The sequence below is a fragment of the Cajanus cajan genome, chromosome 11, assembly GCF_000230855.2.
Source record: "Cajanus cajan strain Asha chromosome 11, NIPB_CcT2T_4, whole genome shotgun sequence".
Lineage (NCBI taxonomy): Eukaryota > Viridiplantae > Streptophyta > Magnoliopsida > Fabales > Fabaceae > Cajanus > Cajanus cajan.
Window position 1 is genome coordinate 20772016 of NC_138527.1, and position 72089 is coordinate 20844104.

At 32.1% G+C, this 72089-nt stretch overlaps 3 protein-coding genes across 5 annotated transcripts; 1 reads left to right on the forward strand and 2 right to left on the reverse strand.

Annotated features, from left to right (window-relative positions):
* Nucleotides 1-19763: 19763 nt before the first annotated feature.
* LOC109790179 (uncharacterized) lies at nt 19764-22296 on the forward strand. 2 transcript variants are annotated; one of them, XR_003803164.2, is made up of 3 exons: nt 19764-20150; nt 20256-20397; nt 22194-22296. XR_003803164.2 is itself a non-coding variant. In XM_020349296.3 (2 exons), the coding sequence occupies exons 1-2, from the start codon at nt 19853-19855 to the stop codon at nt 20324-20326; spliced, it is 369 nt and encodes a 122-aa protein (XP_020204885.1). In that variant the 5' UTR covers nt 19765-19852; the 3' UTR covers nt 20327-20513. The 2 variants fall into 2 exon arrangements, 1 of the variants encoding a protein (XP_020204885.1); XM_020349296.3 differs by lacking the exon at nt 22194-22296 and having other exon boundaries at nt 19765-20150; nt 20256-20513.
* Nucleotides 20957-26545, reverse strand: LOC109790186 (transcription factor TGA2.2). Of its 2 annotated transcripts, none has more exons than XM_083066686.1 (11): nt 26301-26545; nt 26039-26142; nt 25604-25677; nt 25297-25500; nt 24396-24473; nt 24244-24303; nt 23839-23916; nt 23707-23758; nt 22668-22939; nt 22210-22455; nt 20957-21419 (listed from the first exon to the last, which is right to left on the reverse strand). In XM_083066686.1, exons 1-11 carry the CDS (start codon nt 26372-26374, stop codon nt 21273-21275), a joined length of 1389 nt encoding a protein of 462 aa, XP_082922812.1. In that variant the 5' UTR covers nt 26375-26545; the 3' UTR covers nt 20957-21272. The 2 variants fall into 2 exon arrangements, with proteins under 2 accessions (XP_082922812.1, XP_020204892.2); XM_020349303.3 differs by having other exon boundaries at nt 25607-25677; nt 26301-26544.
* A 23369-nt stretch (nt 26546-49914) lies between these two features.
* Nucleotides 49915-57012, reverse strand: LOC109790182 (uncharacterized). The gene is made up of 7 exons (XM_020349298.3): nt 56502-57012; nt 55528-55981; nt 54076-54259; nt 53735-53959; nt 53509-53625; nt 52398-52631; nt 49915-50501 (listed from the first exon to the last, which is right to left on the reverse strand). Exons 2-7 carry the CDS (start codon nt 55938-55940, stop codon nt 50286-50288), a joined length of 1389 nt encoding a protein of 462 aa, XP_020204887.1. The 5' UTR covers nt 55941-55981; nt 56502-57012; the 3' UTR covers nt 49915-50285.
* Between the last annotated feature and the right edge of the window lie 15077 nt (nt 57013-72089).

The window sequence follows — 72089 nt, forward strand, 5'->3', positions numbered from 1 at the left end:
ACTTGTATAAATATATTTTATATAGTTAAATTTTTATGTAAAAATATATTATTTAAATAATTACATTTTTACTCTTTACTAACTAACTATTTAATGTAGGGGTAGTCTTGTTTATACATTTTTTTTTTAAGAAAACTTCATATAAATTCACCTTTTAGAAAATGAAATTAAATCTACATGGATTGTAAATCACCTCTCCCAAACACATCATAACTTACTTTACATTTTAATTTTATAATTTAAAATAAACTTTTTTAATTTATATAATTTTTAAAAATTTTCTCCATAATTACAGTTTTTAATATTTTTAATGTTGTCATAATTTTTTTTTAATATTGTGTCTTTTATTCCATGATATTGATATATTAATTCAACTTTATATATATATATATATATATATATATATATATATATAATACTTCTTTCATATTTTTATTTACAATATCCATTATTAATATAACTTTTTTATATAAGCTGGAAATTTGATGTGTAGGTTACATACTTACATTATAATTCCAACTAAAACGTTTGTAGCGGAGAGAAGCTTCGAGTGAAATTTTAAAGCTTTCGAGCTACTGTGGATTTTTTTCTTTTATCTATAACAAAGGGAATATTTTTTTATTTTTTTATTTTTAAAAATAATTATATTTTTATGTTATTTTTATTAATTTATATTTAAGAACAAAATAAAAATAATATATAAAAAAAATTATCCTCTTTAAAATTAATAACTATTCACCTTTTCAGAAACACTAATTTATTTTATGGAGATACGGAATACCTTTTTCTACTATTATATATTATGATTATTTATTATATTTTAGTTCTTTCGAATATTTCCGATTAGCTGATTCGCTTTTCCATATTGTTAATTCAAATTCCATTTTCAATAATAATAGAGTAAAACCAAAAATCAAAATGAAATGGTTAAGCGGAATAATTTAATAATTAAAAATAGTTAAAAAAAAGTTTAAGATGTTGTATTTTTTCAAAGGGAATTATAATTAAAAATTATCTTATCTTTTTTCTATTCAGTATTTTTATTAGATTCAAATAAAAGAATTAAGTGAATTAAAAATTAAGAGATTCATCATCATTATTAAAATTCTACTTTGGTAAATATACATGTTTAAGGAAATTTCTTAACATCAAAGATGAAATTTCTCTAATAAGTTTTTGTTGACACTCGGTTTAGCAAATAAAGTTCTAAGTCAAACTTGACACAAGTTTTAACTAATCACTAAGTGAATGATAGTTGTAACACCTCAATTTTTATATTTTTTAAGATGGTAATTTAGTAATTTTCATAAAATTTATTAAGGGTGATTTAGTAGCCCAAAACGAATCGTTCCCAAACTGGAACGGGTCGTTCCAAACTACTAAAAATACCTATTTTTGGTAGCTAGAATGGACTATTTCAAACTACTAAAAAGGCCTATAACCCTAGTTGGGAACGGGTCGTTCTGGTTTAAGAATGGACCGTTTCAAACATGGTCATTATGTGGTAAAACACAACCCCAGAATGGGCCGTTCTGGTTTGAGAACGAGCTATTCCATATGTGAATTTTACCCATGACGAATGAGTCCAGAATAGGTCGTTCTGAATTTGAAACAGGTCATTTTGGTCACTCCTGACATCTATAAATAGCAGACTCTAGCACTACTTCTAGACACACTCTCTAAAGACCAAGGAGAATCAAGAGAAGGAGATTAACCAGATTTCACTCTAGCTTCATATTCTGCTTATCCAGGTAAGGGGGAGTGAGAAACCTCGCTCGGTGGTGTGGGAATCATTGTTGGGTAGTAGGATTGGCCCCAATCCCTTGCCTGATGCATGCTTCTAGAAACAGGAAAAATATGAATGTTTTCTGTTTTGCTTTCTGAGTATTCTAATGTGTTCCTTGCTAAATGTTGAGCATGAATGTATATTTAATTTTGAATTTAAACATGTTTTGTTATGAATTAGAGTGTTTTGTGAGTTCCTGTGCGAAACCCTATGAGGAACAATTATGAGTATGACTATGTGAAATATGAACAATGACATGAGACATGATGTGAATGAGAATGTGAAATGTGATGAAATGAGATAACACATGAAAATTCCATGACAAGTGAAATGGTGAGTGATGGAATCATGCTTTGGAGTGCAAGAGGTGACATACTCAAAGAACCAAGAGGAGTTGGCTAGACATGAAGGTTTGGGCCAGTCAGGGCCCAATGGGCCTGATAGGCCTGGGAAGGCCCAAGTTGAACTTTTCATGGGCCATATTTTGTTATAGCTATTTTCATATGTTTTGTATACATCATGTTAGTATAGGTATCATATAATTTGGTCTTGTATTTTGGACCACATAGAGTAGCATTTTAGGTTTTAGGCTAGTTGGGCCTAGTTTTGGGCTTCATGGGCCTTTGGGCTTTTGGTACCCAATATTGGGCTCATTTTCATTCTTGTAATTTTTCCTTTCCATTGTAATTGTTTGACCAATGTAATTAGGTCATTAGAATAGGAAAATACAAGGAATACTAAAGTATGCTAATTAGGTTAAATTAGGTTTAATTTGGAAGTCATTTAAGTTACATTTGAGTCACATGTTTAGCACCATGGGTGGCTGAACATGTGCCACTCAAATTAACCCTAAATGACTCTCAAATCACACCTAAATGCACCTTGGTACCTAAATTTTCGGACTTACACATGTGCACCAAAGTTTGAATTCAAAATTCAAATTTGAATTCAAACTTTAGGCGCCATTTTGTGAGGCTTTAGTTTAGGCACCTATGGGTCACAATTCCGTGCATACTTAAGCCATTCTTTCACCTTTTGTATTCACTTTGAACCTTAATGAAATTTGTGAGCCATAGTGCCGAGTTTCCTCTCAAAGTCTCCTTGAGTTCATCTTCAAAAGCCTTAGGAATTCACCTAGAATCCTCCTCTTTGAAGTGTGCTCTCCATTGATGCTTGAGCTTGGATGCTTCCCTCCTAGTTCTAGGTTGAGTTCATCCGTGAGTTCATAGCTTGCAAGTGTTCTTGAGTTGAAGAATTCATCCTCCATTGAAGAAGATCCGGCCTAAGCAAATCCATGGAGAAGAACATCTTTCACTTCTCCTAGTTTTGCTATCATTTTTGGTATCAAGAGCAAGGTCTTCAAGGAGATAAGTTCTTCATCTTGTTTTGGTCCGAATATTTTTGTGTTCTTATGTTTGTCTTAATTGAGTTTCAATTCGGATCTATATTTTGATGTTATTGAGTTCATAGATCCATTGTTGATTGTCTTGATTTTTCTTCCATAATCAACTTGTTAGGAACTATTTGCTTTGTGCTAATTTTGAGTTTATTTTGAGTCTCTCCATTCCTTATATGTGTCCGTGATTGGACCTCATGCATTGCATTTAGATTTTGTTTTTAAATCTTTGTTTTGTCTTAGAAGTTTGTGTTTAGTCCTTACTTGTTGCAAATTCCTTGAATAGCATGTTTAAACTAGTTTTATTTTGAGTTTTGTGTCCATATATTGCTTTCGGTTTACCTATTGTTCTTGCCTCCTATATGTGCTTTTTCTTTTGCCTTATTGTGTTCATAACTTGCTATTAGTTCTAGTAAGTTTCCTTAGAGTTAGGTTTCCTTTGTGTTCTTAAGTTTTCAAATCACTTTCCATTGAAAATCTTATAAAAAAATTTTGACTCAAAATTTCAAGTGCTTAATTCTACTTCTAGTGCACTCTTTCTTGTGGATTCAATTTTTTTAAAAAAAAATTAGAGGCTGAAAAACAGAGATAAAACAGAGCCTAAAACAAAAGAAAAGACCTAAAGTTCAAAAGAAAAATAGTTCAAAAAGAATCCAAACCAAAACCTAAAACTAGTGCACTAGTTTATCATTCTCACTTGAAATTTGACCTAATTTTTGGCTGATTTGTATTCTCGGTTTCTATAGCTTGGAACCTTAGAAAAATTTGAAATAAAAGGCAAAAACACTCTCTGGAATCTTAATTTGATACTAGAAAAAGAAAGAATTAAAAAAAATATATATAATACAATTTAAAATACAAAAGCCGAGAGGTGTACATTGGTGAAAATTCATTTGGTTCCTTGTTATTGTTTTGGCTACTAATTTTGCTATACTTGTCCAATTGCTTTCAAATTTTTTTTGTTTTCTTCATCTACTCTAGTACCTATCTAGGATTCATTCTAACTGAGTGCTAGCTTCATTTTGGAGTCTTCATTTTGCAGTTTTACTTGTTGAACTTCTTTGAGTCTTGTCATATACACATATTACTCTTAATTTTGGTATAAGCTTTCCAAATTGTGCTTTGTTGCTTGTCTAGTTTTCTTTCAATAATTTCCTGTGCTGGAAGTGGCCTTAAATCCTTGCTCAAGGATCAAGCATTGCTCAACAAAGAGTAGGAAAAATTTTGGACACTATAATCACCAAATTTGACCTAATTTAGTGACCAAAATCCTCCTAAATCTCCTTCACTTGAGTGACCAATTCCTTCACCTTGTGAGGCAGCCACCTTAACCTCTTTGTTGTGTTTCTTTTGCAGGTCCAGGAGCAGCATATTGAAGGATTAGTGGCGGATTAAACACTTGGTTAAGTGTTAGAAAAGTTGAACACAAAACCGCCACTAATTGGTCACCAAAGCCGCCACTTTATTGCTTTTTAGGCTAGTTTAATTTTTGTCAATTCTCTTGTATTTTTAAACCAATTTGTAAAGCTTGGAGGGAGTATTAAGAAGCTGGTCAGGTATATCTACATCCTTGATAGACTCTCACGTGTAGTACTAGTGGAAGTGGCTTGGAAATTTCATATGTTTCAAGCTTCCACTTAGGATATCCGACTAGTTGCTTAATTTGATTCCTTTAAGTTCTTTGTCTTTTAATTGCTTTATTTTGCTGCCTTGAAACGTCTAGACTTGTGTAGATTTACTTGCTCACGTTTAGTTTAGTCTCAAAAACAAACAAATTGTGAAAAAGCATTCAAAATTTTTGTGAAAAGTTTTGGGGAATTGGAAGTACCACAAAGGAGTTTAGTGATTTCCACTTGAAAAGGCTTGGTTATTAAGTGGCTCTTTGTAGCTCACCTCCCTTGATACTGCAACTTGTACACTTAGACTTCCAAGTGCTATTTTCATTCCTAGAAAATACCAAAAACATTTTATAACTTTTTGCATAGCATATAAAATCTTATTGCTTAATCATGAGTCAACATTCTCAAAGTAGTAGTGACTTTGAATCTCCTAAAAGTTTTAAAAGAATTGTCAAGGAGGTTGAGGCACTAAAACTTTGGAAGCATGATGAAATACTTCAAAAACAAAAAGAAAAACTTGAAAGGAAGTACAAATCATGGCTTTAGAACAAGAGATTCAAAAGATTAAGCAACGAGAAGAAAAACTTTTGAAAAGATTGAATAAAAATAAAAGTCCAAAAGGTTCTTCTAGGAGCTCAACCAAGAGCTCCAATGATTCTCAAAGCCAAGAATATGATGGTAGTTTGAACATGGATGAATACTACCAACCTCATCCTAGGAGAGTCATTAAAGAACACAAAGTGAGGGAATCAAGGGTTGATCTCCCTTACTTTCATGGAAAAGAAGATGTGGATGCCTACTTGGATTGGGAAATGAAAGTGGAGCAAATCTTCACTTGTCACCAAGTAGGTGAAGAAAGAAAAGTTCCCTTGGCCACCTTAGCTTTCCAAGGACAAGCTATGTATTGGTGGACATCCTTAGAGAGAGAGAGAAGACTTCACAATGACCCTCCAATCACTTATTGGAATGAGTTGAGGAGTGCTATGAGAAGAAGGCACATACCTTCTTATTATAGTAGGGAGCTTATGGATAAGCTCCAAAGACTCCAACAAAAGAATATGAGTGTTGAGGAGTATAGACAAAAGATGGAGTTGTATCTCATGAGGGCTGGCATAAGGGAAGAGGAAAGATTGACCATTGCTAGGTTTTTGAGTGGTCTAAATTTTGACATAAGAGATAGAGTTGAGTTACTCCCTTATAGGGACCTTGATGATTTGGTCCAACTTTGTATAAGGGTGGAACAACAAAATTTAAGGAAAAATTCTTTAAAAGGAAAAACTCAAGCTCACTCTTATATCAAGAATGACTACAAGAGGGAGGGTCAATATGACTCTTCTAAAAGCTCTAGTAAAAGTCAAGAAAAAGAAAAAGAAAATGATAAAAATGTTGTCACTTCTAGTAGTAAAACTAGTGACATCAAATGCTTTAAATGTATTGGGAGAGGCCATATAGCTTCTCAATGTCCAACTAAAAAGGTCATGATTTTGAGAGGACAAGACATTTATAGTAGTCTTGATGAATCTAGTTCTACCACTTCAAGTGGTAGTGAGACTAGTGAGGAAGATCCTAAAATTGAAAAGTTATATCCTGTGGATGGTGATCTTCTTATGATCAAAAGGCTTCTTGGAAGCCAACCTTGTCCCACTTCACTATCTCAAAGAGAGAACATCTTTCATACAAGATGTTTGGTTTCTAAAAGAACTTGTTCTCTCATTGTTGATAGTGGATCATGTTCTAATTGTTGTAGTACAAGGTTGGTTAACAAGTTAGCCCTTACCACCATTCCTCACCCTCACCCTTATAAACTTCATTGGCTCAATGAAGGTGAGGAATTGGAGGTGAATCAACAAGTGAAGGTCAAGTTTTCTATAAGGGATTATAAAGACAAAGTTTTATGTGATGTGATCCCTATGGAAGCTTGTCATATTTTGCTTGGTAGGCTATGGCAATTTGATAAACAAACTATACATGATGGCCTCACTAACAAAATATCCTTCACTCATAAAAATAAGGAAATTGTTTTTAATCCTTTAACACCATCCCAAGTGTTTGAGGATCAAAAGCAAATGAAAAAGAAAAGAAACAAAGAAAAGAAAGAAGGAAAGAGTGTGGATAAAGGGGACTCCACTAAGACCTTTATGACAAAAGAGAGTTATTTTATGACCAAACAAGACTTGAAAAGAACTCTCTTTATTCACAAAAGTCTTGACTCTTATCCTAATGCTGCCACTTATCTTAAAGTTGAGAATGAGGAACAAAATGAATTTCAAGTAAAGAATTTTTCTCAACTTCAAGATATAGTGAAGAAGGAGTGGACTATACCTAGTGTTACTCCTTATACTACTTCCTTGAAGGTGCACAAGGAAGGAAGTATTTCTTTAGATTTCATAAAGCACCCAATTTTCGGTTTACATTGTTTAGTAGATATAACTTGTAATAATCTATATTCTATGTTTGATCTTATGGGAAGTTCTTATTTTTTTGAACTTAATATGCTTCCTTCCCTACAAGACAAAAATAGATTATATGATTATGAGTATCTAATAAACAATCAAATCCAAAATTGTTTAGGACGTTTTTTAGTAGTATTTTCTTTATATTTTAGGAAAAGCCTAGGATACCATTTAGGGTACTTTAGGCAAGATATTGTAGTGTTTAAAAATCAGTCTTTTCATTGTCTTAGTCATAGTGTTCTTACATTTTTAGGTTTTACTTCTAGGTTATGCTTAGAAGAGGAGCCTATTTCTAGAGAGTCTAATATTTTATATTTCATTGTTAGGTTAGATACTAAGACTCCTCTTAGGATCCATGATCTTTTATCTTATCATGTTACTTCTTATTCCTTGCATGTTTTATATGTAGGTGTTAATTTTTCTTCTTCCATTCATCCTCGAGATTTGAGGACAAATCCTTTTCAAGAGGGAGGGGATGATGGAATCATGCTTTGGAGTGCAAGAGGTGACATACTCAAAGAACCAAGAGGAGTTGGCTAGACATGAAGGTTTGGGCCAGTCAGGGCCCAATGGGCCTGATGGGCCTGGGAAGGCCCAAGTTGAACTTTTCATGGGCCATATTTTGTTATAGCTATTTTCATATGTTTTGTATACATCATGTTAGTATAGGTATCATATAATTTGGTCTTGTATTTTGGACCACATAGAGTAGCATTTTAGGTTTTAGGCTAGTTGGGCCTAGTTTTGGGCTTCATGGGCCTTTGGGCTTTTGGTACCCAATATTGGGCTCATTTTCATTCTTGTAATTTTTCCTTTCCATTGTAATTGTTTGACCAATGTAATTAGGTCATTAGAATAGGAAAATACAAGGAATACTAAAGTATGCTAATTAGGTTAAATTAGGTTTAATTTGGAAGTCATTTAAGTTACATTTGAGTCACATGTTTAGCACCATGGGTGGTTGAACATGTGCCACTCAAATTAACCCTAAATGACTCTCAAATCACACCTAAATGCACCTTGGTACCTAAATTTTCGGACTTACACATGTGCACCAAAGTTTGAATTCAAAATTCAAATTTGAATTCAAACTTTAGGCGCCATTTTGTGAGGCTTTAGTTTAGGCACCTATGGGTCACAATTCCGTGCATACTTAAGCCATTCTTTCACCTTTTGTATTCACTTTGAACCTTAATGAAATTTGTGAGCCATAGTGCCGAGTTTCCTCTCAAAGTCTCCTTGAGTTCATCTTCAAAAGCCTTAGGAATTCACCTAGAATCCTCCTCTTTGAAGTGTGCTCTCCATTGATGCTTGAGCTTGGATGCTTCCCTCCTAGTTCTAGGTTGAGTTCATCCGTGAGTTCATAGCTTGCAAGTGTTCTTGAGTTGAAGAATTCATCCTCCATTGAAGAAGATCCGGCCTAAGCAAATCCATGGAGAAGAACATCTTTCACTTCTCCTAGTTTTACTATCAGTGAGTCAATGAAATAGTGAATGTGTGATATGCATCATGTGCATAAATGATTTATTCCAAGTGTGTTACTTAGGCCGCATACCAGTGATATAACAAGCTATGTGATGAAATGACTTATTCCAAGTGTGCTGCATAGGCCGCATACTAGTGATGTAACAAGCTATGTGATGAAATGATTTATTCCAGGTGTGCCACTTAGGCCGCATACCAGTGATGTAACAAGCTATGTGATGAAATGATTTATTTCATGTGTGCTGCTTAGGCTGCATACTAGTGATGTAACATTAGGGATGGCAAATGTACCCGTACTCGCGGGTAATACCCGAACTCGTCCCGACTTTGACAGGGAATACCCGGTTTGACCGGGTACGGGTACGGGTACGGGTAAAACTCGATATATTAAATCGGGTATGGGTAATGTATTTACCTGCCCCGTACCCGTCCCCGTTCTCATTTTTAATTTAATACTCACTTTCAATTTAATTATATTAAAAAAATTAATATTTTTTTATGTGTGATTATTTATTATAGTATAAGATAAAGAAATAACCTAATTATAATTATAATATAATAAAAAAATAATTTAAAAATATCATTTTTTTACAAAAAATAAAAAATAAAAAAATTGACAGGTACGGGTACGGGTACAGGCCGATACTCGATGGGGACGAGGATGAGGATGAAAATCTATATCCGACGGGTATGGGGACGGGGACTGGGATGGATTTAACTCGCGGGGACGGGGACGGGTATCATGAAACCCGTACCCGACCCGCCCCGTTGCCATCCCTATGTAACATGTTATGTGATGAAATGACTTATTTCAGGTGTGCTGCTTAGGCCGCATACCAGTGATGTAACAAGTTATGTGATGAAATGATTTATTACAAGTGTGCCGCTTAAGCCGCATACAAATGATGTAACAAGCTATTCTAGGCGTACCTTGGGTCACTAGTAATGAAATGATGAGAAATGTGAAAATTTTGTAAGGCACCACATGCATGCATCCATGAGTCGAGTCAATGACATCATTGCATGATGAATGACTATGTATGTGTTACTGTTATATGTGAAATTTGAATTTGTACCTGATTAATGAGTAGTTATGATTGTGCTTGTATGATTTGTATGTGTGTTGCTTGACTGTTATTTCTACACCTAGAACTGAGTGAGATATTTCTCACTCCCTTGTTGTTCTTTGTATATGTTTAAATTGTGTTGTAGGTGATCATCAGCACGAGGATGTTGGTGACGAGACTTAGGCTTCATTTGGGCATGCTCTGATAGGATATGTGACAGCGGGGCATAGCTAGGCTTAGTTTAGGATTTTCTTATTGTTATTCTATTTTGTAAAAGATTCATTTTTCTATAAATTCCGCATTTGACCATGTTTGAAGTTTACGAATGTGAATTCTCTACTCTTATGTTAATGGATTCATTGTTTCAATTCTAAAGATTTTATTTAAACCAAGAATATATTTTTATAATTGTTGTATAAGTATGTTGGGGTAGAAAGTGCCACAATAGTGTTCAGTTTGAGAATCGACAACTTATTATTGACTCTATGTGTGATAGTATTGATAGTATTATTTCTTACATACCATTTTATGAATAATAAAAAAAATGTATGACCAGGATTAAAAAGAATATTAGTTCTTTTTTTATTCTAGAAAATAGTTCTTTTACTTTGTGTTTTAATAAGTTGAGTTGGAATGAAGATTAATAAAAATAAAATAAATAAATTAATTAAAATTAAAAAAAAAAAGCTACCTACAAGTGAAATAAAAATTCACTTGTTTGAATAATGGAAAAATAGAAGGAATAAATGCAGAAAGAAAATGAAAAAATAAGAAATTTAGAATCCACCGTAACACCTTTCCTATCTAGTAAGTCATAAAATGGGGGTGATTTTTCACAAAGAATTTCCTACCTTTTCTATTTATAATGCAATTGTTTTGGATGCACTACAATAAAATGAACTTTTAGTAACAATAAAAATTGCTGCAAAATCTTTTATCAGTATTTCCACATTAGCTATTGTATGCAATGTCGCTAAAATATTTACTGACAATTATTTTGCATACTGGTAAAGACCCTTATAATGATCTAGAAAAATGTATAAGTATTTGTGACATTTTTTACTGACATTTAATATTTTTTATTATTACCACTAAAAATTTTAAAAACAATTCATAACTTATATATTTTTTCATTAATTACCTTATCCCTAGTCGATATGAGACTTGTAAGATGAGGGTTGTCCTCTATTTATATATTATTTAATTTCTTTAATTTTTTAATTGTCTTTTCTCCTAAGAGATGTGAGACTTGTAAGGTGAATTATTTTACATGCTGGTAAAGACTCTTATAATAGCCGAGAAAAATATATAAGTTTTTGTGACATTTTTTACTGATATTTAATATTTTTTTATTATTGCCACTAAAAATTTAAGAAACAATTCATAACTTATATATTTTTTCATTAACTTATCTCTAGTCGATGTAAGACTTGTAAGATGAGGGTTGTCTTCTATTTAAATATTCTTTAATTTCTTTATTCTTTTAATTGTCTTTTCTCCTAAGAGATGTGAGATTTGCAAGGTGAAAGTGATTGTCTTGTATTTATATATTTTTTAATTTTCTTATTTTTTTTAATTGTATTATCTCCTAAGAGATGTGAAACTTGCAAGGTGAGAGCAACTCTCTAATTATTTTATAGAACTATTCAGCTTGGTAATAGTGAGTGATCTGATACCAACTTAGAACAGTGAGTTATGAATATAATTCAACCCTACAAAGCCAACTTGTAAAGTAATAATTATCACTCACTTAATAATAAGAAAGTGTGTACCTTTCTCCATAGTAGAAAACTCCTTTGATCCTTAGAGTGCTTTGATCTTCTTGAAAAGAACCAAGATTTCACTCCCTTTGACTTTTCTTTCTACTCTCTCTATCTTTCGTGATGGCTAGGGTTTGAGAGAATACTTTCTGTCAGGAGTGTGGACCTTGTCTCACATTAGTGGATATTTATTACCCTTAAAGATTGTTATTTTTATAAAATAACAATTATTCTCATAAATGCTCCATTAAACCCATTTATGATTTAGTCTTTAATTATTTAATTATTTATTTATTAGTCCTTTTATATATTACATATTTTTCACATACCTTTCTCCATAGTAGAAAACTCCTTTGATCCTTAGAGTGCTTTGATCTTCTTGAAAAGAACCAAAATTTCACTCCTTTTGCCTTTTCTTTCTACTCTCTCTATCTTTCGTGATGGCTAGGATTTGAGAGAATACTTTCTGTCAGGGGTGTAGACTTTATCTCACATTAGTGGATATTTATTACCCTTAAAGATTGTTATTTCCATCAAATAACAATTATTCTCATAAATGTTCCATTAAACCCATTTATGATTTAGTCTTTAATTATTTAATTAATTATTTATTAGTCCATTTATATATTACATATTTCCCACATGAGACATAATTATCTTACATTCTCCCACTTGACTCATGTGACATTTATCACAACGGACAAATAAATAAATTAATTAAATTAACATAATGCGCATTAAAATGGCTAAATCATTTTATACATTTGGTTCATCATAATTTCATATTTAAAAATATGAACTAATTTGAGTCATCGCGGTTGTACATCAGTTTAATCGACGTAGTCCCTTCCATGTACTACAAACGAGTCTTCTTCTTAATATGATCGTTAATAAGGAGCACATAATTGGTCCAATCATTATATCTTTATTCAGGATAACACCTGTTTACATTACTCTAACACAAATATGCATAAAACCATAGAAAACAGGTACTCAGAAACATATCATTAATGAGCTCAAAATGTCAATCACTTAATATCAAATAAACATAATACTCAACAATCATTAGTAACAATAATGCCCATATTTTTAACATGCTCAATAAATGTTTTGGGCAGTAATCCCTTTGTTAAAGGGCCAACTATCATAAGGTTTGTGCTAATATGTTCTATTGACATTCTTTGTTTTTGAACTTTTTCCTTCACGACAAAAGTACTTTAATTTCATATGCTTAGCACCCCTAGAGTACTTGTCATTCTTAAAAAAAATACTGCTGCAGAATTATCAAATTACATTTTCATTGGCTTGACAATACTGTCGACAATTCCAAGCCCTGAAATAAAGTTCTACAACCAATTAGTCTGAATTATAGCCTCAAAAATATGCTACAAATTTTGCTTCCATAATCGATGAAGTAACAATTGTTTGTTTTACACTTTTCCATGATATTGCTCCTCCAGCTAAAAGAAATACGTAGCCAATAGTGGATTTTGTTTTTTTTTTTTGAATCAACACATCCAGCAAAATCAAAATCTGAATATCCAATCACCTTAAGGTGATTAGACCTCCTATATGTAAGCATGTAACACTTTGTTCCCTATAAGTATATCAAAACTTTCTTTGCAGCTTTCTAATGTTTCATTCCCGGATTACTTTGGTATCTTCCTAACATTCCAGCTGCAAAACTTATATCTGGTCGAGTACAGATCTGAGCATACGTGATACTCCCAACAACCGATGCATACAGAATTGCTTCCATTTGTTTTCGTTCCAAGTCATTTTTAGGACATTGAGTGAGACTAAACTTGTCTCCTTTCTGAATTGGAACAGGCGATGCTGAACACTTTTCCATCCTGAATCTCTCTAGTACTTTATTGATATATGTTTTCTGAGACAAGCCTAACAGTCCTTGTGATCTATCTCGAAATATTTCTATTCCTATCACATATAGAGAGAAACTTTTTAGTCTCATATCTTTCATTTCAAAGTTACTAAAGAGAAACTTTTTAGTCTCATGAAGAAGACCAAGATCATTAGTTGCAAGCAAGATGTCATCAACATATAGAATTAAAATATAACTTTACTCTCACTGACCTTCAAATATATGCATCAATCAACAATGTTTTCTTTAAATCCAAAGGACACAATGGTATCATTAAACTTTAAATACCATTGGCAAGAAGCTTGCTTAAGTCCATATATTGATTTCTTTAATTTGCACACCATGTGTTCCTTTCCTTCAACCGAGAACCCCATTGGTTGGTCCATGTAAACATTCTTCTCCAAATTTCCATTTAGAAAGGCGGTTTTCACATCCATTTGATGTAGCTCCAAGTCATAATGGGCTACTAATGTCATTATAATTCTAAAGGAATCTTTTCGTGAGACGGGTGAAAAAGTCTCTTTGTAATCAATGTCATTTTTTTGAGTAAAACCCTTAGCAACAAGTCTAGCCTTGTACCTTTCAAGGTTGCCATCAGAGTCACGTTTAGTCTTAAAGACCCACTTACAATCAACTCTCTTGCAACCTTCTGGCAATTCTACAAGGTCCCAAACATCATTTTGTTCCATGGATTTTAATTCTTCTTTCATGGCATTTAACCACTTTTCAGAATTATCACAACTTACAACTTGTGAAAACGAAACTGGATCATTCTCATTAATACTTGAGTCAGTTTCTAACTCATGTAGATATACCATATAGTCATTTGAAATAGCTGATCCTTTTTTTTTCTCTTTGTGACCTTCTTAATACTATTTCTTGTGGTTGTTCTACAATAGGTTCATTATGAATCATGGGTTCATTATTGTGTTGCTCTTCTTCATTGTTGTTTGACACAACAGTTAGAGGAACACTTACTTTATTGCCAGAGGCATAAGTCAAAAGAACTTGCATTCTAACTTCTTTGACTTCCACTTTTTGTGGAATTGTACTCCCACTGACTTCATCATTTTCAATAAACCTTGCATTTCTAGTTTCAACAAGTCTTATACTATGATTAGGACAATAAAACATATACCCCTTTGATTTTTCTAGATAACCAATGAAATATCCACTGATTGTTCTTGCATCCAATTTCTTTTCTTGTGGATTATAAATCCTTATTTCTGCCTGACAACCCAAATATGTAGATGCCTTAAACTAGGTGTCCTACCAGTCCAGAGTTCAAAAGGTGTCGTTAAAACTGCCTTACCAGGAACCCTATTTAACAAATACATAGCAGTTTTCAAGGCATACATCCACAAATATATGGGTAAAGTTGAATTGCTTAACATACTCCTAACCATATCCATTAATGTTCTATTACGCCTTTCTGATACACCATTTTGTTGTGGTGTACCTGGCATTGTATATTGAGCACAAATGCCACGTTTCTGAAGAAGTTTAGCAAATGGACCTGGGTGTTGCCCAGTTTCATTATATCTCCCATAATACTCACCACCTCTATCAGATCTTACAACTTTCACCTTTTTGTCTAATTGCCTTTCTACTTCATTCAAGCAAATTTCCAAGGCATCGACTGCTTGAGATTTCTCATGCAATAGATAAACATAACCATAACGTGAATAGTCATTTATAAAGGTAATGAAGTTTTTTTTTTCTTTCCGAAAGAATTGACATCAAAAGGACAACATATATCGGTATGCACAATCTCAAGAAGCTGAGTACTTCTTGTAACTCCTTTCTTTGTATGTTTTGTTTGTTTTCCTTTTATACAATCCGCACAAATATTTAAATCCGTAAAATCTAGATTTGGAAGAATTTTATTTTTTATTAATCTTTCCATTCTTTCTCTAGAAATGTGACTTAAACGTTTATGCCACAAGAAAGCAGAACATTCCTAAGGAAGTTCTAATTCATAGTCATTCTAAAAGACTTAAGTCTTGCTGCAATATTTGTCATCTCAATTACATGCTCATACATAGTACATGAACCATCAAACTTCATGGTGATTAATGTACTCATTAGTGTCTCAGCAAAAGACTTATCAGTTGTTTGAGAGCAATCTCCCATAAATCCCATAAATCTTTATCACTTTCAGTTTTGGGAAGAGTTGTCTTAATACTGTCAGCAACAATCATTCTCATGAACATTAGGCAAAATCTGTTAGACTTTTCCCAAACTTTATAATAGGCTTTCTCTTCATCGCTACACTCAATAATAACAGCACGTTTCTCTTCCAATATAGCAAGGTCTAAATCCAATACACCGAGGTGAAATTAAACTTGCTCATTCCAGTCAGAAGTTAAGCCTATTAAAATTGGAACAGATGCTACAAGAGAATTCAGTGAATTAGGAACAAATACTTTATAATAAAATTTCACATGAGTGTTTTGAGACATAAAGCACATGCTACACATATAATATATACAAACATCAATCAATAGTATATTGATGCTCTCCTTTGGGTGATACATCAACACACAACATACAAACATAATGATGCTAATAAATTTAATCATTATTTTGCAACTAAACATGTACCAATTAAAATTATCTAATACCTTTGGGTATATAAATAATTTAATAGCATACATAAGTCACACACAATTATATTCATTAATTACGAGAACAACTAATCAACCTTTGGGCGATACATAAATGTCTTATAATAATGAATTTCAATATACCCATAAACAAACAATTATTTTATTTAGGATCCATTATTCTATGGGTAATTGAATTAAATCACCATTAATTTAGAATTAAATAAATATAAAATCTAGCCACTTTGGTGACTAACAAATTCATCATACAATTAATTCCAAGTAAATAAAAACTTTACTAGTCCCAATTTAAAGTCATTCATGAATTTCATAAAAAAAAAGTAAAATAAAACTTCATACTTTAGAAATTGAGAACATTGAAATTCTACGTTGAAATACATGAAGGTAACATGCGCAATCACAAATTCCAGAATTTGATTAAAAGGAAAAATCAATTATTTCCAATTTGAAATATTAATTTCTACTTTGAAATACATAAGGGTAGAATGTGCAGTCACGAATTCCAAAATTTGACTAAAAGGAAAAAATCAATTCTTTCCAATTTAAAATACAAATTCATGCATTTCAAAAAAGGAAACTTTCTTTCAATCACTCGATTTCATAAAAATAATTCTTTTACGATTGCCATTAGGATTTCGATAATGTGGGATTTAATGCATTGATTATAATTTAAAATTAAGAATTTCATTCATGATTCAAACAAACAACATGCAGCAGAAAATTAAACCATAATTCCTAATTTATAAAATTAGGGTTCATATGAATTGGGATAATTGTCCCAAACATCATTTTCATATTGCAACAATGACCTTGATAAAATTATTCCACTTCTGATGGTACTCAAAGGATCAAATATAATATTCGTTTATTTATCTATCCTTTTTCTTTTTACTTTTCATAATATTTTCCCACTTCAGTGAAGAAAATACTTTTATTTTCATTGTCGTACAATTATCTCACTTCGGGTGAGAAAATATCCTTTTATTTTCATTGTTGTACAATTATCTCACTTCCGGTGAGAAAAAAATTGCTTGAAATTTCTTAATTTGACAATGTCTTCTAGATCATTGCAAAATCGTTATATATGTATATATATATATATATATATAACATTCATGGAGAATTATACAATTTTACAACACATATCATTCACGGAGAATCATTCAATTTCAAAACCTGGCTTTGATGCCACATGTAAGTTCTATGATTTTCTAATACATCAATTATAGAAAATTAAAGGATCTTTGAAATTCATGATACTCACATAATAATAAGAAAGTGTGTATCTTTCTCCATAGTAAAAAATTCCTTTGATCCTTAGAGTGCTTTGATCTTCTAGAAAAGAACTAAGATTTCACTCCCTTTGACTTTTCTTTCTACTCTCTCTATCTTTCGTGATGACTAGGGTTTGAGAGAATACTTTCTGTCAGGGGTGTGGACCTTGTCTCACATTAGTGGATATTTATTACCCCTAAAGATTGTTATTTCCATCAAATAACAATTATTCTCATAAATGCTCCATTAAACCCATTTATGATTTAGTCTTTAATTATTTAATTATTTATTTATTAGTCCCTTTATATATTACATATTTCCCACATAAGACATAATTATCTTACAGTAAATATATTTTTAGTATCTGTTATATATTAGTCATTAATATTTTTATTATATAATAAAATATAGACAATTAATTTATTGTCATTAAATAATTGTTGCTAATAATAATGTTTGTTGTAGTGATGTGTTGTAAATGAATGAATTGAGGAGTGAAATATGTTAAAATAAACGATCTACTGAAAAGGATGATGAATTGAATAACACTTAAAAAAAATTCGTTCTATAGATCTTAAATTGTTTTACCACCATCCACAATTTTCAAAACCGTGATATACATAATAAACAAAGCATAAGGATGTGTTTGCAAGTACTAGAGTATGATTAAGTTTTATGGGTCATCATTAGATACTTTTGGACCAAAAAATATGACTTTTACTAAAAGAGGATGTTAAAATCATGTTTTTTTGTTTAAATGGAAGGTTATTGGGTTACAATCAAAATCTCATATCATTATAACAAAAAGAGAAACATTGGTTTATAAACATACAAATGCTTCCATTAGTATGATGTTTTTTAGATGATGACTAAAAGTAAATCCATGAAGAGCTTAAATTTAAAGTAGACAATCCAATGTCAACATAGAAACATGTATGTGTGAACCTTCACTGCACAATAATTTTATATTAATTTACTTTCAATCCTAAAGAAATACATCTAGCCCTCATATTTATTTACCATATATAATTCAATAATTCTCGGAAACACGTTCAACACTAGAACCTTGATCAATAGTCCTCTCAAATAATGAGTTTTTCTTCTCCCTTTCCAATTAGAAACTTAATGCAATCCTTGTAAGAACCACCCGTTCTCCAAAGATCAAGTCAATACCATCAATCCTAAGGTAAAAAGGAAAGAAATCATTGGAAAAGTGTTTCCTTTTCCTCAATAATAATAGTTATATCTCAACTTTTAGATAAATCTTGAAAAACTCAGGTTCTTCTGTGACGTCACAACTTCTCTCTATCTTTAATCTTGAAAAACTTTTAAAAATGATCTTTGACTTATTTGTCAAATAGAATGTAAAATGGTATTTATAATAAAATAATTCCTAACAACTTTACTAGTTTAAATATAACACTTGGATTTTAGATAAAATCAAATAGTTATTTACATTATAAGGAGGCATCTGATCATTAAGTTAGTTAATTAACCCACCTAAAATTCTTGCATGCTAATTATGAGTAGAGTGTACGGGTACTATTATTGATTTTCCACCATATATAATTGAAATAAGGTTTTTAACTAAAAATTATCGACTTAAAGTAACTATTAAAAAACTAATATTTTTTAATATGCGAAATTCATAACTAAATAAGAAAACATAAGTTATGTACTAATAACAATTATTTTATGTTATCACTTAATCATAAATAAATTCAATATGGTAAATTTGTTGGTTTTTAAAATAATTATCTCAAAATGCGTGATTTTTATTCGGGTGATATTGTATAGTTTTTAACTCAGCCATTAAACTCATTGAATAATAGAGCAGAAAAGTTTTTCACTATCAACATTCTTTAACTAAATTGTCCAAAATAATTCCAAAGTTTACTAGATTCGATCCAAATACAGCAAAAGTTTGACCATTTTAAAATTTTGATGTTAGTTATGCTACGTGAGTGGTGATCCACCACCAATTTGATACTCTTAATTGATGTTTAGCCACTCCGTAAAGCACAAACCAAGTCAATGTTATGGAACAATACCACACGAATATTTTATGGTAACCTAAACTACAAGTATGGTTGATGTTGATATTCGGCTATGAATAGCCACACCATTATGTGACCATAAAGTAACCGCCAAATCCCTTCTAAATTCTAATACATTTAATTTGGCTCATATGTTAAATAATTGCATCCCAAAGTTTTAATCACTCAACGCAGCAGAAATCTGTTAACCTACGAAAAATAGCATATTCTTCCAATTTGGACACTATTTGAAATGATCTTGGACCCAAAATATTGTCTATAAACAAAGGACCCTTTTTATGTTTTATGTGATTCAGTGATTCCTTCATCTATATATATATATATATATATATATATATATATATATATATATATATATATATATATATATATATATGAACCTCAATAAGTCACAATTTTCATACATTCATTCACACAAGTCTAGTGTTCGATTTTAAATATCACTATGGAGACACAGTTTGATGATGACACTTTCTATGCTGAGATTAGGAGGCAGATTCTGCAATTGACATCAGAAGAGGATGAAGATTTGTTAGTTCAAAAACGTTTCAACCAATCTAGTGTTGGTCATGGTGGTTCAAGAAGGTTAGTTTGGGATAGCACAACACTTGCAAACCACTTTTGCTCATGGGAAACACATAGCTCAGGTTCACCTGATTGGCTTGTGAACTTGTGGAAGAGTGGAAGAGGTACTGGGGTGTTCATTCCCCAAGTTGTGACTGGTAAAAAACACCAGAGAACAGGTACAGATTCCTTGTATGTGTCAATCTTTCAATTGTTTTAGACCAAACTAATAGAAAAGTGCTTAATTTTTTTCTCATAGGTGCTTTCAATTTGAAATCTTGCAGGAACAGTAAATAGCAGAAAACAAATATATAAACCAGTGAGGAATAAGTACTGCAGAAACCACCCTTGCTAAGTTCATCATAATTCAGCTTATTTGAATAATTTAGAGCAAGGTCTAATCCCAAAAGCAAAGATGGGAAGCAGGTGAAAAATACTCATTTTATACCAAAAATATGTAAATTTTTTAAACATCTATGTACAGAATTTACAATGAAGTCTACCTACAGTATATATAGAAGTTTATGAAATTGTTTAATGCATCTTTCTACATCATTTTTATTTCAATGATATAATAGATGATAAAACTTATATAAATTGCTTATATATGTCCCCAGCAAGTTCTCAATTCAGATTGTTATTTTTAGTATCAATATTCAATAAATACCCTTCAAAATTAAAACAAAAGAATTATGTAAACATTACTTGATCAGAACTTAAAGTCAAAATAAAAACCTTGACTTAAGGTTTGAGAAAAGGAAAAAAAAAAATGCAAAATACTGAGGCTTATCTCCCGAATATCACGTTAGCATATGGACTTTGATAGCAAATGGATTATGGAGTCGTTGATCCATCAATAAAGCCATGTTTTTATGCTTTTACAAAGAAAAACCATGCTTTTATGCAATGCTAACTGAATGTTGGTGAAAGGGTAACTTTGATATTGATATGCATTCACGCCTGTCTCAACTGTTAGATGCAACACTTGAACAACAATAACCACATAAATATGCCAACAATATACAGAACATCCCAACTGATAAAATCTTGTACAGAAATTTTCATGCCATAAAAGAAAATTAGATTAGTAGCTACCATTAACAAGGTTTGTTCACAGTGTAATCAATTATTATCAACACTATATTTGAAGGTGGCAGCAACTCATTACTGAGTTCCTATTGGAACAGAAATGGCCAATTAGTTTGGTGCCAACATAGGAAGTCCTGCAGCAGGATGAACTAGAGCAAGAAGTCCTGCAGCAGGATGAACTAGAGCATGTTAATAGATATTAAGGTATGTCCCTACTCTCTAGGACGAGCCAACCATAATGAACTAAGTGCTCTTAGTCTTGAAATGTAGTCATTTCTGACAAGGAGGGCTCGAGCTGTTTGTCGTGTTGTCAGAATTCGCTGCAACTGTTGAAGAGTTTGGTGCTTCAAGACGTCAGCCTGAGAAAATAAAACATAATCAGAACACTATGCATAGAAGCTTTTGATGATGTGCATGGTAGTGGTGAATAACTGAATATCTTGTTAATGATAGAAAGACGCGAAAATTTTCCATGATGAGTGTATTATGATATGTAGCACATCTTTAGATTCCTTCATCCCACTTTTACTCCTATCAAGTACCAAGCAGTCAAGCACACCCTCAATATTTATGAAGATATAATTATGAGTAAGTTAAAACATTATTATCCTCGTATTTCCCTAATACCATGTAAAGAAAATATGAATTAGATCCTCTCATGCTGAATTTTAACATAACCTTGCCAAGTTGAAATTTTGCATCTCTCTCTTCATAAGCGTTAAATAGGTTGGGCCTTAATAAAACTATTGAATAATTATGAAACAAGACATGCAAAGTTTCCACATGAAATACTCATTCCAAAATCCAAGATGCGGGAATCCACTCTCAAATAAAGTAATAAATGAAACAGTAAATAGGCACTCCTTGAAGTTTTGTGAAATAGCACACAAACATCTTTCATGAACATTACACTAACTCCGTTAATTGTTTAAAAAATATTACAATGTGTTGTAAAAGTTAAAGTAAGGAGTGTGTGTGCAATTTCATGAAACTTTGTGGTATCAATGTAAGAAATGAAAATTTGATTACATTTAATATATCAAAAACATCACAAGATTCAATATTTTCTTCATTTAGCAAGTAGGAAAATTCTGTGTAAGATTTAGAAATTCTAACTTAATTAAGCTCCTTAGAGTGATTGCATCATACCTGATGAAGGAAACTCTCCAGATCAGAAAGCTTTCCCATTGCAATTGCCATTTGGCCCATGTAATCAGCAACATTTGCACTACCAGTGGGTCCTAGCGAGGTGGAGGAAAGTGCTTCCACAAGAGATTGTTGCAATGCTTCCATGCCTTGAGTCAAAGCATCCTCAGCCTGCTGGGAAGATTGTTGCAGATTACAAATGCCCATCAACTGCTGATCTGTTAATGGCTCAAGGTGGTTCTTAATGATCTGAATCCCAAAAGACATGAGTCAACAGCAAATATTTCCACCCAAGTGAGCATAAATTACTTGCAACATAAAAACTACTAGCTCAGCCTAGTGGTGAGTTGAGGTAATATACACAAAGTTTTAAATTCAGACCTTGTTTTCGTCTTTGTATTCTTTCCTACTAATAAAAAAAATTGGTTTGCATATATGCAAGTACTGAATTGGTCAATCACCTTGAGAAGTTCAGATGAACGAAATCCACCAAGCCACATAAACCATCGTTCGACAGGCGTTTTCCACATCCCATTAAGTATGTGAAATACATCAGCCTTTGCCCCTATGCTCTTTAACCTAAATAACTCATTGTAATGTGCAATGACACCATCAACTAGAAGATGTAATTCATTATCACTGATCTGAGAATTTACAGCTGTTCTTAGATCATTGAGCATACGTTGATGCTCATCAACCCAGTGAGCATAGTCTATGTCAAACGCCAAGGCACCTGAAGATTCAATAAATATCATTATTCATAGTCCCTCCTATAATAAAGTAAATTGCTACAGATTTCACTTTAATAAATCACCTGCAGGAGCCATATGAACCTCAACTCATATGAAATCTTAAGTAAATGAATAGAAGCAATCTGTTATTTTGACCACAAAAATGGTTACCCTAATACACTAATCAGTCAGCAGAAAGTATTTCTACCCAATAAAACCATGCCATCAAACAACATATTATCCACCTATGAATATGAGGCAAGTGGGTAACAAAACCAAGAACTTAGCCAGACATTCAGCCTGACAAAAATACTACTTATAATAGATAGGTGAAATAAGTAAATTGATTTAAAACATCGACATCATCCCCATAGTTTGTCCTTATCACATGGACCATCATGTAAGAAATCCAAGGAAATGAGTGACATTTATAGAGCGGTAATGTTTACAAGTGAATTATAATCTATACACCAATTACACTCCAAATATCTAAACTACAATTTGGGAACCAATTTCCCGTACTAGTGCTATATAAGGTTTTTAATATTTGAAGCTGTCATAAAGTTCCATATCTAATTTCACCTAATTAGCGTGACTTTGATTGTAGTTGCAAATACATTATTTCTCTATGATTGGATGTGAATTGAAGATGTGCTCATCTATTTTTCTACAGAAATTAAATTTCAAGAGAATGCAAGAAAACCAATATAAGCATCATGGTTCTGCTACTGTAGGAAATAATGCTCAAAAAATGCCTCTTTCTAAGTACCATTTCCAACAGCCAAATGACCTTGATCACCTTGATTGGCAATAAATATACCCTACATTAAAATAGAAACCAATTAAGATAAGAAAATCAAATTATCTTCAAATATCAACCAAAATCTTTAACTTCTTACACCTGCTGTCGTGCTCGTTGAAGTTCTTGCTCTAATTGCACAAGCTTGACTCGGCTGTTTTCCAACTGCTGCACATATGCCTATTTAAAACCAAAACCTATAAATGAATCAATTATGTTCAACTTAAAATTTAGAACCCACTAAATTAAAACTTATATAATTTCTACAAAATGTAACACATGATTTTAATATTTATACATTTAACTTGCACAATTCTATCATAGTTTTCTAAACTGTATGAATATCTTAAAACTAGTCATTGAATTGACAAGTCCCTCCATCAACTCAGGTAAAGATAGCTATTGAAAGGGGTGCCAATTGGCTTAACAAAAGAATCTCGTTTATAGTTCCCTACATATCAAGGTATGAAATGAAAGCAATCCAATTTAATACTTTGAAGCAACTACCTTTTTCCTAAGCCTACTCTTCCTTGCAGCCTCTCGATTCTGAGCCAGCCTACGGAGGGTCTAGAAAAAGGGCATCAACATAAATAAAGCACATCAGTAATAAAACATAAATCAATAGCTACAAGTTGTACCAAGTTTTAACCAAACGCAACCTTTTGATCTTCAACTTTGTCCTTTGTCTGATCCTTGGAGTGCACAACCATTTGTGCCCCATTCTTAACTCTGTTGCACTAACACAAGGTTAAGAAACGCTATCAGAGTTTATCAAGATTCACTTCATCCAAAACATAAATCTAGTGCACTAAATACACGATGCTTCTATCAGCATTTCTTTTTTCACATTCAATAGGCTCAAAGTGTACACAAGCACACTTGCTCCAATTCATGGAAGCGAGAATTTCCTGCTTTCCTTAACACTGCTTTGTGTACACTTGATCCAATGTGCATACAAAAGACACACTCTTGTTTACACTCGATTCATGGTTGAATCAAAAAGGCAATTCATCAATATAATTTTGGTCTCGAAAGTACTAAGAATTTTGTAATTAGTCGCTATACAAAATTTTATTCATGTTTAGTCCATGTAAATAACAAAAACACGTTTTTCATCCCTCATGAAGGATGTTACTAAAACCACATCATTATTCTTTGTTAAATGTCAAGACTAAAAATGAACAAAATTGTTCCGAACTCAAGTCTGCTAGAGTCATTAGAGTCATCACATCCAAAATATTATCTAGTTGAATGTTGCAATTTTATCTTTGAAAAGATTTCTCAAAAACTACCCTTAGCCTTATCTCCTAATTTATACTGAACTTTTGGGTATGCTGAAACAAAAATCTTGGTAGGAACTAAATCCAAATTTCATGATATTTCCAGGAAAAACATATTAAAAAACCAAGTATTAACAAAATCCTCACTTAAAATAGTGTAAATTACTGCTTTATACCCCTCTCCCCAGAAAGAAAGAAAAAAACTGCAAATTAATTAGGCAAATAGACTACTTGTATGATCAAAAAATTCAAAACATGATTGAGAAAGAGATTCATCTACTTGGATTTTAACATCAGTGTCAATATCTGTGGAAGTATCATCAGTCTGTTGGCTATTATCTGCTAAGCCTGAATCAGCCCAATTTTCAACATGACCATTCCCCAAAGGCAAGGCTACCATAGCCACTCCCTTGTGGTACATCATCTGCTGCCCTGTATCCATGCACCCTCCCCCACCGGAACCAATCTCTGCAGTCCCAACATTCTACACAAACACAACATTTACAACCCAAAATTTCAATCACACCACAAAACAAAACCAAAATCCTACAACAAAGGGAGAAAGTAAGAAGAAGAAACAGAAAGACCACCGAGCTCAATGTCCCATACTGCATGGTACTACCACCAACAACGTTGCTTGATTTCACACTAAATATAGAACCTGTAGAAAAGCACAAAACCGACATCATCTATATCATAACACACTCAGAGGATGCATGTCAAGTAAAAACTTGGTAAACATTTTTTTTTATCCATAGGAATTACAGCGACAACAACAGAGTTTCACACTAAGACTTGTGCATCCTTTCACAACCCCACAACTCCGAGTTCTTAATAGTAAAATTATTTCACTTAAATTTACATTTAATACAGGTTTAGAATCATTTTTTTATTAAAAACTAATTTCTTGCTCTAAAACTATCTCACAAAGATTTAAAAAAAATGATTATTTTCTTGAAACACACAAAACCCATTCATTTTGTTTATATGGTGCAACTAACTATATAGTCGAGGTGTGTTACTTGAGCTTAAATCAACAGCATCTTCATGTTGAAAAACAGCAGAGGAATGGTGAAGGTCCCCGAGATCAGAGAAGCGCGTTGCGCTTCGGTTGATGTCGTTTCCCCTGTTTCAAAACAGAGACACTCTGTTTCAGCACAAACAAAAATCTCCCAGTACCAAAAACAGCATAACTTTGTTGCGCAGAAAGAGATACACCAAAAGCAATAGTAGTAGTAATAACAATAACAATAACAAAGAGTGTCAAAAAGCTACGTAACGCACCGAAGCAAGAAGGAAGAGTGGCAATAGAGTTGTGAAGTTGGCTGTGCTGTCTTGAAGCCTTGCATATTATTCATGAAACTAGTTACTAACCAAAGCAAAGCGTGTTGTTTATCTCGTTACAAAAGCAGCATCTTCATCATCATGACGATCAAGTCTTATACTGTTGTGTTCTGATAGAAGAAAGAGTATGGGAACGAGGTAGTGTGAGAAGCCAGCAAAATCTTGATGTGTCTTTAAGAAGAGAGGATGGCATGTTAATGTTAGTACTTTTATTTTATTATTATTATTATTATTTATATTATTAAATGATGATTAAACAGTCTATGCACTTACAATATATCTTACGAACTTTGTTTTTATAATACTGTTATCTTACATAAACAATTTTTTTATAGAAGATATTTAACTTTATTTGAATATTCTTTTTACTTTATAACAATAATAATAATAATAATAATAATAATAATAATAATAGTAATTTAGAAAATACTATTATAAGAGATTTTAATTATTTATTTTAGTAAAAGAAATTGTTTGCAAAAACAAAATAATCCTATATCATAAGTTTATTAAATAATTAATATTTATTTTAAATTTTATATTAACAGTAATCTTTTATTAAATAACCGAGTAAAATCTTTTACACAAAATTAAACTCTTATATTATTTCATTTAATTTGTCATTTAAAATTTTTATTTTATTTTAATTATTATTTTACGATATAAATCCAATATTAATATATTTTTTATTATATCATTGACTATTTAAGTGAGTAAAATATATAAAATAAACATAGATGAAAGATAATATAATTAATATTAAAATAAAAGGTAGTTTTAAAAATTATATAATAACCTTCTAATATTTAAAACATTAACTGCATGTTTGGTATATGTGAAAAAACTTTAAGGCCTTGTTTGTTTCAGAGGATTTACTGTTCACGATGAATGAAAGGTGAAGAAACTTGACGTTTGTTTTCACTGATTTGCAACGAAAGAAAAACGAAGAAAAACGGGAGAACCCGCGTGACCGTTCCTCGTGAAGTTGTGAAGAAAAGAGATGAAAACTACGTAAGAAATGAGAAAATTCGATAATATCACTGCCCAAAAGCTTGAAAGAGATGAAGTTATGTCATGCTCATGCATCCAGAGACTGTGCCTGCTGCAAAGGAATCTCTGCCATGATTCACAGGCCTTTGTCCTTCGTTTGAATGGCACAGTGACGCCTTTGAAATGAGGCTGAATAGGTCTCACTAGTCACGCGTTTATAAGAAACTTGGAAGCTCTGTGTGTGCAGTGTACTCGTGCGAGGGTGGTTGTTGCTGCAGTGATTCTCGACGGGACAATACTATTATCTTTTAAGAAAAATTTCTTCAAAAATTACCGTGGAAATACTATTATATTTTTTACTAAAGAAATTTATATTATTAATTTATTAATTGGAGTTCTTTATTACTAAAAAAATTAAATTTAAATCATTGTATATCTATTCTAAGTTCTAACAGTGACAATAGTTATAACTAGTGTTTTTATAGTAATAATGTGACTATTTTTTTAAGCTTTAAATTAAACAAAATAAAAAGAAAATTAATTTAATAATTGGATAGGGAGTTAGAAATACGTGGGATCTAGGTTGAATCCTGTTCATCTTTATCATTTTTTATATTAAAAAAAAAAAGAGAAAGGGGAAGAAGTATATTATATTGTGTGAGGTAGTAGGGTGTTTATTATTCATTATTATTGCTATCTGACTTGGGATTTTATTTTTCCAATGCCTCTGAGACACAGTCACACACTGTTCAATGACCAACCCAATCCTTTCCCCATTAGACGTCTCCTGCGAGCTTTTTATTCCTAGTCGTCCTATGTAGTTCCTACCTACGTGACATAAACTTTGTGCTGTTTTTCATGTAATAAAGGCGTGCGATTATTCCTAAGTTCCACTTTCCCCACTCCACAAAGGGACATTACAATTTACTAATGGGTTAAAGCACCACACCCATTCACCTTAACACTAAAACTCTTGTTTTTCATACCAAAAGAGAATAACTGTGAACAGTGCTGTGTGAATTCGTATCAAAATTTGGCCAGATTCGAATTTCGGAGACACAACTTATAACGTATATACTTGCTCCACTACTGCCTCAAATAAGAATCAAACTTCTCACTTGTCATAAAATAATCTTTAGTAGTAGAAGTCAAAGTTTTATGAGTATAATAAATTAATGTTTAATTATCAATTTTGAGACACCATGAATTATATTTATAGAAAAAATAAAATTTTAAACTAAAAATAAAAAATAAAAAAGAGAGAGAGAGTATTATTATGTTTATTTTATCCCCTTTCTAATTCCTTTCTTCTAGTTCAAGTATAGAGTGAAATGAGTCCTCTAAAGGTGGGTAGCATGCTTACAGTTATATCGGATAAAAATTTGTCTTGGTTCCATAATTGAGCAAATATTTGTTAATTAGGTATTTGCAAATTTTATAAATATATGTAGATATTTATGTATATTTGTAGAAATTTTTATCGGATACAAGAATTTGTACACTCACTAAGGTATGCAACCTTAGTTTTATAAAGATTGAGTGTGTGGTTTACTCTCACAGAGAGGATACAAAAGTTTCTACACTCACTAAGGTACATGTTCCTACGTTACACTTAGAACACCTTAGTCTACAAAGATGAATACATTATGGTATATTTGACTGTATACGGTCTCTGGTTTCATTGCTTCATGGGCTTGATATCACTCTTCACTCATCTTCGCAAAAGCCAACCTTTCAAGGTTTGAAGTTGTGATATGTATAGTCTTGTAAGATTTGCCCGTTGCAAGTGTTCGTTGAAGTAGATGTAGTCGTTCATAACTAGTTCGATCTTCTCATTTAATGCATTAGATCTTGCATTAAATGTTGCTTCCTATTTATAGACATTGCGTGAAGTCTTCTTTATTTTGTTAGTAGTAGTGTCTGACTTTAGCTGAGACCTAGGAACTTTTTGTCCTTTTTCGGTTATCGTAGCTGCAGAGCATTTTCCTTATCTGAATAAGTAATGTACTTTTTTTGACACATGCATGCTTTTACTTTTGACGTGTTTTTCTTCTTCTTCTTCTTCTCTTCCTTTAATCACGCGATCATGTTGAGAGCATTTAAATGATCGTAGACGATGCCTTAATTTGTCCTTTGAGACTTGATACTTTAACTGCTTTCATGGCAGTCTTTGTCTGCGTTTGGTAGTCCATTTGCATCTCAAGTCTTGATCTTCGTCTGAGCATTTGTCCTTAATGCTTTGACTTCTTATGGTCTAGTCAATCATTGTGAATGGACAGACTTTGTTTTCGTCTGAAATTCTTTTCAGTTTGTGCTGTCCTTTTTCTAATATGTTGTTTGACTTTCTTTTAATCTTTGACATCCTTCGTCTGATATTTGATTTGTCATCGTCTAGCACTTATGTCATTTTTCATCTATCATATGGCTTTGCTTCGTCTGATCTTCGTCTAGTTGACCATTTTCGTCTTGTTCTTGATTTAGCTTTGTTTGACATTTGTTTTGGCCTTTCGTCTGCCTTCCTTTATCTTGATTCTGGTGTAGGAAGTGGCACATGCACATGCTCTATTCTTCAGCTTGTCTGTAATTATATTTTTCTGAAACACTAACGCACTTGTTAAAAATAACGTATTATATTTGTCTCATTCAAAACCTTACTGGGAATTGCTTCTTCTGACTTAGCAAAGGGGAATCTCTACTTCATCTTGTATGGTGAAATGGCGTCTAGCATCCATGGAAGCCATGGAAGAAGCTTGAAGGAGTCCAAGAAGTGAAAATTCTTTCCTTAAAAGCTTGAAGAAGAAGCTACAACAATCTTGTTTCTCCTAAAGTTTCCATTATAAATGATTATGATGTTCAATGCATGATGGACACGTTGCAGAGCTAGACAATTATGTTAATATTAGAATTGTATGTTGAAATTGGTGTTGAAAGTACATCTTCAATTCTTTGCAAAATCTAGCACTTTGCCCAATTAATGAACAACAATTTGAATGTTTAGAAAATATGCTAAGAGAAGAAGTTGAAGATGGCGAAGATAATAAAGACTACAATGTTTCTTTTTCATTTCAAAGTGGAGACGAATCAAGTGAAGACGAATCAAGTGAAAATCAAATAGATGATTGTACGTACATCATCTAATGACACTGTTAGAAAAGAATGGCACAATCCAAGACGGGGGGTAAATTGGATTCTATGACCCTTTAAAAATTTCAGAGTATTTTGGATATTTATTTCACTTAAACTTTTCTAAGACTGAATTTTCAAATGAAGCTTCTTTAAAGACTTGTTATAGAAGAATGAATTCTATATGCTTTCTTGATTACAAAAATAATGAGGTTCAAATGTAATGCTTTAATTCAGTTTAAACCACTAATATTCACACACACGTGCTAATCAAGAATCATCTTCTTTAATGTACAATCAAGATATTACTCAAAGTAAAAGATAAAGGTAGAAGAAGATTGCACAAGTCTTTTATCCTGGTTCAGCCACTCCACATGTGACCTACATCCAGTCCTCAATCAGAACCTGATCAAGATTTGTTCCACTATCTTTATGAAGAAGGTTTACAAGCATACCACACATGCATATACTTCAACACTCAAGATAACCACTTTCTTGACCCCAAGAAAACACCCCTTGTAGAAACGCACTACAAGAATCCTTACCACTTGAGAAACCCTTCTTAAGATTTTACAAGTATTCACAAAGAATTAAGGAACGAATTCACCTGGAATTCAGAAGCAAATCTTAATCTTACCCTTTCAAGAATGTGATGATGATGATGATCCTTTCTCAAAGTCTTTCACAAACGTTTTTCTTCTTGGATTCACAAAGAAAACTCTCCAAGATGGTCACAAAGACTCCACAAAAACGCTTTTCTAAATTTGATTCTCAGTTCTAACTCTGTTCTAAAGTTTCTAAAAGTTCAAACTATTTATAAAAGTTTCAGAACCAGATAATCGATTATTTTAAAGAATAATCGATTATTTTGTTCTTCAGGTTTTATGGAAGCCAACCAAGAACAATATAATCGATTATTTTGCAAATAATCGATTATTGCAGCAAGGCATCTCATTTTGCCTGTTGCTGGAATAATCGATTATATTTAATGATAATCGATTATTTTGAGTTAGTTTTCATAACTTCGTTTTAAGTCTCAAAATAACTTTTTAGTTCTTTTAACTCATCATCATACACTCTCTAATTAGTTTAGATATAGATTTTGCTTATGCACACAACACACACAATAAATAAAATCATTCAAAACAATTTATACACTAATTCCTATTACATAGCACTTTCTTTGACTTTGTTTTTGTCTTCTAAGTTGTTGTTATTTGTTGTTGTCTTTGACACATATTTTGTGATCATCAAAACTCCTTTAAGCTTTAGAGATAATCTTGACCTCATCAAGTTCAGGCTCCCCTAAGCTCAACAGACGCTATTGTTAACCTATTTTTGTTGTTCATTCTGAGGAAGGTAATATTTTGAATAAAAGTTATAATTGTTATTCATCTTTTTATTTTTATTTTTTATTTTTGTTTGTAACAGGTGAAATTCAATTTTGGGATAATTTACCTTATTATACAAACATAAATTGGAGTTACCCAAATCAGGAAGAAATTTCAGGGATGGAATTGCCAAGTACTTGTTCAGTTGGTGATGATTTATATGTTGGTCTTAAGTTTGAAAATAAAAATGTTGTCAAACGTGCTATTAAATAAAATGCGATGAAAATGCATCAAAAAATTTATGTGATTGAATCTAAAAACAAAGTGGGTTGTTAGATGTCCAAAAGTAGTTGACGGTTGTGAATGGTACATGATGGCAATTGACTCCAAAATAAATTGGATAGTTGGAAAGTGATTCAATGGGGTGAACAACAACACACTTGTTTAAATATGTCATTATCACAAGATCATTCAAAGTTAGATTAAAACTTGATATCATATTTCATATAAGGTAAGGTTTTGCGAGGTAAAATTTATTTTTTATTTTTGTAGATTGAAATATTAGTCACTAATAAACATATTTTAATTATGAATGATGAATCAAGACCGATCCATCAAGATCAACCTTATCTAAGAAATGATAACGTCATAGACTAGGTTTAAAATTTCATACAAAAAGACTTGGATGGCAAAACAAAAGGCAATAGTTAAAATATTTGGAGATTGGGAAGATTTGTTTACTTATCTATCCATATGGCTTAAGTGCATGAAAGAAATTGCCATTGGGTCTTATTATGATTTGTGTTATGATGATTTTTTTGTTGGTAATCATCATGATACACATTTTTATCAATTTCATCACCTTTTAAGATGTTCAAGCCTTGTTGTGCCTTCAATGACTGTGAGCTATTGATTCAAATTGATGCCACACATTTATATGATATGTATAGGAGCACATTGCTAATTGCCACAACACAAGATGGAAATAGTAATGATTTTCCTCTTGCATTTACTATGGTTGAGGGGGAAACTTTAAATGTATGATTGTGATTTTTGGCTCACTTATATCTACACGTTAGTAATAGACAAGGTATATGTTTAATCTTCGATCGACATTGCAGTATACAGTTTGTTATTGATAATGAGACACTTGGGTGAAGACCTCCTCATTCTTACACAAATATTGTATACATCATATTGCTTGTAACTTTAACCATAGGTTCAATGACACCAAACTAAACACAACAACAAATAAAGCTAGGTATGATATCGCATAATGTAAACAATTCTTTCAATTTGTTTTGTTATAGTTATTATGATTGCTATTTTGTATTTAACCTAATTTGTCAATTTCAGGTTACACTTCATGCCAACACATTTCTGATTGAAACATGGAAAAATTCTATTAGATGAATCCCAATGTTCAAAGGTGGATTGGAGAGATCTTAAAAGACAAATGGTCTATAGCATATGATGCAGATAGACAGATAGTCACATGATGACAAACTTGTTTGAATGTGTGAAGGAGGTTTTAAAGGAACGTAGAAATATTCCTATCATTACATTAGGGTGATTGACATATATTAAATGTGTAGAGTATTTCAACATTAGAGGAAGTTGTGCCCTAGTCGAAGTGTCTTCAGGTAAAGCTTTTTGTTTCAAAACTAGTTCAGGCCTTACCAAAAAAATTAAAAAGAGACTTGTTCCTACCAAGTTTGTAGATATGACATTCATGCATCAAAGTTTGGGGTCAAGGAGGCATTTGATCCAATAACATAAAGAGGAGGTAAAAAATGGATAGTGAATTTAAATGAACGTTATTGTTAATGTGAATAGTTTACATCCTTTCATTATCCATGTTCTCATGTTATAGTTGTGTGCATCATAGGTAGTTTGGATTATCAGTAGTTTATAGATTTGGTTTACACAATTGATTATATCTTGATAGGATACACTAGTCCATGAAAATTGATTGGAAATGAAGATTTAATCCCTCAAGTGATGAAAATTGGATACTTGTACCCGATCCAACAAGTGTACGTGGGAATGGTCACCCAAAATCAACCAAAATAAGAAATAAGATGGATTTGGATGAAAGTCACAACCAAAACAAAAATGTGGCAGATGCATATAAGAAGGACATAGTAGACACACTTGTCCACTATAATCTAATCGTCCAGATGAATGATGTTATTTTTATCAACAAAAATTATAATATTGTATAAATTTATTTTATATAATATTTGCGACAATGTTAGATTATCAATGTTGGTTTAATTTTGTTAAATATAAATTGAGTAATAATAACCTAATTTTATAATAACTAAAACAAAGAGTGAGATAAAAATATAACTCAATAAAATGCTAATTAATTATACATATTCATCAAGTCTGAAGTGATAAAAACAAAATCAAATGAAAAAAAAATATAACTAAGTGACCATTCTACTCATCATCCTCATTTTCATCATCATCGTCGTCGTCATCATCGTCATCTTCAACATGTTGCTGAACAAGGGTCCTAGGCGAGGTAAAACATCATCTACATCGACTTTTGGCTTCTCTCATAGGGTATCTCCTAACTTCCCCTTGAGTTGTTTGTTCTAGAAAATTGTGAATGCAAGTCTACATAGTCATACATCCACTTGCACAAAAATAAGGTAAATATAATGGAATATTATAAGGAGTTTGTTGTGATCCACCTTCTTTTGGGGCATTTGGTGACAAATTCAAAAGAAACGATGCTCCAAATATTTATTTCATCAATTAAGGGGCAAGTGATGGAAATAAAGATAACCCTAAAAAAATCACACATCTTTATTGTGTTCATCTACTCTAGATGTGATTGGTGTTGACTAGACCTTAGTGACTGACTAGAAAACCCATACTATTAAGGATGGTATACCAATAATTAGATTGTGACTATGAAGGAAAAGTATGATCTTAGAAACATGTGTAGTATATCCTTGGTTGTCTTTTTGGCATACCAGGGAAAATGCATTTAGTTGGCTTCTCGTCCTCTATCTTCGTTGAATTCTTCTTCTTTCCCTAAATGATTGAGGAACATTCATTGGTTTAACCTGGCACCCCATGCATAGTTTTTTATCGTGTCAAAATCACATAAATAAAGTAACCACCTTAAACTTACCCAACTAGAGTCCCTGTCAACAAATATAAAACCTGGAATATATCGCAATATCCATGTTTTCGCAAAGCGATGCAAATATTGAAGGTCATTGTTATATTCATCGACATTGTTAAATGTTTCAACCAACCAAGACAATTTTATCGCATATCATTTAACACAATTGTAAGGTGGAACAACGCCTAAATACTGGTAAGCTACATTATAGGAAAATTTTCACTATTAATAAACAATTAGATAAAAATAATATTTTTAAAAAAATTATTATTATTGAAATTCTCACTTAATGCTTTCTCGTCAATATCTTGTGTCGATAAAATTGTTTCTTTATCAACACAAAGTTTGACAAGTGGTGCTACTTCTTGGAGAGTAATAGTACACTTTCCAAAAGGCATATGAAATTTATGTCTCCATCTCTCTAATAAGACCAGGACTGATTCTAATAAAACTAAGTCTGACAATCCATACAAACCTAACATCGTCTAAAAATGGAACAATTAGATGCAAAACTCCAACTATTCCATCATGAGTTGTATATCTTATTCCCTATCTGTGACTAGACTCTCTATTTCAAATAGGTTGCACTAGTGCAAAAGGGGTATTTTACGTCTGTTATTTTCAGGTTTTTACGTCAGAAAAACGTTCGACGTTAATACGAGAGACGTAAATCTAAGTCGGGTTTAAAAGCTGACGTAATATTACGTCGGTTGTTTTTGAGCCCCGATGTAAAAAAGTTGAAAAATCAAGACCAGAACGGCTCGTTCTGCTTGCACTTGTTGTGTGTTAATTGTGCATCTGGAACGGGCCGTTCTGGTTTGAGAACGGGACGTTCCAAATGCAAAATTAACACATGACATATGCAAGCAGAACGAGCCGTTCTAGTTGGAGAACGGATCGTTCCAGATGCAAAATTAACACATAACATATGTATGTTTTCATTTAAAAAATATACCTACAGAATAACCATAAATCCTCCAAAACAACACACACAAACAATGTTTAAGTTCAAAAATTAACACATGACATATGTATGTTCTATTTGCACTAACCAACACCTTCAAGTACCCTTAAATGCTAACTTAAGCAAGACGCACACCAAAACTTCAATACAATCGGATAAAATGATCTGCAATGATGAATGGACGTCACCACCACCGTTGCCGCCGTTCAACGTCACCGAAAACACCCAGGATGCGTAGAAACTCATCGTTGGAGGTTGCCTGAATGTTCTGCAAATAAAATCCTAGAGCGCGCACAATGAAATGAATGAAGGGAAGGGGATATAACAATTTTTTTACGTCGGACACCATAAGGTCCGACATAAATTTTTAAATCTACGTCAGACTATATAGAGGGCCACGTAAATTTTAAATTTTACGTCGGACCTCATGGTGTCCGACGTAAAAAACTTGGTTTAAATTTTAAAAATACTACCGTATTTTTTTTACATCAATTTTTTTATTTTTCATAAAACAAAACACTAACGTAAATAACTGATTTTGTACTAGTGTTGAGAAACATGTTTAGATTGCAAAAGTCAATAAGTTTGTCTCAATTGGTCCATAAATAACTCGTGTAGAAGATGACGAATCCATCTACATAATTAAAAAAAAATTATAAAATACAGAATATAAAACGCATAAAATAAATGAGACTCAATAACAAAAAATTAAATCAAAATTAAACAAAATAATTATATATGGTGTTATACCCATAATTAAAAAATGAGACCAAATTGCAATTTTGAAAAATATATTTAATCAAAAGTTAACAAAAAATTATATATGGTGGTATACCCAACAACAAAATTAAAAAAAATATATACCTTTTTAACAAAAACTTCAAAAATAAGATACCTTCAATAAAAATAAAATACAAAAATTTTATAAATAAAAAAAACAAATAAAACATATCATTATACTAGTGTTTACAAAATATAAAATAATATAAAATATAAAATACATTAAAAAAATGAGACCAAACAACAAAAAATTAAAAAAAACAATATTAAATCATTATACAAAAAAAAATTATGGTGGTGTACCCAATAATAAAATTAAAAAATAAAATAAAAAATATTCCTTTTTAATAACAGCTACAAAAGTAGGATATCTACAACAAAAATATAATATAAAAATTATAAAAATACTTGAAATAAAATACATCATCATAATATTGTTTATAAATTATAAAATATAAAATATAAAATCAAAATTAAACAAAATATTATATATGTTGTTATACCCAACAACGACATTAAAAATAAAAAACAAATATCTACCTTTCTTAAAACAGCTGCAAAATTAGGGTACCTATAACAAACAAACAAAAATGTTAAATTTAAATATGGTGGTATCTATTTACATCCAAAAATAAAAATACTCATCGTAGGGACCAAAGCAACAAAAAATAGCTAGTGTGATGGGGTAGGGATGGAGTCAAAAAGACACCAAAGAGGGAGGCGAAGTTGAGGGCAAACAATGGAAAGTGGAGACCTATGCCCCATATATAATGTGGTTAAAAAATTTTAATGCTCATGAATGACACGTGTTGCTATTTGGTTAGGTGGAGAAGCGGCAACATGCATTTGCCGCTAGTTGTAAAGATGACATGTGTACCAATGCATGTCCCGCTACATAAGACAACAACACATCATGGAAAAAAAAATGTTGTTCAAAACATAATGGGTATAGCAATACCATATTAAACAAAAATTATCTTCCAATAGGAGCAGTGACACTAAATTAAAAAAAAAAAAAAAGCGATCTCTTAAGAGAGGTAACAACACTATATTAAAAGGAAAAAAGTGATTTCCTATTCGAGGTAGTGACACTTAAATAAAATAAATAAATAAAAATATATTTTTTTTTCTCTTATATTATTTATTATATTTAATTTAGTCTCACTTTAATTAATTGAATCAATTTAGTTTCACATATTTAAAATGTATCTTAATGCTTGATTTTTTGTCCCCTCCATTTAAATACTTAACAGATGTAACACGTGTCATGCTGTTATGTCACGTACATGACATGTGGCATGACTGCATAACACGTGTCATGATAGTATAACACGTATCACATCTGTTTAGTATTTAAATGAAGGAGACAAAAAATCAAATATTGAGATATATTTTAAAGATATGAAATTAAATTGATTCAAATAATTAACGTGAAACTAAATCGACACTAATAAATAATATAAGAAATAAAAATATTTTTTCCAAAAAAATATTTTAATCTCCTAACATTCTTCAATGGGAGTTTAAATAAAAACATATATATATATATATATATATGAAGAGGGTTCAAACGACACCGGTGTAACTTTTACTAAGTGTTACACCGCTTAATAATTTTATATTAAATATAAATTTTGAAAATCCAACTGTTAGATTGAAAGTTCATATCTCTTAGATCATATATGTCAAATTTTGTTTAAATTGAACAACAACTTGAAGGTAATCAAAGTGTTCATATTTTAGTATATTTTGAAATGTATATATTACGTCAATTTTATTTTATGAGAATGAAGTATCAAATCATCTTAGATTAATATAAAATTTGATATATATGATCTAAGAGATATGAACTTTCAATCTAACGGTTGGATTTTCAAAATTCACATTTAATATAAAGTTATTGAGCGATGTAACACTTGGTAAAAGTTACACATGTATCGTTTGAACCCTCCTCTATATATATATATATAGGGACGGAACTATATTGTGTATAATGGAGGTACTTGCCCCTATTACCATTTGATATATACATATTTTTTTATCTAAAAACTAATATATTTTAAAAAATAAAAATTATATTTTAATAAAATAAATAAATAAATATATATATATATATATTTAAATTATCGTATATATAAAATATAAATTCGGAAGAAATGTTCATTTATTTAATGTTTGTCAAACTTTTGAAAGAGATTAATTATTTTATGTGATAAAACATATTTTTTAATAATGAATCAATTTTTTTAAAAAAACTTTAATTATAATATATATATATATATATATATATATATATATATCTTAATACCCATATATATAATGTAATATGTGAAAAATATCAATTTTTGATAAAAACAAAATTTGTAGCATGTATGTTTACCTTTTATGTTTTTGATTAAAAAAATTAAAATAGTAATACTATATACGTTAACTAAAAAAATCAAAATATAAAAAAAATTGAAAAATTTATGTTCTATTTAAAAAATTTATAAAATATATTTTAAAATAAATTATTATCTAAAAATATATATTAGATATTAAAAAACATGTTTATATCATAAATAAATTAAACAACTTTTATAAAATTTAACATATTTATTTTTATATTTTTATTAGTTTTATATTATTATAAAGTAGGTCTTTAGAATTGTAGTTCTAAGTTCTAACCAAATATTTAAAAAATATTTATGGCAGATAAATAAATTATATTTAAGATATATATTTTTAAAGAAAGTTAGGTTCAAACCTATTAAATTATAATATATATTTTCATCTTTAATTGTAATTATAGATGTAAAAACTTGTAAAAAATAATTATGATATATATTTATACTTTTAAAAGTTATATGTAAAATTTTTAATACTACAAATATATGAATAAGTATTGCCTCCACTATATAAAGTTTCTGAATCCATCACAATATATATATTATAAAGGAGGTATCCCATTTTCGTGTACATAATTTTTAGACTATTTTATTTTTAGATTTTTAAATAAAAAAAATAATATTAAAAATTAATTAAACCCAAGATTTTGATATTTGTAACACCTCGATTTTCATAAATTATATGAAGCCTCAAAACCCAATAAAGGTGATTTAGTAGCCCAGAACAGACCGTTCCCAAACTAGAACGGGCCGTTCCAAACTACTAAAAAGGCCTATAAATCCTAGTTGGGAACGGATCGTTCCAAACATGGCCGTTATGAGTTAAAACTCAACTTTAGAATGGGTCGTTCTGGTTTAAGAACGAGCCGTTCTAGATGCAAATTTAACACATGACGAATGAATCCAAAACGAGTCGTTCTAGATCTGAAACGGGTCGTTCTGACCACTTCTAATGTCTATAATTAGCATACTCAGGTACTGCTCCTTGACACGCTCTCTAAAGACCAAGGAGAACCAAGAGAAAGAGATCAACCAGATTCTGCTCTAATTTTATCTTCTACTTATCTAGGTAACGAGAGAGTGAGAAACCTCGCTCGGGAGTGTGAGAATAATTGTTGGGTAGCAGTATTGGCCCTAATCCCTTGCGTGATGCATGCTTCTAGAAACAGGCAAAATATGAAAGTTTTTTGTTTTGCTTTCTGAATGTTTTGTTGCGTTCCTTGTGTGATGTTGAGTGTAAATATCTGTTTGATTTCAAAATTAGATAAGTTTTGATATGAATTAGAGTGTTCTTTGAGTTCCTGTGCGAAATCCTATAAGGAACAACTATGAGTATGACTCTGTGAAATGTGAACAAATGACATGAGACATGATGTGAATGAGGTGCTATTGTGAACACTATGAGTATGAGAATGTGAAACGTGATGAAATGAGATAAGACATGAAATTCCATGACAAGTAAAGTAATGAGTCCACGAGTTTGTGAATGTGTGACATGCATCATATGCATTTATGTGACGGGGTACGATATGAAGTACATCGTTAGGGAAGACCCTCCAAGTGTAAAACATCTTGGAGGAGTCCTAGGGGATAGTGCGGTTTGGAAGGCCCAGTTCTGCCCATTTGTGTGCATGGGACGTACTTGCGCGGCTTCGCTATCCCGACGAGACCCTAGCAGTACATCCTTCTATTTGAGAGTGCACGGTTGAGCCGACATGTACTCCTAGACTAGTCCAAGTATGTTGCTTCGACAACATATCACGTGATATGTGATTATGAGACATGTGACTAGCGCCACATGCATGCATTTATGAGTCGAGTCCATAACATCATTACATGATGAATGACTGTGCATGTGTTACTGTTGTATGTATAATTTGAATTTGCACCTAATTAATGTGTAGCTATGGTTGTGCTTGTTATGATTTATGTGTGTTGCTTAACTGTTATTTTTACACCTGAAATCGAGTGAGATGTTTCTCACTCTCTTGTTATTCTTTGTATGTGTTTAAATTGTGTTGCAGGTGATTATTACCATGAGGATATTGGTGATGAGACTTATGTTTCAGTTGGGCATACTCTGATAGGATATATAACATCGGGACATAACTAGAATTAGTTTAAGATTTCATTATTGTTATTTTGTTTTAGAAAAATTCATGTTTCATTTTTCTATAAATTCTGCATTTGATTATATTTTAAATCTACGAATGTGAATTCTCTACTCTTATGTTAATGGAACCATTATTTTAATTCTAAAGATTTTATTTAACTCAAAAATATGTTTTTATAATTATTGTAAATGTATGTTAAGGTAGAAGATGTCACAATATTGAAACACTAAACATAATATCAATTGATTCAATAAATATTAATAACTTTTAAATACCATTAAATAAATATAAAAATATGAAATATTTCAACATTATTAATATAAATAAAAGTGATTCTCCGATTGAATAATGACACTTATTTATGAATATTTATCTCAAGTGATTCTCGCAACTCAAATTCAACCCATTTTCTTTAGAAAAAAAAATTGTCATAGCGGAAGTAAAGTTTATTTGACCAACGATATATATATATATATACCAACGACAATCTTATTAATCACACCAAAATAGTAATATATTTAAAAAACAACTTTATTTACGTAATAAATTTTCACAATAATTCCATTGAGTATAAAGCCTAAATATCTATCTTGAAATTACAACGACTACCTAGATTAATTGATACCATCTTATTTAATTTAGTCAGTTATATTAAATAATTTTATAGGTTCGATAAGCTAGAATAATGATTTTAATAATATATATGTAATATGTGTGTGTATCTAATGGTTCTCTCTTTGTACTTGTAGGGGCTGAGCTGAGGTCAGGTTCTTCTGTGAGGTCTGAGATATTCTGAATTCTGAGTTGAATGATCTGTGAAGGGTTTTGACAAAGATGGAAGGAGATACCCTTCTTCTTCTCTCTCTTCCTAGAATTAATATTCGTATCACCAAGATGAGTAGAGCCTCTGGGAAAGAGTGAAGATGGGATGGTGATGAGATTGAGGACAAATAAGGACAAAGATAAAGCACAAATTCCTGTATCCCACAATTATCATTTCTACAAACTTATTCCTACCAATTTTTTCTTATGCTTATCAGTAATACATGACATATGACAAGCATGATTTTAAAAATTAGACGGGTTATTAATCGGTTAAGATACTGGATCAGCAGTGAAAATTAAATTTCGTGGGTTACTAATTAAATTTTATAATTTAGTTTTTATTAATTTTTTTAAAAAAATATTTATATTAAATATATTTTATACTTATAAATTTTAATAAATTCATATTTTATTTTTAATTTTAATTTTTATCTTATTTAAAATTATTTTTATTTTTTATTTTATATAAAGAAATACATAAAAAATTACATGTTAAACTATATATTAATACAAATTAAAAATATAAATAATATGTATATATATAATATGCTTACAATTTATATTATAAAAATATATGTAATATTTACATAGATATTATATTATTAAATTATAATTTAAAATTAATAATATATTATAAAAGTTATTTAAGTTGCATATATAATAGACAAATATATTAGAATAAGTAGTTATTCTTATATTTAATAAGATTTTTTACTCTTCCATTAAGAAATTTAATTTTTATTGTTATTTTTGTGGTTTGTGGTCCTTTAAAAAAAATTTTAAAAAAAAATTATGGTTGAATTGGTTTGACCTACCGGTTCACTGGTCGAACAGGAAAATTGACCGGTTTAATCCAGTTTGAAACAGGTTGAATGCATAATCAATCTAACTTAAGATTCGGACCGACTGAACCACCGATTTCTGGTTCAACCGCTCCGATTAGCCGGTCCGAACCGGGATTTTAAATACTATGCAAGTAATCTTCTACTATTTCTAGTTTCTTTTTACCATGGTTTTTACTTTACTTAAATCGTAATTTAAGATTCAAAAACATGTTCAGATGTAAGAACATGTTAAGTTAAGAGAGAGTTTGTTAAAAATCATTCTGTTGCATTAAGTCATAGAATTTAAGATGTTGATGTGAAAGGAAAAAATGCAGATGTATTAAAAATGAGAGTAAGTTATAAAACAAACTGTCATGTATTATAAGTAGATAAATGCTTCTCTTTGTTTTATTATTGTTGCCAAATATATGAGTTTTTGTAAATGATTAATTTTTATTGAAAGATTTAATTAATTATTTTTTATTGAAGTTTTTATTTTAACTATACATTTTTCCATTTTTAGAATTATATTAAAGAGATATTAATTCAATTTTACATTGATTAATGAACTATTAATAATAGATAAATATCAAAATTAATATAGTTAGAAAATTAAAAATATAATTTTATATATTTAAAATAAGATAAAATTGACCAGCATTATTATATGTTAATTCGAATAAATTCAAATTTTTTAAGTGAGATTTTAGATTTGAGTTTTATGAATAAAAAATATAATTAAAAAATCTCATTAAAAATAGATAAATAATATTGTTTTTTATATAAAGATTAAAAGAATTGGAACACACTCTATATTTATAACATGACTGTATGATAAACAAAAATGAGAAAAATATGTTAATTTTTTCAATTACAGAGATAATGATATCTTATTTTTCTCAAATATCTGATTCATAATGAAATTTTTTTACACTTTTCACATTAAAACTTGACGCGTGATTACACCTCAAAACTTCAATGAAAATTCTACATATCACTGTCTTGTTTGATTATTTTTGCTGTCACTAGTGCAAGGGAGACAAAAAAGGGTAGGATGAAATAAATTTTTACTTTAGTTTTTATTATTAATTAATGCTTTGTCTGAGAAATATAAATGAAGAGATCAAATGTTGTTGCTGATTAGGCACAAATAATTTCATACTTATAATTATATTATTTTATTAAAGTTGACATTCAATTTCAGCTTTAGATAGGATTGCATTAAAACAAATATTATTTTACTTTTATAAAAATTGATCTATTGACAGAGAGATATTCAGTTAAAGATTGGAAATATTACTCGGTGAATAGTAATTCTTTCTTTGCTTTTCCTTATGAACAGCGATCCGTTTATTTTACTAGTAAAATTATTCCGTTTAATAATTCATCTTTTATATTAAATTTTAATAATTTAATTATTAAATTAAAAATTTTTAATATATAAATTAAATTTATAAATTTTAAATAAATTTGAATATTATTTAATATTTTATTTCATTAATTTAAATTAATTTTATTAATTTAAATCAATATCGATTTGAATTAATAAAATAAAATATTAAATAATTTTTAAAATATATATATTTGATCTATACATTAAAAATTTTAAATTTGGTAATTGGATTGTTAAAATTTGATATAGAACATGAGTTATTAAACGAAGTAAGTCTAAGTAGACTTAATATATTTTACTTTTTTAATATGTCCAATTTTAGTAAAAAAAATATTAAAATAAATTTATGAAAAAAAAAGGAATGGAGAGGAAAGAGGTGAGTAGGTAGGGAGGGTTAATTAAGATGGTTTGCTTGAAAGGAACCTCATGCGATTGCCCTTTGGGTTGGGTTTTGCAGTGTGTTTGGGGTGTTGTTTGAATAAGAGCAGAGTGTGTCAGAAACGGTGTATGTGCGTTCTACGCTACAGAAGGCCCAAATTGGAATGCGTTATGACGCATTTTATACGGCATTCGTACACTTGATGGCGTGTCAGAACACCTTTCTCATTTCTCATTTCTCATTTCTCATTTCTCTTTCTTTTGGCATTACTACTGCATGCTCACTCTCCTTTCAAGAACCACACCACCTTTCGGTCTCATCAATGCATCCAATGTCTATCCAACTTTTACCTACCTAAGTCTTTTTTTTTCCCCCTTTTTTATTTGTATTAACCAAAAAATTATATATATATATAATGATATAAAAAAATTATAAATAATATATATATATATATATATATATATATATATTTGATATTGAGTTGCCTATAATTTTAATATAGTTTAAATATATTTTTAGTCTTTTAAATTTAAAATAAATTAATTTTTAGTTCCTTAAATATAAAATTATTATTTTTAATTCTTATAATTCTAAAAAATCTTATTTTAATTCTTATATTCAAATTTTGTTAAGAAATTTATTAAATATTATTACATAAAATTTATCTATTGGTGCCATGATTAGTAAAAATATCATATTAAATCTAATTAATATTGTATAATCGTCTTAATTTATCACTTTCAGATATGTTATTGATGATTTGAGAGATTAAATTAATATTTTTAAAAATTACAAGGACTAAAAATAACTATTTTAAATTTGAGGGATAAAAAATAAATTTGTTTTAAATTTGAGAGACTAAAAACATATTTAAATTTTTTAATATTAATTTAAATAAAATTTAATTACATATTTTTTATGTCATTATATTATATATTCATATTTTTTATAATATATCAAGTAAAAGTAGTTTTTAGGGAGAATTTTGTGTTAATATAAAATGTAAATGTATGTTATGATTGTTTGATCGGTTGTTGATCAATATTAGGAGCTTAAAAATGGTTCAAGACAACCCAATTGATATATTTTCCCGTTAGCAGTATGTGTTATGTGGAATTTTTTTTTATATTATTATTATTATTATTATTATTACTATGGCTAAAATTCTATTTTGGTCTCTTATAATAATTGTTTGTTTCAATTTAGTCCCATTTTTATTTTTAGTCTCAATTTGGTCCTTAATAAATTAATTGGTTGCAATGTCGGACTTCTGTCCAAATTATTTAAACGGAGTTAACTGTTGGTCACGCGGATGCCACGTAGATGCATAGGTAGATGAAAATTTCATTAATGCATCTGGAACCAGAACGGCCCGTTTTGGTGTGTTAATTTTGCACCTGGAACGGGTCGTTCTGGTTCTAGAACACCAAACACAAATGGTCGATGATTATAGTTCACGGTTGTGAAACGTGCAAGGAAAAAGACCCAAGGTACAAAGCATTTCAAACACTTGATTTGGTAATATTGTCAATGGGCATTGATAACTTCAATTGCTAAACATTTGAGCTATACAGTGTATCATTAAGGATAATGTAGTGTATCACTAATGGTAGCAAGTTTTATTTCATTGTTGGTCAAACTAGAGTGAACCACTTACTACCAAATTGACACTATACAGTCAAGGATGAAACATGGTATTTCCCCTTGAAGTCATTGACCGATGTACTCCAACAACAATAACCTGTTCTTGAGGAGATACAACCTAAAGTAAAGGAAGAAGATACACAAGACCAACATTTCACCACACAACCACATGTATAGGTAGATAATGCTGATATCCTATCAGTCATTCAGTGTTATATGGTGGATAAGATGTATTATTGACACCTTCAGCGTTATCCAGATGATTTCCCTTCTCAATAATTTCTTTGAACTTTTTTAGTACATGTTATGTTATGTTATGAATTTTTGTTTTCAGTCTCTGAACCATATTTATTTCTTTGAATTGATTATATGTTATGAATTTTTATTTTCAATTTTTGAATCACATTGCGGCATTTTGTTGGACGTACGTATGTGGTTGGTAGTTTAGAACGACGCGTTCTGAATCCAGAACGGCGCGTTCTGGTTCCAGAACAGGCCGTTCTGATTTCAGAACGCCCCGTTCTGCTGCACTCCTGGTGTGTTAATTTTACATCTAGAACGGCCCGTTCCAAATTCAAAATTAATATACAACATGTGCAACCAGAACGGGCCGTTCTGGTTTTAGAACGGGCCGTTCTGGTTTTAGAACGGGCCGTTCTGGTTCCAGATGCATTAATAAAATTTGGCATCCACCTATGCATCCACGTGGCCAACAGTTAACTCCGTTTAAATAATTTTGACAGAAGTCTGACATTACAACCAATTAATTTATTAGGGACCAAATTGAGACAAAAAAATAAAAGTGGGACTAAATTTAAACAAACAATTATTATAAAAGACTAAAATAGGTTTTTAGCCTATTATTATCGAATAGATGAAGATGTGAAGAAAAATTGAAAAATCAAAACCAAAACAACATGGGCATGGGAATTTAAGGCCCTAAACTAGGATGATAGTTGAATATGTTGCTATTTCATTAAATCCCTAAGGTGATGCAAATTTCAAGAGTTGGCCTTGGCCCAATATAATATATTCACTATAATGGCCGGATAAGAAGAATATTATTTTAGTATCACATTGAGATTGATCGTACACTGTGTCATCTCTTGGGCATACATTGAGTTAGCTTGTGAAGAGGCCAAGGCCAAGATCCCATCACTACTTGCTGCTCCAAGACATTTATTTTTCCATACACAACTTTGGACCAAATTCAAAGTGTCTTCCTAAAGAAGAGCAAGTACAAAAATATATAGTGTAAAGGCAATGAGCTTGTTCTTTCTTATCTACGGGATGAAAGACGAAGATGCTTAGTATAATACCACGGTTTCGAGAAAATGAAATAAAAATAAGAAATTAATTAATGTGTTTTGAAAATTAAAAATAAGTTAATTTGAATTTAATTGAGTATTAGTTAATTATAGAATGAAAATGCTATGCGATGGTAGAGGCATGACCAAGAGTCCTACTATTAGGATATCTTACACTTTCCTTTGTGTTTATTTTTGTATTTTGCAAATTATTCTCCTTTCTCACTGATTTTACAAAAAATAGTTTTGGGTCTGGAGTGAAATGTGTCGGATTCAGATTCAAATCCAAGACCACTTTTGTCATGTGGGACTCTTCTATGTTTTAAAAACATATTCATTTTAGAAGACCTCTCCACAAATTTGGCAAGATCATTTTCGAGTTTTGTATTTTCAGCTTGTAGTGTTGTAATCTGATGAGAGACATTGCTAATAATCTCTTGTTTAAGAGTTTGAATCTTTCTAATAGTGACCGACATGTCTTTCTTAAGTTTGTCATTTTCTTCTCGTAAAATGTTATATTTTTCTTTTAAATTGTTTTACACTTAGGAGAAATCATGAGAGTTTGCCAGAAGAGTTTTGTAAGACATCTCTTCTTTATCAAAATCATTAGAAGAACAAGAGTTAGAGTAAAATTTTACCTCTATCTATGTATTGTCTGTGTTATCATGAGGTAGATGTTGACTTTATTGTTTAAAATGTGATTACTATTGTCTAGATCCTCCCATGTGACCATCAAACTTTTTTTTGACATTTTTCTTGCTAGTCCATCGCTTTTTGAGTGTAGGGCATTCAATTTTCATATGTCCAACCTTCTTGCACTCATAACAAATGACCCCCTTACTATCATCCTAGTCAGGTTTCTTAAACTTGTCATTCTTTTTGTTGAAGCTCCTCGATCTTCCTTTTTTCTTAAGCATATTCTTGAACTTTTTAGACATGAGAGATATCTTATCATCTGTCGAGTCTTTAAAACTTTCATTTGAGTTGTTGGGCTTAGATTTAACCTTCAGATCCTTATTTGTTTCCTTTTTTTTTTTGCTAGATTCATCACTTCTTAAAGCAAAAATCATTTGCTTTAAGATGGTCTTTATTGTTTAAGTGAACTTCATGAACTCCCAGAGCTCCTAGAAGCTCATCAAGAGTAAGGATCTTCAGATCACATGTTTTTTATATATGGTTGTGGCTTTAGGTTCTTAGATCTTAGGAAGATTATGCAAAATCTTGAGATTATTCTATACTTTGTAAAACTTAGTTCCAAAAGATTTTAGCCCATTAAAAATTGTTTAGAATCTTCTAAACATCTCATCGATGGTTTCATTTTCTTTCATAGAGAACAACTCATTGTGTCTTTAAAGAGTGACAACTCGTTTGAATCTGACATCTTCAATACTCTCATGAGTTACCTTGATGACTTCTCACATTTCTTTTGTCGTGAAAAATCACGTTGTCACACTATATAAAAAATAACTTAAATTGATATTCCTACATTGTCGTATATTTAGTCAAATTTATATTGAGTTAAAGGTTACAAAATAGGTGAATGTAAGATACATAGTGCTCAATATTTTTGTTACCTAGCATCTTACGTGACATATCAAATTAACTTAATATTTTTTTTCCACCAAAGAACCTCTATATAAAGGGACTTTTATCTAGCATCTTACGTGGCATATCAAATTCCTTCGTTCTCACACCTTTTAAGTCATACAACAACTGTAGTATTTAACTCCTTGAAAGTGTTATCACCCAATAGTATAAAGAACAACAGAGACATTAGAATCACCATCATTTCAAATCTGATATGTTCTACTTTTATGATAACATGTTCTTTGGTTTATTTTAATATGTTAAATATAGTAACAAATTGATCGAATATCACACTACCAAAATAGATAGTATCACGCTTAAACAAAGAAATTATATTCCTAAATGATTATTGACTTCTCTAGTATTTAAAACCTCCCTTTCTGATGACTTCAAATGACTTGACTTGACATATAACACACATGATAGACAAGCCAAACTTCCGGGTGATATAAACTTACAAAGATGTACATCGATTTGTTAACATATCTTGTGAAAACCAAATCTAAAAATAGCATTGCGAGTATAAAGACTAATTGTCCTTTGTATATAAGTAAATAAATTATTTTAGAGATGAGGTACTTATATTTGAGATGAATAAGAGCTTGAAACTGCAACATGTCAACCTGTAATGTCATAATGCAAGACCCTATTTTATTCAACTAAACAAACCCCCTTGTTTCTCCTTATTTATGTATTTTGCATCTTTAGACTTTATACATTCTCTTTAAAAGAATGTTATTCATGACATTGGAATTTCAAAACAATTCTCTAAAATGAAATTGTCTTATTTTTTGGCATAAAAAAAAAAAAATTAACTGTACATTTTGTAGACTGTATTAATTTATTAAACATTCATACACGCCAATAATCAAGACCATCACTGTCTTCATTTTCTTTCTTTTCTTCTTTTACGGGTACAAAATGACCATATTTGAGGCAACCAACCAAGGAACCTGCATATCCAAATTTGCTCAAAGCTAGTCACAACCATCACTTTTCTCCCCCCTCCCTAACTAGAAATACTAAGTCACCCTATTAATGCACCGCAAAATGAAGCAAAAGGATGCTAAAGCTAAAGGATTTGACATAAAATGGAAAAGTGTTAAAGTGGTGTAGTGTGACATCAAGTGATTCCTCAAATAGATGTGTGTTCTCCTATACGTGAATCAAGCTGATTTTGGGTTAAAACTTCCCTTGCACGTGAACTTCTATGTTGAAGTCGTTGATGCAGTGTCTCAGACATCTGGTTGAAAAACTCAGTGTCCCAGCTCTGAATCAGTAAGGGATCTTCTGCATAGCATATGTATATGGATGTAACAGCACTTTCCACCACAACCATAGCCACGCCAACCTGAAAAATACATATATTTCATGCAATGTGCATGCATACAAACAAATAAGTAATAAGTTAAATTTTGACACCGTATACTTTATATTATCAACCAATTAGAAATCACTTTAAATACGACTTCTAAAGTAATTATTACAAAAGTTCACAATTTTCAATTATACATCAGTTGATGATAAGATGGTAGTAGGGTGATCCAATAGTGAACGAGGCCTAAAGCAAATAAGAACCATATTTTGAGCCTTTTTTTTTTCAACACAAGTAGCTTTTTTACTTGAAGTAAACTAATAGCAAATAACTTTTTTGTTGGTGGGCCTATGGGCTAGGGTTTGAACCTTAGTAGCCTCACTCTTGGGCCAGCCTGGATGGTAGAGTAAAAATGTTTAACCTAACTATATATTTTAAATTTTTGATTAAATTCTTGTAGCTCTTTGCCGCTATTCAGCAATGGTAAGTTTTGAATGATTTGCATTTAGCTTATTTGGTCAACATGAATTCCAAGGTGGAGACCAAAGCGTCGATTCCTTTGATAACTTTTGTTTTTGGCATCTTTTTCAACATTCTCAAGACAATTTTGCAATGATTGGAATAAAAATTAACTTTTACGTTGACGAAAATTGATTCCAAGTATGGGGCTCTCAAAATATATCTATATATACACATCAAAATAGATTCTACTGTACTATCCAAACAAATCGATTATTCTAAGCTCACTTTTTAAATGTAACTCTCAAATCTTAGTTTTCAAAATCAATTCTCCTGTTTATTTTTATCACCCAAACTTCATTCCCACTCATTCCAAATTTCCAATGCAAAAAAAACACACTTCACAAAGCAACAATTTTCCACATCTAGCTAAATGGAGTTTTGCAATCAATGCAAACAGGCACTAAAACAATCTTGAAAAAAATCAATTTTAGTAAATCAATTTTGTGGCTTTTTGACTCAAGTGGGACTGTATTTAAAACTTATTATCAAAGTGAGGCTCTTTTAAAACAAATACCCACTTTGTAGTAGTCAACAAGGGGTGTCACGAAAATAAGTTGAAGTGTGCTACGTGGTGCTGATATGGAGTCATTGCAGCCATAGTGATACCTTTAAAAAAGTGTCGTTGAGGCCCACAACAACAATATCAAAACAAAAATTATGTTTTATACATTGTAGTGCTCCATGTAGTGCCGACGTGGAGTCATTATAGTATAATCTATAATGGCAATATTAATGTCGCTATAGGCTATGGAGACTCCATATTGGCATCATGTGACACATAGCAACTTATTTTTGGACAACAATAATTAAAAATTGGTTAAAATACATTTTTTAATCTTTATAATTTCACTTATTTTACCTTTTATTCCTTATAATTTAAAATAGACATTTTTAATCCCTATATTATATGTGTTAATCCTTCTAAGTTCCAATAGTTTAAGATATATTTTTTTAATTCTTATACTTACTTTTTTTAATTATTTTAGTCCTTATACTTACTTTTTTTAATTATTTTAGTCCTTATCGTTAGTTTTTTTTAACCTAGTCTCTTTTGTATTGATATGATAAATGTCTTCAATTTTGTGAGGGTAAAAAAATTTCTCAACAATAGGTGTCGCATGTGAGGGTAAAAAAAACACATGAAATGTCGAGAGACATAATTTAGGATAAACCCAGCAAATTAAATTCAACATCAATAACACAAAATTGAATATCTCTGTCACGTTAACATAAAAGAGATAACGTTACAAAAAAATTAACAATAGGGATTAAAAGGATAAAAAATTGCAAGTATAGTTCCTCACCATGACTGGCTCTACTAGGCCAACTTTTGAGGATAGGAAGTTCAATAACTAGCATGTAGCTAACATCAAAATGAATAAACTTCAATCAATGAGGTTGTAAACTTACCAATATCATCCCCATGAGCATAGATGTGGACCCAATCATAAAAGCCCTGTCCCTCCATTTAATCCATGCCCAAACACCAGAGCAAGTTCCAGTTATCAGCCCACCAAAAATGGTACCCATTAGCAGTACAGCACCCGAACAATCATGGGCCACAAGTGCTTCAACTCCAGTTGACTGGAATAACTCCCATGCATCTCTAGCAGAACGGTTAAAGCTTTTACCATAAATAGCAATCTGTGAGATACATCAGCATACACAATCATAGTAAGTTTTCAGAGAACCACAACTGCTAACTACATGCACCAAATCTCAACAAAAGTTACCTATGAGTTCAGATTTCAAGTCCACAACATTTGGTATGTTTGGTGAAATAGTTTAACCAGGTGCTTATTTTATAAGTTCTTATTAGAGTTTATGCCATAAATTTACCCACCGAACTCGTTGAAATAAGTTAAAAACAAGCTTATTTTGATAAGCTTTACCAAGAAGCTCATTTGTTAGGATCCAATTGCAAAGCATTGTACTTGAGTCTCACATTGGAAGTATGAAATTCTAGTGCGGGGTTTATTGGACTCTTAAACTACATGAGCTAGCTTTTATGGTGTGATTCTCCCAAGGTTCTTATCAATTGGTATCAAAGCCTTCCACCATGTCTCCCAAATGCAAACAAGACACGTGGGTGGTGACGCAACATTGCAGTGTTTGCCCAGCATTGTAGAGCATGGTGGGATGTTTGGATCCGATTGTAAGTTGAGACTTGAATCCCACCATGGAAGCATGAGATTCTATTGTGGGATTTATTAGGCTCTTCAACTACATGAGCTAGAGCTAGGTTTTGCGGTGTGGTTCTCCCAAGGTTTTTATCATTATTGAACCAAGCTAAAAATATTAGCTGCTTTTTAAAGCCCAACTAAGATCTCTAAGAACTCTTCTAGTGCCTTGATTGTGAATAATTACTACCGTTGTATTTTCACCTCACCTTCGAATAGTAACATGTAGTTTAACTTAATGAAAGTAAGCAATCTTATTTTTTGAATCTTGATTGTCATGGAAATGATGCAGAATATATCATACATGAGGAATAATTGATGACATAGACGCAGAAATCAACCTGAACATAAGCATACTTGTTAAAGAAACGGACAAGAGTCTCCACAAGATGGAAGAGGAAATCAACACAGCAAAGCAAACACTCATTATTGCCTATCTTTGACCGGATTCCTCTTATCTGAAAGGCATCAAAATTTTGACTAATGAAAAGGGTGAAATTCTTAGCCTACATATATAAAAGGAAATGAACATGAAATAATTCTCAAAAAGAAAATGGTAGTTAATACCTCCCATCTCAGAGTCCTAATTGCAGCTGTGAATAATGAACCATAACAAATGCTGCCAAAAGATGTTGTTAAAGCATACTGTAAAGATTTCATTAAGTTGTTAGCAGGAACTGACCCAGCCTCTCTACCACCATGGATAGTAACACGAACAACTGTCCCAGACACTATGACATGCACAGTGTTGCAAATCACAGCACCTGTCCAAAATAAGCTTACAGAGAGAACCTACATGCATGACGGTAATATCAGTGTAATCAGAAAACACCATCTGCTGCCATAAATAACCAGTCACAACTCCCAACAAGCACAGACAGAATGAAGAGCAAAACTTGCCAGCTCACCACAAGAAGCCACCAGCGTCCACTGTCACCGATGCTTGAAGCCACAACACCAGCAGCTCCAAATGACCACAAGGCCAGCCATAAAAGCACAACAAGCATAAATGCATATGCCACTCTCATAACCTCAGGAAGATTCCATACCATCTTGACAGCTTTTTGTAGAACCAACATTGTAAAGGGAAGTCTGGAGAAGGAAAAAGAACGAGCCACCAAAAATCATTTTAATGCCACAACTAATTTTAACAAAAGCAAAAAGATGAGCATAAGAAATTAGACTACAATAATAAGTAAAATGGTAACATATAGCTTCCAAAACTTCAAAAATTGCAATACTTCTCTGCCAAAACATGAACTATCCATGATGTAAAAACTTCTAGAAAAAGTAAACACAGGTAGACAATTGCTCATATGCATTTCCATGGAAGCAGGACATTATTATAATACACCTGGTTGATTAATGGTGATGTTTTAAAATTAACGTCTTACAAGGTTAGCCTACATAGATGTCCAAAGAAAGTGTGAGATATAGACTAAGAGAGTAAGAGTACTTCATCATCAGTTAGCTAACATCAACAGGATAAAATATGAAGTCCTCTCAGTATAATTGCATCACAAAATCTGACTCATAATCCAGGCATAGTAAACAATCAATAATAGACAACTTTTGTTGTCAACATGTATTTCACAACTCAACAAATTTTAATATTACAGACATTTAATAAAAATTGTCAAGAATCAAGATCTCAGGTCCCTCACGTTGAAAATTCAGTAATTCAGGTTGAAAAAAGCATTTCATGTATTAGATATTCAATAAACATTTTTTTCTTTAAGTAATTGGGCTAGTCTCTAAAGGGGTAGAGCTCACAAAAGGTTAAGCACTTTGACCCTAAGATGACCATTTAGATTCATATCGTTGACTTTATAATAAACAATTAAACTGATGAAACCAAGAATAAAGTAAATTCCACCAATGAGGGCTCAACCTCTTGAAAGCTCTACCTCTCTAAAATTATTCTTCAGAACAATATTGATAAAGCAATTGGCTGTTATGAAAAAGAGACAATTCCATGTCCACAATAAAAGGTCAATTTTATACCAGTTTTGAAACACTTAAGAACAAACTATGCAGCCAGTCTCAATAATAAATCAGCAACAGCCCCTCAAACATTAACGTCCCCTCAAAACTTCAAATGCCTAAATGGATGTACCAACAACCAATAAGGTTTTAGAAAACGGTCCCCAACTGTGATTGTGGCCACAGCATCAAGGTTTTTTGGGGTCTTTGAAACTGCGTCACAACAGAAGTTGTGGCCACATTTGTCTGCAATTTTCCACAATGTCAAAGATTGCAACACAACCACAATCGTGACGACAATTCAAAACCTTTAAATAACATCAATTCCAATTCCCAACAGAAAACACATCCAAAGGCCACTTCCATCATTCCCTTACCTGTCTATGACAGAAATCACATACAGGAACTGCAGGGCTGCCCCAATAGCAAAGGCAACACCCCAGAAAAACTGCTCAGCCCATAAACACAAAACACTGATGACAGCAAGGTAAGTGGTGAGGATGTGCACAGACACCTTCATCATCTGGGTGGCGCGTGAGCCTAACAACAGCAACCAACTCCATCCAAGGGAGGTTCCAACGCCTCCGGCCACCGCGTAAAGCGGCCAATAATCCTCCGTCAAACCAGCCTCATTCTCCATGAACCGATAGGTGTACTTATCAATGTCAAGCCTGTTCTTTTGCTTGAACCTGTTGAGGCCTAAAACCCCAAGAACCAATCCCATACCAACCAAATGGATCACAAATATCCCTAACCAGAACACGTCGTGCCAACGCCGTGGTTGCTCCATATCTTGTCACCAATTCACTGTGTTGCAACTTCTATGTAACCCTGCATTTTCTCAAAGCAAAACAATGCTTACCATAAAGGAAAATAGAAGATTCATATCATATCTCACTGCTTATTAGTGAAAACAATTAATAAAAATGAAAGGGAATTGGGATATCCTCATTCCTCATCTAGATCACAATCACACAAAAATGAAGAAGTGAGAAAAAGGTTATGCCATATAGAGAGTAAACAACTAAAAATCACATTTTTTTTTTAATATTTTGTTTATCTGGAGCAAACAAAATCAATAAAAATGATTTTATTTTCCACTAAATCGTAATTGGGATAGCCAGCAAGAAGAAAAAAGAAACTAGTGGAAACAATGATTAAAAGGGAAAATCATAATGCCCTTATATGATAGCTTTTGCCTTAATTGTAGTTAACTGGGATACGAAAGAAAGGACTGATTTTTATTTTCATCTTCTACTTTTTGGTTAATTGGGGTAGCAAGATAGAAACAAAAACAGTGAAAACTGGTTATCCAATAGAACAAGAGAGAGTAGAGTGTGATTGAGGTTACCTAATTGTTGGTGGTGGAACAATAGAGAGTGGAAGAGGCAAAGACCACCATTGAAATAGATGAAGAAACATAGTAGCTTGTTGTAGAGAGAGAAAGAGATATCAATTTGATTGAAGGATGGTCATAATTGTCAAAGGCCAAAACTTTCAATGGGGCATTGAATAATTAAAAAAAAAAAAACAACACCCTTTGAAAGAAGAAAGTTGAAGTGGAAACGTTATGAAAATGGAGGGTAAAACTAAACTGAAACACTCTCAACGGCTAACAGAGAAAGATGGGTTGGAATTTTCGGAGTACAAGGGAAAAAGAAAAAAAAAAAAAAAAAGAAGATTTTTAGAGAGAGAAAGTTCACAACTTTTTGTGAGAGGTGCCACGCGCCATGATTGTGGCAATGCCATGCTTAGGAGGCAATGAGATGTTGTGAAGCTAATGGGTTGGCAGTGGCATGGAAATAGTATGAGTACTAATTATTGTAAAGCAAATCTGAAACATTTGTCGGTGTAATAATAATGAATATCGAAGATAAGAAAATGGAGGAAACCACCACATTTGCATAATGTTTTTTAGGACACCACATTGCATAATGTTAGTCACTGTTCTTTTGAAAAATACTTGGATGTGATGTGACTCGTAAAGAATGGTAGACTCAGTCATTGTAAATAAGAAAAATTCCAACTACTTTCAATTTTATACTTTTTAAACAAATTTTTAAATTTTAAATTTTTAATTAATTATTGAATTCTAACAACAATAATATAATAATAATAATATGAATTCAGTGATTATATATTATTAATATAATTTTTTATATTATTAATTAATATAAATTATCGTTAATATAATTTGTAAAATAATTATTATAAAATTAATAAATTCATCGCACGTAATGATTCGTGACTAGTTAGCATTGAAAAAATATATATTTTTGTTTGATTAGTAAAAGATATATTAGAGTTAACAAATAAGTTCTTCAATTATGTTTTTAGTTTAACTTGGTTAGCATTCGTTAATAAGTCTATAAGGTTCATATATATATATACTTAATCAATCAATAATATAAATGTGTTTCTTTTCTTGCATTCTATAATAATAATGTAACATCTATTTAATTTCACAATTCAATAATTTTACTTCATGATACTTCACATAACAACATTTTACATAATTTTTCATTAGTTAGAACTTTTTGCTGGCAATAACACTATAAATAATCATTTTTAAGATGTTCGTCCATTATTAGAATCAATGACTAATTTCATAAATCAATATTTTTTAGTGTGTTTTATCCAAATTCACATATTTTTTTAGAAACATTTACGATCGACACTAAGACAAGACAAAATAAGACATTTGCCTTAGGCTCCCAACTATTTTTTTTTTAATATATATATATATATATATATATATATATATATATATAATTAAGAAATATATCTAATTATATTATTTATAATCAATTTGTTAATACATAAAATTATACAATTATTTAAAAAATGTTTTTATACATAAATTATTGTAGAATTATTAGTTTCATAAATTTTATTATAATTAGAAACTAGCTTAAATATATTTTTAGTCCCTCATATTTAGGGTAAATATGTTTTTGGTCCCTTAAAATTAAAATTGTTGTTTTTAGTCCTTGTAATTTCAAAAATTTTTATTTTAGTCCTTATATTCAAATTTTGTTAAAAAATTTATCAAACATTATTGCATAAAATCTACCTATCGATATCCCTATTAGTAAAAATATCACATTAAATCTGGTTAATATCGCATAACTGTCTTAATTAGTCACTTTCAAATATATTATTCGTGATCTAAGGGACTAAAACAAGATTTTTGAAAATTACAAGGACTAAAAATAACCGTTTTAAATTTGAGGAATCAAAAACAAATTTACCTTAAATTTGAGGGACTAAAAATATATTTAAGCCTTAAAAACTTATATTATATTTGTTTAAATTGAATAAAAAATGTTATTAAAATAAATATAAAGGTTAAATTTCATAAAAAATATTATAACCTATAAAAAAATATAGTGAATATAATAATAACGATAATGATAAAAATATTTTGTTAAAAAGTAATTCTTCTAATTTTTATAAAACATATTTTATTTTATTTTTTCACAACTTATTTAAAAAATTTAAAACATAAAATTACTTTGAAATTTTTATTGGAATTTCAATAAATAATATTTTTACAAATAATATTGTATTATTAGAGGTTATGACTTTTTTTTTCTTTAAATTAAAATTACTAAAAAATATTAACAAACAAATTAGTATTTCATTATAAATATTAAACTATATTAAAATATTATTTTCAAATATTTTATATATATGTTAATTTATAGAATATTACAAATAATAGTTATTATTTTTATAATTATTTTTTTAGATTAATTTGAGACTATGTTGCAAAATAGTTATTGAAAGAATTATCAACAAGTGAGATGTTCAAATTTTTAAACTATTAGATTTAATTAACAATTTATTGTGAAAATATTAAAATAAAAATCAATTATTTGAGAGCAAATTTTGAATAAATTTTTTTTCTTAGGCCTAAAATTTCTTAAACACTACCCTAGAAACATCCCAAAAGATTATCTATTTCTAAATCGTTCAAAGTTAAGTACATTTAATTGTGAAGTTCTTAAGTGATGAGTTATCAAAAAGTAGATTCATATTGTTAATATAGGTAATATAAATTAATTCCTTTAAGTTATTCTCAATTGCACAGTCTCACAAATGTACAATATATGGATCTCTCTCATTTGGTGTGTTCAGGCTATTACAATCCCACCAGCTTTCGCCTGGTTTGTCCCTGAACCACATTGTATTGAAAGAGAGGACTTACTTTGATACCATTTGTAAGACCCCTCAGATTTGACATCTTAGCGATTCCACTCAATGATACTTCACACAACTCCTCGTTAGTCAGAATCCTTCACCGGTCAAAATCCTCCCACGGGTAGCCCTTTCTAAGATGTTCGTTCACTATTCAGATCAACTAACCCTATAAACACCTAATTTCATATGGGTTACTTTTACCAAAGATAAAATTGAGGTTAGTAGAAATACACATAGAAGGGGGGGGGGGGAGGTTGAATATGTGTGGTGAACAAAGGTATTTTAAAAAATGTTTTCGCAAGAGTAGTGCTTCTTCATCCATTGCACTTTTGAATATTAGACGGTTGTGTAGAGTTTGCTTAACATAAGATCAATGCGTCTGAAGGATTTATCGTCCACTAGGGAAAATGTCTCGTAAAAATATTAATTGAAGTTCTTACATTTTCCTTTTCAAGATAGCTTCGTTTAAGGGTAAGTATCAGATGAAACTTTCAGTGTAATAAGTTTGTCAAGCAAAGTTAGCGTCTTCATCTAAAAGTTGTAAACATTGGATGAAGTCTTTCACAAATATTTAATTAGTAAGGAAGATTTGCGTCTAAGTAAGTAAAAGGATGCAATCTTTTTATACTGGTTCACTCAACAAAGCTATGTCCAGTCTCCTTCAACTTGAAGGGTTCCACTAGTTATGAAATGAAGTATACAAGTATTGTTGACCACTTCTGGCCCATTGACTTCACTCATCAACGCTAGTATATTCTTCTTAGCCTCTTCAGGATAGTAGTGAGTATTATGAACCACCTAGGTTAGAACCACTCTTGTCTAAGTATTCTCGACCACTCCTGGCCTAAGTATTCTCGACCACTCCTGGCCCGCCAGCTTCACTCACTAGCGCTAGTATTCTTACACCACTTCTGGTTCAAGTATTCTCGACCACTTCTGGCCCACCAACTTCACTCACCAACGCTAGTATTCTTAAACCACTTATGGTTCTCTAAGTATTCTCGACCACTCCTAGCTTATTGGCTTTACTCACTAACACTAGTATTTTCTTACCAACCACTTCTAGCTAGTAGTGAGTATTCTTTGACAAGCCCCTTTGGGCTTTACAAGTATTCTTTTCCTAGCCTCTTCAGGCTTTACGATGTTTGCTAGAGAGTTTTGGTTTAAGTGTATACATAACTCTCACAGAGAGGATTGGGAAATTTCCTACACTCACTAAGGTTTAGTCCATCACTAACATTTCGAACACCTTAGTCTATAGAGCTAAATACAATATAACATTGTACATATGTCAATGTATGCTCATCTCTGGTCTCTGTCTCGTGGGCTTGATATCACTATTTTTCTTCCAATCAAAAAGCCCAGGGCAAAGCCTATGGTTATCCCTTTGTTGCTCTTTGCCTTACCTTTTTCAGTTTAATGTTGTTGCATATTTATAGGCCTGTAAAATTTGCCCGTTGCATATGTCCGTTGAAGCTAATATAGTCATTCATGACTAGTTTGATCCTTTCATTTAATGCATTTGGTCTTGCATTAAATGTTGCTTCCTACTTTTAGACATTACGTGTTTTCTTCTTTTGTCTATTGTCAGTGATGTTTGACTTTATCTGAGACCTAGAAGTTGTTTGTCTTTTTCTGGTCATGCATTAATATAGCCGTTGTTCTTTTTTGAAAAAGTAATCACTTTTTCTGACACATGCATGCTCTGCTTTTGCATGCTTCTCTTTTCCTTTGTTCCTTCGTACGCGTTTTACGTTGAAAGCTTTGGTGTTTTCATAGACGATATCTTGGCTTGTTTCTTGAGGCGTGATTCTTTATTTGCTTGCGTGGCAGTCTTCATCTTCGTCTGTTGGTCCTGTGCATTTCAATCTTGACTTTTGCCTCAACGTCAGAGTTCAATGCTTGAACTTTTCTTTGGTCTGATTAACAATGTGAGTAGACAAACATTATTTCCATTTGGAGTGTCTTTCAGTCTATGCTGTCCTTCGTCTGATGCATGGTTGACTTTCTTTTGATCTTAGACATATACCTCGTCTGATTTGCGTTTTATGATAGTTGTACTAGACACATTTTTGTCTGAGTATTTTATGCTTTTATGATCATCTGGCACTTATTCTTGTTTCATCTATTTATCTTTTGACGCCCAGTTTCCTCTGTCATTTACTTCATCTACTATCTGCCTTGACTTGTCTGATGTTTAACCTTCTTTTGTCTTGTGCTTGAGTCAGTCTGCTTTGGCTTTTCGTTTGATGCTTCAATCCTGTGTTTGTTGAATGTTCTTCCGTCCGTGATTCATCCTAATTCTGATGTTTGACTGACCATCATCTGAATCTTGTTTATTTTGCACAGGCTTTGTGGATTCTTGTATTTAATGCCTTTGATCTTGCATTAAATGTTTACTTGCTGAATCTGCGTAATCTGCATTCTACGAGGTCTTTTGTACCATTTGATTGCTTTTATATCTGGCATTAGGATATCTCCGTAATTTCCATTTTGATGACTTCATATGTTCTTCTGAGAGTGTGGATGCTAGGTAGTTTGTCGTATTGTGTTCTTCAGACACAGTCCAACATTCCTGATCTTCGTCTGTGTGTTTGAGTCTCCGTCTAGTTGGTTGTTGTAAGTACTTGACTCCGTCTAAGGTGCTCTTGTTAGGATTTGCCCATCGTCTAGGGTCTTGTATCATCTGAGTCTGCATCTGATGTATTCCCTTTGTTTTCTCAACCTTTATCCAATGCTTGCCTCACATCTCCTTGATTCTGGTATGGATGTATATTTTCTATTCAGCAGTTTACCTGTACTTGTATTTGAAACACTAACACACTTGTTAGTAATAACAATATGTATTATATTTGTCTCATTCAAAACCTTGCTGGGAATTGCTTTTGTCTTCGTCTGACTTAACAAAAAGGCCACTAGGACGACAAAAGTCATCCTCGAGGGCCTAATGAATCAAAAAAATGAACCAGGACAACACTAAGAGGCCTATAAGACTCAAAACTATGCTTTAGAGCTTGGAATGGCTATTTCCACACTCGGAATGACGGTTCCCAATTGAAAATTTGGCCTGTAACCCTAATTTGGAATAGCATGTTCCTAAAGCCCATTTTAGTTCAATTTTAAGGGCTAGAACGATCGTTCTAGGCTTAGGAACGACCGGTCCACGCCTTTGGGTTCCTATAGAAGCGTGCCCAATGCTCAGTCTCCCACACACTACTAAGTTGACAAATTTTTGATAGAAACACTCCCTTCTCTTCCTTTATACTTTCTTGAGTGTTTGTGAGGTCTTTGTAGAATGAAATGCTGCCAAAACACACCTTTGTACCAAGATTTGAGATTTATTCTATAAAGTTTGCTTTGGATGTATTTTTATCAAGTCTCTCCCTCTCTTCTTACTTATTTAATTGCTTTGTTCATAGTATTATTGTCATGAAATAACTAGCAATCATGTAGAAATTAAGTATATAAATGAGTAATAAAAAAAGGATAAACATTCAATTATTGTTTGTTATTATGCTAAAATCGTCATTGGGTACCAGTCTAGGATGTTGTGGGGTGCCTAATACATTCCTCACACGTAATCGGCCCCAAACTTAATTCTGACTTTGAAGACCATTATTACTTTTCGAAAACCTTTTTCCTTTTTTCGATGTTTTGAGCAAAATGCTGGTGGCGACTCCTTCAAACTCTTTTCAAAAAACCATTGGTGAAGGTTTAGTTTGATCTTCGAGCATCCTTAAACCAATGAGATTTTCAAAACGAAGTCAAATCCAATTGTGGGCAAGATCAAAAGTTTTCAAGTTTCGACAGATGATGACTTTACTAAGAAGCTTAAAGAGGGTCAGACCCTTTAAATGATGAATTTAACATAATAAAAATAATAATTAAATTTTTACCTCTTTTACCTTATTTGTAAATATATGTTTTCTCTTTAGTATGACTTTAATAGCTTGCTTGCTTAAATTCTCGCACTTGGTTGAAATAAAACTATACACAAACCTTTGCATACTACAAGTTCCCTCTATACCCGGGGGCAAGTGAGATAACTAGAGGGAGTTGTTGATGTATGGTCAATTGAAGTGATAGCCTTGAGCCCGTAGGTCGTTGGAAATTATAATCAAGGTGATAACCAATTATTCTAACTCAAATACTTTGGACAAACCCTAGAGTCTGGTAGTTGACAGCGATAGAGATATTGGGTCCTTACAATGGGGCACCTTGGGAGCCTTTTAAAGACCAGTGAGAATAATTAGAACCACCTTATACCATGCACTTTTCTTGACAGGGACCTCAACCCATGGATTTAAATATGACTTTTTGTGGTAGTACGTTGTTTGAGCATGTGTTTGTTGCATTTGTTTGTTTACTTTGTTTGTTTCCATAGAAGTGGATTATAATTTTAAACAAGCGAATAGACAATAATAAATAAAAATAAAAGAAATTAATACCCTCTTGTATATCCTTAGGTCATCACTTTAATATCATCATCTAAGTAGTTTCTTTTTCCTAAAGAATGATGAATGAAGAAAAATCTCCTTTACATGCATTATCTCCCCATAGAAAATCAAAACATGATAAGGCTTAGGCAGAAAAATATGCATCCTTCTTAGGATAGTACATTAGTTCTCATTCATTTTTATCACTAGATATGGAAGGTATAGATAAGAGCATGCATGGGCCATTGTGAAAGGTGAACATTCTAAATTGTGCCATACCAAGAGTTAATAGCTTGTGTGTCTTAATACCTAAGGAAATCTGATTGGATTTTGAGAAATGCTATGGAAGGATTCACGATTTGCTAAGAATAAAAGTTGACCATGCCTTTATGAGAGCCTTGGTACATTTCTGGAAGCCAGAACTTCGCTGTTTTGAGCTCCCACATCTCAATAAAGTACCCACTATAGAGGAATACAACTTGATGGTCAAATGGCCCAAGTTAGAAGGAGCCTACACTATTAGAGAACAACACATTTCCACAAAGAGAGTGGCCGAGCTAATCAGGTTGCCCCCTCATCTATCCGCCTTAGAAGGTAGTGGGGTAATCAAAGGATGGAAGCTTTCCACACTGGAGGGCCGCACCTTTTGTAACGACCCACCCTAGGCCGTCACATCCAGAACCAACCAAAGATAAATAATATATTAAAGAAAATAGAACAAGGGCCAGCTACGCTAGAGTGTAAATATACAATAACATATAAAATTGTTTCCAAAATATATAACATATTTTTATAATAAAGTCATTATCCTCAGTAAGGTTATACAGTAATCCAAAAAGATAATATAATTACAACGTCAAGAAGACATCAAATTAAGACACCCTAGGTGCTGGTCAAGCTCTAAACCTAGCCACTTCTCAAAGCAGCTATCCAAAAGACTCCTTGCTATCCCAAAGCCTCATACCTGATCTGCTCCCCCACATAATGAGATCATCACAGTCCATCATGGAAATATAAGGGTTAGCACATATAAAACCAACCATAGTATATCATAATAAATATCATTAAACAGATATTTGTCCACAGTATTTATCCAGACAAACAAGTCATTTCCAAGCTAAATATAGACCAATCCAAAATATAATGTATACACATCCATGCTAATGTATACGTATTTTATGATAATAAGAAAATCCATAACCAATGTATACAATCCATACCATATGTATACATATTCCACATCCAAAACAAAGTCACACCACTGTATAATCCATGATGTAACCAACACATCCAAACCAAATGTTGGCCTCAACACCATCCAAACCAAGTGTTGATACGGTGAAACATGTCATCAACCCATGTCTCACGCCTAACCTCTCATGGAAAATATACAGTTGGATTACGTCGTCACGTAACCCTGGTGATCGTGGCCACCTCATCCATCGGTATGACTCGGCCTGAACCCATACCGGTAGCAAATAGAATACTTAGAGGAGTACTTCAGAATCCACCTAACATCTGAAGTGGTTTATTATATAACCTTTGGAAAAGTTCCATATTGGAATCCTCACCATGGGACTCCTAATTCCATATTTTTCCAAAGATTATATCCTGATCTCACCAAGAGATCTAATCCATACCATAACCTTTCTCCTCTAAGTTCTATTAGCTTTCCAAACTACACACATATAGCATATTCCATAATTACATACCAAAAATTTCCATAACCAAGCCAAATTATTCAATATAATAACATAAATAACTAAACACTTAAAACAACCATCAACTTAAACAAATGATAATCTTCATATAAACAAAATAGCATATTAAAAGTTATACTACCCTTATCATGCTCATACATACTAGATTAAGTCTTATAAGTACTACCCTTACTTGGATAAACCTGAACCAAAACTCGGGCAGAATCTCCTTCTCTCCCTCCTCTTTTCTCTCCCCTGGCAGAACCTCCTCTACTGAATTCCTCTTCCTTTCTTTCCTCTTTTCTTTCCCCTCCTCTCCCTTTTTTTTCTCTCTCTCTCTCTCTCTCCTCTTTCTCTCTCTAGGACCCTCTCTCTCAATCCTGCTTTTCCAACACCCCCAACCCCCTATTTATAGAGTTCTGCCTGCCTAACCCGGAACGGCCCGTTCCAAAAGCGGAACGCCCGTTCTGGGCCTGAAAAATCCACGTAAAATTTTGAACTGGAACGGCCCGTTCCAAAACCAGAACGGCCCGTTTCGAGACTCATCCAGAACGGCCCGTTCTCCTTCCGGAACGGCCCGTGCTCCTTCTAGAAAGGTCCGTTCCAAAATCAGAACGACCCGTTCTCCTTGTTGGAACGGCCCGTTTTGGACCCGTTCCCAACTTAAAATTTAGTGTCTTTTTATTGCTTGGAACGGCCCGTTCCAATTTTGGAACAGCTCGTTCCAAGTTACCCATTTACCCCTCAAACTTTAATAAAATTGCGAAAATGCCATTAATAAAAATTACAAAAATACCCCTTTAAAAAATGAATATTACAATTCTCCCCAACAACAAAAATTTTCGTCTTCGAAAATTCACTTACTCTAAAAGAGATATGGGTATTGATCCTTCATCCTATCCTCCAACTCCCAAGTGGCTTCATTAGTAACCTCATCCCAAATAACCTTCACCAGATTGATAGATTTACCCCGCAACTGTTTAACTTTTTTATCTGCCACTAAAACTGGCTGTTTCTCAAAAGTTAAATTCTCCTTAACTTGCACTGCCTCTGATTCCAGGACATGGCTCGGATCGTGAATACACTTTCTCAGTTGTGAAACATGGAACACATCATGCAGATTAGACAGGAATGGAGGTAATGCAATCTGATATGCCACTGGTCAAATCCTCTTGAGAATTTGATACGGCCCAATAAATTTAGGATTCAACTTCTTAGCTTTGATAGCTCTTCCCACACCTGTGGTAGGAGTTACTTTCAAAAACACATGTTCTCCCTCTAAAAACTCCAAAGGTTTCCTCCTCTTGTCTGCATAAGACTTTTGCCGACTCTGAGCAGCTCTCATTCTTTCCTGAATTTGTTTCACCTTTTCAGTAGTCTGTAAGATGATCTCTGGCCCCACCATCATTGATTCTCCCTCTTTAAACCAACACAAAGGTGTTTGACACTTCCTCCCATACAGAGCCTCAAATGGTGCCATTCCTATACTTGCATGAAAACTGTTATTATAAGTGAACTCGACCAAAGGCAACATGTCTTCCCAACTCCCTAGATGATCCAAAATACAAGCCCTCAACAAGTCCTCCAAAGATTGGATAGTCCTCTCAGACTGCCCATTAGTCTGTGGGTGGTAAGCAGAACTAAGTCTCAACTTAGTCCCTAACGCTTGATGCAAACTCTGCCAAAATCAAGAAGTAAAACGAGGATCCCTATCAGAAATGATACTGGAGGGCACACCATGTAATCTAACAATCTCCTTAATATACAACTGAGTTAACTTTTCCAAGGACCATTTTATATTCACTAGAAGAAAATGAGCACACTTAGTTAATCTATCCACGATCACCCAAATAGAATCACAATTCTTAGCAGACCTTGGTAATCCAACAACAAAATCCATGGTTATACTATCCCATTTCCATTCTGGCACTTCCATTATTTGTAACAAACCTCCTGGTTTTTGATGTTCTACCTTAGCTTTCTGACACACAATGCAAGATGCAACATACTCGGCTACCTCCCTCTTCATACCATTCCACTAAAACATTTTCTTCAAATCTTGATACATTTTTGTCATACCTGGATGTACACTCAACTTGCTCTTATGACCTTCCTCAAGTACCAACTTCTTCAACTCTTTATCTTGTGGAATACAAATTCTACCCTTGTATCTCAAAACTCCATCCATATCTTGTTCAAATCCTTCAGCTTTCTCAGAACCCAACAACTCTCTAACCTTATTCAATCTCGTATCCTGAACTTGTCTTTGTTTCACCATCTCCAAGAAATCACTAGTAATGGTAGTCATACCACAACTAATAAAATCTGGAGCAATCACAATATTAAAATTCATATCCCTGAATTTCTCTACCAACTCCATCTCTTTAACCATCATGTAAGACATATGAAGAGATTTTCTACTCAAAGCATCTGCCACCATATTCGCTTTACCTGGATGGTACATTAACTGAAAGTCAAAATCTTTCAAAAACTCAATCCACCTCCTTTGCCTCATATTTAACTCTTTCTGATCAAACAAATATTTCAGACTCTTATGATCACTGAACACATCAAACTTTGCTCCATAGAGATAATGTCTCCAAATCTTCAAAGCAAAAACCACTGCAGCCAACTCTAGATCATGCGTAGGATAATTCCGTTCATGAGTCTTTAACTGCCTAGATGCATAGGCCACAACCTGTCTATCTTGCATAAGAACACATCCTAAACCTTGAAGAGATGCATCACAATAAACTTCAAAAGATTTATTAGGATCTAGCAGAATCAACACTGGAGACGACGTCAATTTTTCCTTTAACTCTTGAAAACTCCTTTCACACTCCTCCGTCCATATAAAAGGATGATCCTTCCTGGTCAGCTGTGTCAAAGGCATAACTATTTTAGAAAATCCTTCTATGAATCTTCTATAATAGCCAGCCAATCTCACAAAACCTCTAACTTCAGTAACTGATTTTGGACGCTCCCACCTCAAAATTGCCTCCACCTTAGTAGGATCAACTGCAATTCCTTGTGCAGAAATCACATGACCCAAGAACTTAACTTCAGACAGCCAAAACTCACATTTTGACAACTTTGCAAATAACTGTTTCTCCTTTAATACCTGCAAAACTATCCTCAGATGTTCTCTATGTTCTTCTATAGATTTAGAATAAACCAGAATATCATCAATGAACACTACCACAAACTTATCCAGAAAGGGTCTGAAAATCCTATTCATATAATCCATGAAAACAGCTGGAGCATTCGTCACTCCAAAAGGCATGACAACATACTCATAATGGCCATACCGAGTCCTGAAAGCAGTCTTTGGTATGTCCTCCTCCTTTACCTGAATCTGGTGATACCCAGACCTCAAATCAATCTTGGAGAAAACAGAAGCTCCCCTCAATTGATCCATCAAATCATCTATTCTTGGCAATGGATATTTATTCTTGATTGTCAATTTATTTAACTGCCTGTAATCCACACATAACCTCACACCACCATCCTTCTTCTTTACCAATAACACTGGTGCTCCCCATGGAGATACACTAGGTATGATCATTTGCTTCTCCAAAAGTTCTTTAACCTGCTTCTTCAATTTAGATAACTCCGCTGGTGCCATTCTATAAGGAGAAATAGACACTGGTCCTGCCCCTGGTATAAGAGCAATACTAAATTCCAACTCTCGCTTTGGTGGTAATCCTGGAACATCATCCGGAAAAACCTCTGGGAATTCTCTAACAACATCAATACTATTCAAAAACTTTTCATTCTCTACACTAATAAAAGATAGGATCATAAACCCAAGAGCTCCACCCTTCAACAACCCATCCACCTGTCCACTAGAAATAAATCTCTCCTGTTCAACAGTAGGAAAGATTAATCTCTTTTCTGAACAATCTATCAAAATCCTATTGGCAGAAAGCCAATCCATCCCTAAAATTACATCCAAATCAGATAAAGGTAAACAAAACAAATTCACTTTATAGCAACACCCTTCCACCTCCACGGGACATCTCAAACAAATCTCAGAAGTCAAAACAGAACCTGAAGCTGGAGTAGAAACAACTAGATCCACACATAATGAACTCACAACTAAATTTAACCTTGTCACGCATTCATAAGAAATAAAAGAATGTGAAGCACCAGAATCAAATAGAATAGAAATATCATTACCATCAGCTTTGCCCTTTCCCTTTACCAGCTCAGATGACGTTTCAGTTTCAGCACCTGTTAAAGCAAAAACACGACCTGCTGTAGTAGGCCGATCCACTTTTTGGTTCTCTCTAGCTGGAGTATTTCTGACATTGCAATCTTTAGCCATGTGACCCACCTTGCCACATTTAAAACACACATAGTTCTTTGTAGGACAGTCCCTCATCATATGTGGGCCTCCACATGTGTAACATCTAATACTCTGAACAGCTCCTGTAGTAGTAGTCCCCATTGATTTCTTATTAGCATTTCCAATTTGAAACTGAGATGGTCTCTTTTGAGGATGTTTCCCCCTCCCAAATCCAGATGATCCCCCTGTACCCTTTGTCACTCTATTTCCTCCTTCAAATCTATCAACTGTTTTTGCCTTTTCAACTAGAACTGGGAACTCCACAATCCCCATAGGAACAATAGTCTTTTTCAACTCATACCTTAAACCTTCACTGAACTTCCTGCATCTCCATGCTTCAGAGATAGCTTGAGAATAGTACCTAGCCAAGTGTTCAAACTTGACCACATACTCTTGTACGAACATATTCCCTTGTTGCAGTCTCAAAAACTCAGCTTCCTTAGCATACCTGGCACTATCTGGAAAATATTTCTCTAGGAATACCTTTTTGAAATTTTCCCAATTTATCGCCTCCCCTCTAGCCTCCATCATAGCTTGAGCACCTTTCCACCAGAAACTAGCCTCACCCACCAACATATAAACAACATAAACTAGCTTCCTTTCCTCAGGACAATGCATCACCATGAAGATTTTCTCCATCTCCTCAATCCACTGATCAGCAACTTCAGGTCCATCAACACCTGTAAATTGAGGAGGATTCCCTTTTCTAAACTCTGACAAGCCCCTATACTCATCAGGTACCTCAGCTCTAGCTGCTTCAGCTGCAGCCCGGTTGGTCTCCATCTGAGCCAACAAAGTATTCTGTTGTCCAATAATAGCAGCAATTAGCTCCATAGCCTGAGCAATCTGTCACTCATCTACACCTGAAGAAGGATTAGAATGGTTTCCCCTACCAACCATCTTAATCAAGATAAAAGATCAAGGAACCCATGAGTTTACACCAAAACACATAAGTAATTCCTTTCCAAAAAATCCATTTCCACACAACAGAAACATAACAAGACCATTTCCCACAAACCCTAAAGAGACTCGATCAGCTCTGATACCAAAATTGTAACGACCCACCCTAGGCCGTCACATCCAGAACCAACCAAAGATAAATAATATATTAAAGAAAATAGAACAAGGGCTAGCTACGCTAGAGTGTAAATATACAATAACATATAAAATTGTTTCCAAAATATATAACATATTTTTATAATAAAGTCATTATCCTCAGTAAGGTTATACAGTAATCCAAAAAGATAATATAATTACAACGTCAAGAAGACATCAAATTAAGACACCCTAGGTACTGGTCAAGCTCTAAACCTAGCCACTTCTCAAAGCAGCTATCCAAAAGACTCCTTGCTATCCCAAAGCCTCATACCTGATCTGCTCCCCCACATAGTGAGATCATCACAGTCCATCATGGAAATATAAGGGTTAGCACATATAAAACCAACCATAGTATATCATAATAAATATCATTAAACAGATATTTGTCCACAGTATTTATCTAGACAAACAAGTCATTTCCAAGCTAAATATAGACCAATCCAAAATATAATGTATACACATCCATGCTAATGTATACGTATTTTATGATAATAAGAAAATCCATAACCAATGTATACAATCCATACCATATGTATACATATTCCACATCCAAAACAAAGTCACACCACTGTATAATCCATGATGTAACCAACACATCCAAACCAAATGTTGGCCTCAACACCATCCAAACCAAGTGTTGATACGGTGAAACATGTCATCAACCCATGTCTCACGCCTAACCTCTCATGGAAAATATACAGTTGGATTACGTCGTCACGTAACCCTGGTGATCGTGGCCACCTCATCCATCGGTATGACTCGGCCTGAACCGATACCGGTAGCAAATAGAATACTTAGAGGAGTACTTCAGAATCCACCTAACATCTGAAGTGGTTTATTATATAACCTTTGGAAAAGTTCCATATTGGAATCCTCACCATGGGACTCCTAATTCCATATTTTTCCAAAGATTATATCCTGATCTCACCAAGAGATCTAATCCATACCATAACCTTTCTCCTCTAAGTTCTATTAGCTTTCCAAACTACACACATATAGCATATTCCATAATTACATACCAAAAATTTCCATAACCAAGCCAAATTATTCAATATAATAACATAAATAACTAAACACTTAAAACAACCATCAACTTAAACAAATGATAATCTTCATATAAACAAAATAGCATATTAAAAGTTATACTACCCTTA

Excerpts from the sequence above, each read along its gene's own strand:
- LOC109790179 (XM_020349296.3), top strand. The coding sequence starts at position 19,853 with ATGGAGACACAGTTTGATGATGACACTTTCTATGCTGAGATTAGGAGG. Across the intron at positions 20,151-20,255 it reads TAAAAAACACCAGAGAACAG|GAACAGTAAATAGCAGAAAA; the intron begins GTACAGATTCCT and ends GAAATCTTGCAG.
- LOC109790186 (XM_083066686.1), bottom strand. The coding sequence starts at position 26,374 with ATGAATAATATGCAAGGCTTCAAGACAGCACAGCCAACTTCACAACTC. Across the intron at positions 23,917-24,243 it reads AGAGTAGGCTTAGGAAAAAG|GCATATGTGCAGCAGTTGGA; the intron begins GTAGTTGCTTCA and ends GGTTTTAAATAG. Across the intron at positions 21,420-22,209 it reads TGGAGAGTTTCCTTCATCAG|GCTGACGTCTTGAAGCACCA; the intron begins GTATGATGCAAT and ends TTATTTTCTCAG.
- LOC109790182 (XM_020349298.3), bottom strand. The coding sequence starts at position 55,940 with ATGGAGCAACCACGGCGTTGGCACGACGTGTTCTGGTTAGGGATATTT. Across the intron at positions 53,960-54,075 it reads GACGCTGGTGGCTTCTTGTG|GTTCTCTCTGTAAGCTTATT; the intron begins GTGAGCTGGCAA and ends TCATGCATGTAG. Across the intron at positions 53,626-53,734 it reads TTAGGACTCTGAGATGGGAG|ATAAGAGGAATCCGGTCAAA; the intron begins GTATTAACTACC and ends GATGCCTTTCAG.